The sequence below is a fragment of the Triticum urartu genome, chromosome 5A, assembly GCF_056163025.1.
Source record: "Triticum urartu cultivar PI428250 chromosome 5A, HENAU_Tu73, whole genome shotgun sequence".
NCBI classification, from domain to species: Eukaryota; Viridiplantae; Streptophyta; class Magnoliopsida; order Poales; family Poaceae; genus Triticum; species Triticum urartu.
The window spans coordinates 674,255,708-674,327,796 of NC_141877.1; the positions used below are offsets into that span (position 1 = coordinate 674,255,708).

The following is a 72,089-nucleotide window of genomic DNA, read 5'->3' on the forward strand; positions in this document are numbered from 1 at the left end:
TGCACCTGTAGACTTTTTTTACAACAAAGAAGGATAGTTGTATCACTGTGACGCACACAACCATGAGTAAAAATCTAGACATGCACGCTAATTTTTTTCCTGTGTCTCTCTTGCAGTGGGTGTCAACCTAGCAAAGCAAAATCAGGAGCAGGGCGATCGGCCACCTTTGGCGGCACCGAGCCAGACAAAACGACGGCGAACATTCATCCGTGGCTCCGCCGCTTCAAAGATAAAACTCCCATCAGATTAACCTACAGCGGCACCAGTCTTCAAGCAGACGTACGTGCAACTAATCCAGATAGCTAGACCGGTACATTTATCTACTGTATTCTCTTATGAAGTGAAGATCATGATTGGATTGATTACCCGACCGTGGGCGTGACACATGCAGGCTGCTTGCCGCCTGCGGAAGTTCACGGAGCTCACCGCAACAAATCTCAGGATCCTCTGTGACGCGCTCGAGCTGAGTGTTCCGTGGCACGGGAGCAATGTCCCCGGCATATCGAGCACGGTGCTCCGGTGCCGATCCGGCGTGACGAGGACTAAGCCGTCTGGCACGTCGTCGTCGACCTGGCTGCTCTTCCTAGGAAGGGATGGTGGCGGCAAGATGGCGGTTGCTCGGGAGCTCGCGAGGCTCGTGTTTGGCTCCTACGCTGAGTTCACCGCCCTGCAGGTGCAGGGTAACGCCGACATTCCCGCACACGGCAGCAAGCTTGCCCTCAAGAGGCCGAGATCAACGGACACAGACAACGACGGCGACCTCATGGCGAGGCTGTTCGAAGCGGTCAGGGAGAACCCTCACCGCGTTATATTGATCGACGGCGTCGACCGACTGGATTGCGACTCGGAGATGCAAATCAAGAGCGCCGTCACGGGTGGAGGAATGGTAAGGGGATGCAACGGCGACGTGGTCGGCCTGGAGGATGCCATCATAGTGTTGAGCGCCTCTGACGTCTTGGACTCGAGATATCTGGCTTCATCTTCCTCTCCACGGGTGAAGCGACGCTTTTGCGGACAGAACCGTGAGGAAGGTGGCTCCGTGGAGATGGAAGTGAGATCTCGTCATCGTCAAGGCTTGGATTTGAACGTTTGTGCGGTGGATGAGGAAGACGGTTTGGCTGATGATGATGGGATCCTAAATGCCGTGGATGGTGTTTTCCTTTTCAATTAGCAGGGATTATTTTTCTCGTACCATCATCCTAGGCATTTCGAACGGTTTTGAATTGTTAGATTTTGCCTTCAGAATTGATTGTTTCAAATTAAGGAGAATTCCACCCCCCCCCCCCCCCCTCCCAATTTTGTTTCAGAAAACCATAAGACAACAATGTTTAACAGTCACCACATTTATCTTTTTTTTTTCGAGAGTACGCCAAATGCATACCGTATTTAGAGAAGAAGCAATTTTTACAAGATTTATGGCAGATGCAAACATCGTCACGATTACACCAACTCCAGTAGAGAAAGAAAAGGCTGCTCTCTCACAAATCTAGCTAAACCCACAACTCCTACTCCGGCAAGTTTCCATAGCTTGATGTCCTCAAAGATTTGATGCACTAGATTTTCCGCCGTTCTAATCTGGTCGATCCGATTGAACACCTCCGCGTTCCTTTGCTTCCAAAGCTGCCAAGCTGTCGCAATGATGAAGGAGTCGAGACCTCACTTGTCCAGCCCCTGTAAGGTGACCCGTGTCCTTCCCCACCAATCCATGAAGGAATCTTCATGGCTCGGGATGTGCAAGTTGACTTGTAAGTACTCGAAACATCCGTGCCACACTTGCCTCGTAAAGACACATTGTGCCAAAATGTGATCCGCATTGTCCTCCTCTTGGCAGCATGTGTAGCACGCCGAGGGAGCGTCCTGCAAACCGTGCCGCGCTCGCCGATCAGATGTCCATAGCCTGTTTTGGGAAGCCAGCCAGGCAAAGATTTTGCACTTGAGGGGTGCCCAGCTATGCCAGATCCGCTGGGCTGCGGCAGAGCGCCCTGGCAAAGTTGACTGTAGGTGGATTTCGTGGTGTATGCACCTGATGCGTCGCAAGGCCAAATGAATTGATCCTCCTCCGAGACATCCCTGTCAACCGTTGCAATGGCCTGCTGCAAGTGGATTAACTGCAGGTGTGCCGTGAATAAAAGCTCGTCTCTGATGTCATGTAACCAAGCACCCTCCGTTAGAGCCTGTTGCACTGTTCTCTTCCTTTTGGTTCCATCATCCACCATGCCAGCAATCAAAGGAGCTATGTCACCAATAGTGAACCCGTGTAGCCATCTGTCTGTCCAGAACACGACCCTGCTACCTTCTCCTACCTTTATTCGTACCATGCTATCAAAGACTGCTCTAGCCTCCTGATCTACCATGAGTTGTAGACCTTGCCAAGGACGAGCGAGATCAGTCCTCCTGTAACGCCCCATATGTAACCTGCCATATTTGTATTCCAACTCTTGCCATTTTTGGCACTAAGTTATGATATTTCCTCGTTGTTGGGTTTTGTCTTCGTGTTGCTTTTGTCTTTGTCATGCATATCAGCACATGTCATCATGTGCATCGCATTTGCATACATGTTCGTCTCATGCATCCGAGCATTTTCCCCATTGTCCGTTTTGCTTTCCGGCGCTCCTATGTCCTCCGGTGTCCCCTTTTAGCTCTTTTTGTGTGCAGGTGTTAAACGTTCTCGTATTGGACCGAGACTTGCCAAGCGGCCTTGGTATACTACCGGTAGACCGCCTGTCAAGTTTCGTACCATTTTGACTTCGTTTGATACTCCAACGGTTAACCGAGGAACCGAAAAAGCCTCGTGTGTGTTTCAGCCCAACACCCCTCCAAAGTGGCCCAAAACCAGATGCAGGGACCGATGATACCGCTCCAGGAGATGCGACTGAGCTCAAGTGGGAGTTCGATGAGGACTCAGGACAATACTACGTTTCCTTTCCAGACGATCAGTAGTGGAGCCCAGTTAGGGCGATCGGGGACATTATGCATTTGGGGTTGTCTTTATTTTGGTTCCGTAGTCGGACCTTGATTGTATCTGGATGATTGTAATGCTATATTTATGCTATTGTGTGACGTGGCGATTGTAAGCCAACTATGTACCTCTTTTCTTATTCAGTACATGGGATGTGTAAAGATTACCCCTCTTGCGACATTGCTTACAATGCAGTTATGCCTCTAAGTCGTGCTCCGACACGTGGGAAATATAGCCGCATCGTGGGCGTTACAAGTTGGTAATCAGAGCCTTCCCCGACTTAGGAGCCCCCTGCTTGATCGAATCGCTGGCGTTGTTGAGTCTAGAAAAATGTTTTGAGTCTTATAGGATTATATATATCGGAGAGTAGGATTCTTTTTACTCCTCAGTCCCTTCATCGCTCTGGTGAGGCATCCTGAAGTAGAGTTTTGACTCTTCTCTTCTCAAATTTCACTAAAAAAATTTAGGATCACGCGGGTATCTTGGAATCGTTCCGATGGTTTTGTGACGAGAACATTGTTCTTGGTACCTCCTGACATTTAGGGGTTGTGGCAGTGTCCCGGGGAGTTGAGCTCCGAGGTGTTGTCGTCACAATTTTATCGTTGCAGTTCTGGAATACCCGAGTTTCGCCAACATCGAAAATCTCTTTTATTCAGTTGTTGGTGAGATAACCTCGACGCCACCCAGTACTGGGGCGGGAGTTCGGGAGTATTGCCATAACTCGTATAACGGATGCTTTTCGAAGGTTGAGGTAAATGATTTCTGAAGGTTTCTTGGTTATGTGTTGAAGGATGGATACAGCTGGATGTAGGATTTGCTAGATTTGGGTGAGATATTATGCTTCCCCTGTATCCCCAACACCTGATTGCATAACCGGGAAAATTTTGGGAGTTTCATAGGTGAGAATTCATGTTGCTCTAGTATTTCTTCCGCGGATATTTGGTTTGTGATTGGGTAATCCTTACCAAGTATTTGTTCATGTCTGTACCTTGTTGTTTTATTCATCTACCTCTATCTAAGTGGCTTCTCAATTTATGGAAGTGTGACCATTTAATTTGGAATTCATTCATTCATTCTTGTTCGAATGTTAAGACTATATGTTGCAATTTCGATCCATTTGATTCAGCTTGAATATATGTCTGTCAAGATGCTAATGGATGCAGGATGGCTCCTCCAACGCGTCAGAATCCGGAACCGCTGCCACCACCTCCACCTCCGGAGGCATGGAAAGCTGTGATGGCCGCTACCAACGCCAACACGCAGATGCTTATGCAACTCTTGCAAGAGCGCAACCAAGGAAATCAAGGCCATGGCAACAATCAGAATCAGTTTGCTACACTCAACCAATTCCTCGCAAATCAGTCAAAGACCTTCAGTAACTGTGTTGAGGCAACAGACGCTGATGATTGGCTCGTGGATATCTGCAAGCATTTCGAGTGCAGCAACGTCAGGCCTGAGGACTTTGTCAAGTTTGCTTCGTTCCAACTCAAAGACCAAGCTGCAGAGTGGTTTCAGCAATACAAAGATTCTAGAGGAGGTCGTGTGATTACCTGGGATGAATTCTGTCAAGACTTCAAAGCTCACCACATTCCTCAGAGTGTTGTTGAGAGTAAGCGTGAGGAGTTCTGCAATCTGAAGCAAGGCAGCTTGTCTGTTTACCAGTACAACATCATGTTCCAGAAGCTCACTCGTTTCACTAAGCAAGACGTCCCTGACGAGAAGAGCGTGATTTATCAGTTCAGAGGTGGCCTCAGAGAAGATCTGCAACTAGCTCTCGTGCTTTTTGAGCCGAAGAAGTACGATGATTTCTACAACATGGCACTAAAGCAAGAGACTGCTCAGCTCAAGTGCGATGCTTCCAAGAAGCGAGTCAGGGATGCAACTCCTTCTTCCTCAACTCAAGTGACAACTAAGCAGCAAAAGTATTGGTTGCCTCCTCCTCCGTTCCGACAGCCTTATCAGCAGAAGAGAAAAGGTGGCAATGGATCTTCCCACCCATCCAACCCAGGCTTTCGGAACAAGACTTCGTCTCATGCTCCAAGATCAAGTGCTCTGTATCACCGTCCGCTCTCAGAGGTCACGTGCAACAAGTGTCAGCAGAAGGGTCACTATGCAAACAAATGCTTCAACCAGAGGCGTCTTCCTCCTCCTCCTGTGAGACCTGCCAGTACCGCAGTGGTCAAGCATAATCCCAAGTTTGCAAAGGTCAACATGATGAATGCAGCTCAGGCAGAGGACTCGTCAGATGTGATAATGGGTAACCTTCTTGTTAATGATATTCCTGCGAAAGTTCTTTTTGACACTGGTGCGTCGCATTGTTTCATCTCGAGACCATTTGCATCTAAGCATAAGTTGGCTTTCCAAGTTTTGCCTGGTTCGTTAGCAGTTGTCTCTCCGGGTAAACGCATGAACGCTAACTCCATGGTTCCGGATGTTACCATCACGTTGGGCGACTATAAGTTTCTGTCTTCTCCTAATGTTCTTGGTGACTCGGATATTGATCTTATTCTCGGAATGGACTGGCTTTCTAAGCACAAGGCTCAGCTTGATTGTGCTGCCAGGCAGATTCAATTGACACATTCGTCTAAGGATGTAATCGTCTTTGCCGCTCGTGATGATACCATTCGACTGTTTTCTCTCAATGAGAAGGGTGAGTTGGATGCCATCTCTTAGATTCTAGTCGTTTGTGAATATCAAGACGTCTTTCTAGAAGAGCTTCCAGGAATGCCTCCGCACCGGCCAGTTGAATTCGTCATCGATCTTGAGCCTGGCACGGAACCTGTTTGCAAACATCCTTACAAGCTTGGACCGGAAGAGTTGAAGGAGCTAAAGAAACAAGTCGATATTCAAGAGCGTATGGGTCTCATCCGACCAAGTTCTTCCCCATGGGGTTGTTGTGTTCTTTTTGTCAAGAAGAAGGATGGAACGGACCGACTTTGTGTTGACTACCGTCCATTGAACAACAAGACCATAAAGAACAAGTACCCACTTCCCAACATCAAACAACTCAAAGGTGCTCAAGTTTTCTCCAAGCTTGACCTCCGTATGGGCTATCATCAGATTGGCATTCGTGAAGAAGATATCCCCAAGACAGCATTCAGAACAAGATATGGTTCATATGAATACATGGTCATGTGTTTCGGCATTGTCAACACTCCTCCAACATTCTCTCGCATGATGAACTTCATCTTCAACGCCTACACAAATGACTTCATCTTGGTCTACCTTGATGACATTCTGGTCTTTTCCAAGAACAAGGAGGATCATGTCAAGCACTTGAGATTGGTTCTGGACAAACTCAGAGAACATCAGTTCTATGAGAAGTTTTCAAAGTGTGAGTTTTGGCTCGATGAGGTTCTCTACCTTGGGCATATCATCTCCGCCAAGGGCATAGCTGTTAATCCTGAGAAGGTGTCTGCAATTGTGAATTGGGAACCGCCTCAGAATGTGAAGCAACTCCGCAGCTTCCTTGGGCTCGCAAGCTATTGTCGAAAGTTCGTTGAGAACTTCTCTAAGATCGAGAAGCCTCTTTCCAACCTCCTACAGAAGCATGTGAAGTATGTATGGACGCCTGAATGTGACATCGCTTTCAACACCCTCAAAGAGAAGTTAGTCACAGCTCCAGTTCTGACTCCTCCTGATGAATCCAAGCCGTTTGAGGTTTTTTGTGATGCTTCCCTTCAAGGTCTTGGTGCAGTATTGATGCAAGAGAAGAAAGTTGTGACTTATACCTCTCGCCAGTTGAAGCCCAACAAAAAGAACTACCCCACTCATGACCTCGAGTTGGCGGCAGTTGTCCATGCTCTTTTAACATGGAGACATCTCTTGTTGGGAAGGAAAGTGGACATCTTCACTGATTATAAGAGTCTCAAGTACATCTTCACTCAGCCCAACCTCAACCTCAGGCAGACTCATTGGTTCAAAATGATTCAAGAGTATAATCCGAGTATCGAATATACTCCAGGCAAGGCCAATGTAATTGCTGACGCATTGAGCAGGAAGGCTTACTGCAACAGTTTGATTCTCAAGCCCTACCAACCAGAGCTTTGTGAAGCTTTCCACAAACTTAATCTCCAAGTTGTTCCTCAAGGATTCCTTGCCAACCTCCAAGTCTCTCCTACTTTGGAAGATCAGATTCGTGAGGCTCAACTTCTTGATGCAATGGTGAAGAAGGTGAAGATTGGGATTGCCAAGAGTCAACCCAAGTACAAGTGCTATCGTCTTGATGACAAGGATACTCTATTCTTCAAGGATCGCATTGTTGTTCCTAAGGGTGACCTTCGTAAAGTCATTATGAACGAGGCTCACAATTCACTCCTCTCTATTCACCCTGGAAGTACAAAGATGTACCATGACCTCAAGCAGCCGTATTGGTGGACTCAAATGAAGCGCGAAATTGCTCAGTTCGTGAATGAATGTGATTTCTGCAGAAGAGTGAAAGCAGAACACCAACGACCAGCTGGTCTCCTCCAACCTCTTGCCATTCTAGAATGGAAGTTCGACCATATTGAGATGGACTTCGTGACTGGATTTCCCAAGTCCAAGCGTGGCAATGATGCTATCTTCGTTGTCATCGACAAGCTCACTAAAGTGGCTCATTTTCTCCCTATCAAAGAATCTATCACAGCAGCTCAGTTGGCAGAGCTATATACCTCCAAGATTGTCTCCTTGCACGGCATTACGCAGTTGATATCTTCAGATCGTGGTAGCATCTTCACCTCTAAGTTCTGGGATTCTTTTCAGAAGGCCATGGGCACCAACATTCGCTTCAGCACAGCTTTTCATCCTCAAACTAGTGGCCAAGTCGAGCGAGTCAATCAAATTCTTGAAGATATGCTCAGGGCTTGTGTCATTTCTTTCGGTATGAAGTGGGAAGATTGTCTTCCATATGCCGAGTTCTCCTACAACAACAGCTTCCAAGCGAGTTCGGGCAAGGCCCCATTCGAGATTCTCTATGGCAGAAAGTGCTGTAGTCCTCTTAACTAGCCAGAGACTGGTGAACGCCAACTTCTTGGCAATGACTTGATCACAGAGGCTGAAGAAATATGCAAAGTCATTCGTGAAAATCTCAAAGCCGCGCAATCGCGCCAGAAGAGTTACTATGATAGCAAGCATCGTGACTTGGCTTTCGAGATCGGAGACCATGTCTACCTCCGCGTCTCTCCAATGAAAGGTACTCGTCGTTTCGGTATCAAAGGGAAGTTTGCCCCTAGATACGTGGGTCCTTTCAAGATCATTGGCAAAAGAGGCGATCTAGCCTATCAACTTGAGCTTCCATCCAACTTTGCAAACGTGCACGACGTGTTTCACGTGTCTCAGCTCCGCAAGTGTTTCAAGACTCCTGACCGCACCATCAACTTCGAAGAGATTGATCTCCAAGAAGACCTGTCTTATCATGAGCACCCCGTTGCTATTCTTGAAGAAACTGAGCGCAAGACTCGCAACAAGTCTATCAAATTCCTGAAAGTGAAGTGGTCACATCATTCCGACCGTGAATCCACCTGGGAACGCGAGGACCACCTCCGTTCTGAATACCCAGGGTTTTTCCAATCCTAGATCTCGGGACGAGATCCTTTCGTAGTGGTGGAGTGTTGTAACGCCCCATATGTAACCTGCCATATTTGTGTTCCAACTCTTGCCATTTTCGGCACTAAGTTATGATATTTCCTCGTTGTTGGGTTTTGTCTTCGTGTTGCTTTTGTCTTTGTCATGCATATCATATCATGTCATCATGTGCATCGCATTTGCATACATGTTCGTCTCATGCATCCGAGCATTTTTTCCGTTGTCCGTTTTGCTTTTCGGCGCTCCTATGTCCTCCGTGTCCCCTTTTACCTCTTTTTGTGTGCAGGTGTTAAACGTTCTCGGATTGGACCGAGACTTGCCAAGCGGCCTTGGTATACTACCGGTAGACCGCCTGTCAAGTTCCATGCCATTTGGACTTCGTTTGATACTCCAACGGTTAAACAAGGAACCGAAAAGGCCTCGTGTGTGTTGCAGCCCAACACCCCTCCAAAGTGGCCCAAAACCAGATGCAGGGACCGATGATACTGCTCCAGGAGATGCGACCGAGCTCAAGTGGGAGTTCGATGAGGACTCGGGACAATACTACGTTTCCTTTCTAGATGATCAGTAGTGGAGCCCAGTTGGGGCGATCGGGGACATTATGCATTTGGGGTTGTCTTTATTTTGGTTCCGTAGTCGGACCTTGATTGTATCTAGATGATTGTAATGCTATATTTATGCTATTGTGTGATGTGGCGATTGTAAGCCAACTATGTACCTCTTTTCTTATTCAGTACATGGGATGTGTAAAGATTACCCCTCTTGCGACATTGCTTACAATGCAGTTATGCCTCTAAGTCGTGCTCCGACACGTGGGAGATATAGCCACATCGTGGGCGTTATACCTCCTCAGCCACTCCCATCGCACTCTCATGGCTAGTCCTTGCAACTTTAGGTTCTTGACTCCCAATCCTCCAAAGCCAGTTGGTCTGCAAAGAGTTTGCCATGCCACCAAACATTGCCCGCCGTTCACTGATTCCTTCCCTGCCCAGAAAAAGGCACGCATCCATTTGTCGATCTCTTCATATACCCATTGGGGCGCGCCCATGACTAGCAAGTGATGTACCGGGCGTGCCGATATCACACTCTTGACAAGCACAAGTCTGTCGGGCCTCTGGATCAGCCCCCTTTGCCATGCTGGTATGAATCTCTTTGCCTGATCGAGTATGGGCTGCCAGTCCACTCGGGTGAGCTGATGGACGCTAAGTTGAAGACCAAGATATTTGCATGGCCAATCTTCCATCCGGCAGTTCAAATACATATTAAACACTTATCCTAATATATCATGAGCATTCAAAAAATGCATGTTTGAACATTTTTAATACACATTTGAACATTTCAAAAAAACTCATGAACATTTCTTTTGAAGCTTGCAAACATTTTGTATGTGTTACTGGTTTTTTACTAAATGGTGTGATTTATTTGTATGCTATGAACACTTTTCTAGAATTTCAAGATTTTTGTTTTACATGCCATGATTGTTTTAATGCCAAGAGCCATATTTCAAAATGTGTGAACATTTTATAAATGCCTTGAGTGATCTTTTGAATAGAAGGAATATATTTCACAAACTACGCAAACATTTTTTTTGCATATTAACGAACATTTTTCAAAACACCATATATATATATATATACTTTTTTAAAAACATCATGAACATCTTTTTTTAATGTGTAGTGAACATTAAAGAAATAGGTAAAGTACTTTTAAGAACTTAATTATTTAAAATATTTCAAAATATCAAATATATACTTCTAATAAATAGGTAAAGAAATAGATCGATAGTAGTCATGGCTACCAAAGGGGTCTGGCCTATTAGCGTTTTGGAAACTCTGTGTAGTTTTTGGAAGGTTCTGTCAGTTGTTTTCTATTTGTATGTATTTTCTCTACATGGTTTTATCTGTTTATCGAAGGATTTTCATATGTTTTCCCCTTTTCGTTACATTTTCAAATACATGTCAACTTCTTTAAACACAGGTTAAGCACTCTTTTCCCGATTGCACATTTTCCAAATATCATGAACATCTTTTTTTAATACATCTTGAACATTTCTAAACAAACATTGAACATTTTTATATATGCCATTATTTTTTTTAAATATGGGGAGAATACTCTTTGAAGATAAATTGAACCTTTTTCACAAACATGTCAAATATTTATCTAAATACATGGTGAACATTTTCCTAAATAGGTTGAGCATGTTTAAGATAGCAATTAAATATTTCGCAAATACAAATGAATTTTTTTTAATGCATGATAATCATTGTTTAAACATATGACAAACATTTTTTAAAATTTATGATGAATTTTTATTAAGTAACTTTATCTTTTTTATGATACGCGGTTGTACATTTTTAAATACATAATGAACATTTTTTAATTACATGATGAACATTTTACTATATACATGATGACCATTTTCAATAGATTAGTAAAATTAGAATATATATGTAATCAAAAACGAAAAGAGAGCTATATCTTGTTTCATGCGAGATGGAAGCTCCTCTCGTGTGAAGGGAATAGGCCTTCGTGAAGCAACTGGCCGATATGTTTCCTTTTTTATTTGCTTCGCTGGCTGGTGACGTGTGAATGCTTCCCTGGCTCGCTGTCTGTTCGCTCACAGTCGTTTCTTTTCTCTACTGGAGCAGTTGGTAGCCTGGTACTCCGGTTTTATTTTCGTTCGGTTTTATTTCCTCCCACCTCCCACCACCCCGTACCACTGGTTTTAAACTACGTATCGACAAAAAACCAGATCGATGCACCAACGAGGACCCGATCCGCTCCTCGTTTCCCACGTCCGTCCTGGATCACGAGAACGCCGCCGCCGCTGCCGCCTCACATACGTCGCCCGTGGCGGATCACGAACAATACAGTCGCGGATCGGCAGGCCGCTGCCGCCGCCTCAGGTACCCACACACCACGATCCCGTCGCGGATCAGCAGGCCGCCGCAACCGCCAAGTCAGGTACCCACACACCACGATCCCGTCGCGGGTCAGCAAGACACCGCCGCCACCGCCTCGGGCAGCCACACGCCACAGATCTCCGACAACGATGCCTACGGCGGCAAGCAGTGCAGGGCGTCTTCACTGATCAGTTTTCAACCTTGCTTTCTTAAAGGTACGTACGCTCATGATCTCTTAAAGATCACGCAACGCTAAAAAAGACAATTGTCACCATATGGAGCCATATGCAACAGAGCCATATACGATGGAGCCACCAGATGGAGCGATACGAATAAATGTTCCCCATGTTCCCCGTTCGAACACCAAAAATACATCCCAAGACAATAAATGTTTATCAGATGTATACACTGTAGTCATTTCTTCCCTATGTTCGCAGTTGGAACACCAAAAATACATGGCAAGCCAATTGTTCAGTATACATACCACATCAATTCTAATGCTGTTGAAAAATGATAGGTACGAATGGGAAATGCAAATAGCAAGGCGCCGGAAGAGAAAAGGGTATCAGATGTGCCTGTACCCCCTCTTGCTGACCTACATTCACAAGGGAGCCAAGGTACGTTAGAATAACATAAATGAGTCAGATATCAAGGGTGCCCAACAATCATTGTATCTCGCTAATGTGTTCCAGGCCATAATGTTGACGGAAGTGTTGATGAATACAACCCAGCAATAATTCCCGTAGCTGACAATGTTGACAATTATCAAATGACTCCAGGTATTGGAGTCTGTAAATACCCCTATCTGTTGTATCATATGGTTTTAACATGATCAATCGTGCCTAACAGACTTGGAAGCACACAAGGAAATAGATGGAACTGGCATGCCATGAATAGAGCAGGACGAGCTTGCAAACCTAACCAAACACCCTCTTTCTAATATAACAATTGCTGATCAGCCTGGGCATGCGAGTTTACGTACGTGGGTTACATATTTAAACACACTATCTACCCTATTCGGTTAGCAGGAAACTGCCTCATTCTGTACTGGTTTTGTTTTGTAGACAACCCATCAATCTCCTTCTGTAGCCCTGATGTTGCTTCGTTCCCTGATCCGAGTACTCTCACAGATATTTTTGCCTGCGGCCTTGCAGGAAGTTCATTTGGTATGATCTGACACGTGCATCATGGACAGTGATCAAACGTCTCTATGAATGTACATGTTGACTAATTCTCATCAAGATTTGTTGTTTATACATCGTGCAGACAATAATGTGCCTTCGTTCCTGGATAGGAGTACTCTTGCATCACTTTATGCCGCAGGTCACTTTATGCCTTTCATATGGCCAGATTTGTGCTTAAAGGGATGCATGTTCATGTATTAGCCTAACCGACATATTTTCTTTTGTTCCTGCAGCCAGAGAGTCTGCCCACAATTATGTGTGTCTTAATGCCCTTGGTTGTGGTGGTTCAGAGCTTGTGACATCGTCTACCCCAACATGTGATGTATACCCAACTCATTCCGAGACAACATGTGCTGTTGTGAATGACCAAGTGAGTTATAGCATAACAGACGACAAAAGGGAGCAGAGAAACGCACGAGGCGAGCAACTTATCGAAAGAAAAAGGATGAACAGGTCAAGCTCCAAAATGAAAAGCAGACTGTTTCCCGACCCCCTCTTGGTGATATCACTAATATTCATCAGCCTTCCGGTTCAATGCCAGGTACGGGTGTTTAAAGTTATGAGCTTACGGCGGTGACAAACCAAATTTGGGAATCAAATATTAGAATACGCACTTTTAGCTTTGACTTACAATAATTGATTCAATATGAAGTTAAAAACTGGAGTTTGATATATGAACGGTCAAGAAATGTCATATATCGGAATGCTTAAAAAAACATCTGCGGCGTTAGAAAGACGTAAATGAATTTAAAAAATTAAATTAGATTTACCGGCACTCAAGAAGGTGAATAATATGATAGATGGTTCTCGATTTGTCGGAAAAAGAAACAAATGTGGAGTATGAAACATTAACTATCACAACGTCAGTAGCAAACGTTGATATGAAATAGATGTATAGTACCCAAGATGGGTATATTATCAATTGGGCCAAGTTCTCCATTGGCACTGCATGTATTTTTTTCTCTCGTTGCAATGGCAAAATAGAAGAATTTATGTAAGCGGACTTGCCAATGTTCACCAGATCGACGCACCTCCCACCACCCCGTACCACTGGTTTTAAACTGCGTATCGACAAAAAACCAGATCGACGCACCAACGAGGACCCGATCCGCTCCTCGTTTCCCACGTCCGTCCTGGATCACGAGAACGCCGCCGCCGCTGCCGCCTCACATACGTCACCCGTGGCGGATCACGAACAATACCGTCGCGGATCGGCAGGCCGCCGCCGCCTTAGGTACCCACACACCACGATCCCGTCGCGGATCAGCAGGCCGCCGCCACCCCAAGTCAGGTACCCACACACCACGATCCCGTCGCGGGTCAGCAAGACACCGCCGCCACCGCCTCGGGCAGCCACACGCCACAGATCTCCGACGACGACGCCTACGGCGGCAAGCAGTGCAGGGCGTCTTCACTGATCATTTTTCTACCTTGCTTTCTTAAAGGTACGTATGCTCATGATCTCTTAAAGATCACGCAACGCTACAAAAGACAATTGTCACCAGATGGAGCCATATGCAACAGAGCCATATACGATGGAGCCACCAGATGGAGCCATACGAATAAATGTTCCCCATGTTCCCAGTTCGAACACCAAAAATACATCCCAAGACAATAAATGTTTATCAGATGTATACAGTGTAGTCATTTCTTCCCTATGTTCGCAGTTGGAACACCAAAAATACATGGCAAGCCAATTGTTCAGTATACATACCACATCAATTCTAATGCTGTTGAAAAATGATAGGTACGAATGGGAAATGCAAATAGCAAGGCGCCGGAAGAGAAAAGAGTGTCAGATGTGCTTGTACCCCCTCTTGCTGGCCTACATTCACAAGGGAGCCAAGGTACGTTAGAATAACATAAATGAGTCAGATGTCAAGGGTGCCCAACAATCATTGTATCTCGCTAATGTGTTCCAGGCCATAATGTTGACGGAAGTGTTGATGCATACAACCCAACAATAATTCCTGTAGCTGACAATGTTGACAATTATCAAATGACTCCAGGTATTGGAGTCTGTAAATACCCCTATCTGTTGTATCATATGGTTTTAACATGATCAATCGTGCCTAACAGACTTGGAAGCACACAAGGAAACAGATGGAACTGGCATGCCACGGATAGAGCAGGACGAGCTTGCAAACCTAACCAAACACCCTCTTTCTATATAACAATTGCTGATCAGCCTGGGCATGCGAGTTTACGTACGTGGGTTCCATATTTAAACACACTATCTACCCTATTCGGTTAGCAGGAAACTGCCTCATTCTGTACTGGTTTTGTTTTGTAGACAACCCATCAATCTCCTTCTGTAGCCCTGATGTTGCTTCGTTCCCTGATCCGAGTACTCTCATAGATATTTTTGCCTGCGGCCTTGCAGGAAGTTCATTTGGTATGATCTGACACGTGCATCATGGACAGTGATCAAACGTCTCTATGAATGTACATCTTGACTAATTCTCATCAAGATTTGTTGTTTATACATCATGCAGACAATAATGTGCCTTCGTTCCCGGATAGGAGTACTCTTGCATCACTTTATGCCGCAGGTCACTTTATGCCTTTCGTATGGCTAGATTTGTGCTTAAAGGGATGCATGTTCATGTATTAGCCTAACCGACATATTTTCTTTTGTTCCTACAGCCAGAGAGTCTGCCCACAATGATGTGTGTCTTAATGCCCTTGGTTGTGGTGGTTCAGAGCTTGTGACATCGTCTACCCCAACATGTGATGTATACCCAACTCATTCCGAGACAACATGTGCTGTTGTGAATGACCAAGTGAGTTACAAAAGGGAGTAGAGAAACGCACAACGGCGAGCAACTTATTGAAAGAAAAAGGATGAACAGGTCAAGCTCCAAAATGAAAAGCAGACTGTTTCCCGACCCCCTCTTGGTGATATCGCTAATATTGATCAGCCTTCCGGTTCAATGCCAGGTACGGGTGTTTAAAGTTATGAGCTTACGGCGGTGACAAACCAAATTTGGGAATCAAATATTAGAATACGCACTTTTAGCTTTGACTTACAATAATTAATTCAATATGAAGTTAAAAACTGGAGTTTGATATATGAACGGTCAAGAAATGTCATATATCGGAATGCTTAAAAAAACACCTGCAGTGTTAGAAAGACGTAAATGGATTTAAAAAATTAAATTAGATTTACCGGCACTCAAGAAGGTGAATAATATGATAGATGGTTCTCGATTTGTCGGAAAAAGAAACAAATGTGGAGTATGAAACATTAACTATCACAACGTCAGTAGCAAACGTTGATATGAAATAGATGTATAGTACCCAAGATGGGTATATTATCAATTGGGCCAAGTTCTCCATTGGCACTGCATGTATTTTTTTCTCTCGTTGCAATGGCAAAATAGAAGAATTTATGTAAGCGGACTTGCCAATGTTCACCAGATCAACGCACCTCCCACCACCCCGTACCACTGGTTTTAAACTACGTATCGACAAAAAACCAGATCGACGCACCAACGAGGTCCCGATCCGCTCCTCGTTTCCCACGTCCGTCCTGGATCACGAGAATGCCGCCGCCGCTGCCGCCTCACATACGTCACCCGTGGCGGATCACGAACAATACCGTCGCGGATCGGCAGGCCGCCGCCGCCTTAGGTACCCACACACCACGATCCCGTCGCGGATCAGCAGGCCGCCGCCACCCCAAGTCAGGTACCCACACACCACGATCCCGTCGCGGGTCAGCAAGACACCGCCGCCACCGCCTCGGGCAGCCACACGCCACAGATCTCCGACGACGACGCCTACGGCGGCAAGCAGTGCAGGGCGTCTTCACTGATCATTTTTCAACCTTGCTTTCTTAAAGGTACGTATGCTCATGATCTCTTAAAGATCACGCAACGCTACAAAAGACAATTGTCACCAGATGGAGCCATATGCAACAGAGCCATATACGATGGAGCCACCAGATGGAGCCATACGAATAAATGTTCCCCATGTTCCCAGTTCGAACACCAAAAATACATCCCAAGACAATAAATGTTTATCAGATGTATACAGTGTAGTCATTTCTTCCCTATGTTCGCAGTTGGAACACCAAAAATACATGGCAAGCCAATTGTTCAGTATACATACCACATCAATTCTAATGCTGTTGAAAAATGATAGGTACGAATGGGAAATGCAAATAGCAAGGCGCCGGAAGAGAAAAGAGTGTCAGATGTGCTTGTACCCCCTCTTGCTGGCCTACATTCACAAGGGAGCCAAGGTACGTTAGAATAACATAAATGAGTCAGATGTCAAGGGTGCCCAACAATCATTGTATCTCGCTAATGTGTTCCAGGCCATAATGTTGACGGAAGTGTTGATGCATACAACCCAACAATAATTCCTGTAGCTGACAATGTTGACAATTATCAAATGACTCCAGGTATTGGAGTCTGTAAATACCCCTATCTGTTGTATCATATGGTTTTAACATGATCAATCGTGCCTAACAGACTTGGAAGCACACAAGGAAACAGATGGAACTGGCATGCCACGGATAGAGCAGGACGAGCTTGCAAACCTAACCAAACACCCTCTTTCTATATAACAATTGCTGATCAGCCTGGGCATGCGAGTTTACGTACGTGGGTTCCATATTTAAACACACTATCTACCCTATTCGGTTAGCAGGAAACTGCCTCATTCTGTACTGGTTTTGTTTTGTAGACAACCCATCAATCTCCTTCTGTAGCCCTGATGTTGCTTCGTTCCCTGATCCGAGTACTCTCATAGATATTTTTGCCTGCGGCCTTGCAGGAAGTTCATTTGGTATGATCTGACACGTGCATCATGGACAGTGATCAAACGTCTCTATGAATGTACATGTTGACTAATTCTCATCAAGATTTGTTGTTTATACATTGTGCAGACAATAATGTGCCTTCGTTCCTGGATAGGAGTACTCTTGCATCACTTTATGCCGCAGGTCACTTTATGCCTTTCATATGGCCAGATTTGTGCTTAAAGGGATGCATGTTCATGTATTAGCCTAACCGACATATTTTCTTTTGTTCCTGCAGCCAGAGAGTCTGCCCACAATGATGTGTGTCTTAATGCCCTTGGTTGTGGTGGTTCAGAGCTTGTGACATCGTCTACCCCAACATGTGATGTATACCCAACTCATTCCGAGACAACATGTGCTGTTGTGAATGACCAAGTGAGTTATAGCATAACAGACGACAAAAGGGAGCAGAGAAACGCACGACGGCGAGCAACTTATCGAAAGAAAAAGGATGAACAGGTCAAGCTCCAAAATGAAAAGCAGGCTGTTTCCCGACCCCCTCTTGGTGATATCACTAATATTGATCAGCCTTCCGGTTCAATGCCAGGTACGGGTGTTTAAAGTTATGAGCTTACGGCGGTGACAAACCAAATTTGGGAATCAAATATTAGAATACGCACTTTTAGCTTTGACTTACAATAATTGATTCAATATGAAGTTAAAAACTGGAGTTTGATATATGAATGGTCAAGAAATGTCATATATCGGAATGCTTAAAAAACATCTGCGGTGTTAGAAAGACGTAAATGGATTTAAAAAATTAAATTAAATTTACCGGCACTCAAGAAGGTGAATAATTTGATAGATGGTTCTCGATTTGTCGGAAAAAGAAACAAATGTGGAGTATGAAACATTAACTATCACAACGTCAGTAGCAAACGTTGATATGAAATAGATGTATAGTACCCAAGATGGGTATATTATCAATTGGGCCAAGTTCTCCATTGGCACTGCATGTATTTTTTTCTCTCGTTGCAATGGCAAAATACAAGAATTTATGTAAGCGGACTTGCCAATGTTCAGAATACATATGGTTCTAAACTTCTTCAGATTAGCATAAAGAGCAATCAATCATAGTTTGCTAACCTGAAGAATATACTAACACCTTTAACTGTATTCTGAAAGAGCATTTTACTTCTACATGCGAGAACAAGTATTAGACGAATTTGATGTTACCTCAGCAGTGAGCTACACATTAGTGTATTTCTTGCCAATAACAGAGGTATAACACTGAATGGCACGGTTGTGTATTTCTTGCCAAAAGTTCCTTTAACAAACCTGCAACTAAATGCCACTCGAAATTAGATGATCATTACAAAATACCGCAGGATTTCACATCAACTCACTGTAGTACGAAATACATGCTGGCTAGACAAGAAATATTAGGACATTTACAAACGAAGTATATGGAACAAAAAATGGCTGAAGAAAACAGTAGACGTGTTGGCTTAGTTCGGGATCTTCATGATTGTTGAGCATTGATGAGATGATTATGTTTTAACTTTATTGTTGAACCAGCCAACCCATCAAACCGGAACTATACATCCCGGCCCCCTCTTGGTGATATCACTAATATTGATCAGCCTTCCGGTTCGCTGCGAGGTACGAGTGTTTAAACTTTTAACATAACAATGATAATATAGATTCATTTATTGTACCCATCGAGCTTGAACTATACATCCTTGTCACATGATGATGCTCCAGAAGATGGATCCGCATCAGCCATTGCTGAATTCAATCATGAAAAAGAGTTGGCTAGGAGGCAACGTGCAAGAGACCGCAGTAGTAATATGGCAGACGAACAAAGGGAGCGAAGAAATGCATAGAGACGGGCATCTTATCAGAAGAAAAAGGAAGAGGGTACGATCAACCTCCAAAACAATAATCAAGTGCAGCGTGAGCGACGAAAGGAACAACGAAATAGCAGGACCCCTGATGAGCAGGGAGAGTCAAGTGCGAAGAGAAAGGCAGACTATGCTAGAAGGAAAAACACCCCGTGTGCTGAATCGATTGCAATGCCACGTCCAGATCTAACTAGCGCATTGTCCAACTCTCCCTCTTTCAACACTCACGCCAATTGTCCAACCCTCACACTTCCAACCATCACGCAACAATCCGGCAGTGAACAGATAGATCGTGCTACAACTGTCAAGTCGGCCCCCACATACATTCACAACACCGAAACCGATGGTAGTTATCCCATCAACGATCATCTTTCATTTTGTAATCATTCATCGGTTATTTATACCAAATTCGATAATGTTGTAGGTGCATACCTAAGCAGAACCTTAGGTGATGGTGCTGTAGATGGCGACCTCATCGAAACCAGTGATCCGGTAACAATTGCGGATAATGGAGTTGACGAGCAGAGTCATGAGTCCAGAGCTCGGCGTAGGACAAGAGAGCGAGCTTGCAAGGGAAGTATGGCGGCGATGAAGTGTCAGGAGAAAATTGGCAAGCGAAAAATATGTACGCAACTGCCACGTGGTGAGAGGAATGCTCTGCTAGATCATCGTAATGAAAGGTTTGCAGGTAGGGTTAATACCCCAACCGTCAGGTCCATCTCCATACCGAAAATGAGCTCAACGGGACAACCTACCGTAGTTGAAGCACACAGTGCCTCAACATCATCTAGCACGCCGGAGTACACGATCAGAAGTGAAGGTAACACCCCCATCCTTACTCTCCTTGCGTCCCTTGAGACTGAACCCTCATTTGTGTTGTTTGGCACCTGGGCAGACGACATGGACGCTTACCTCAATGGTCTCATGAATGATGATGTCAATCCTGACGACCTCTTTGACGATGAATATTACCTGTTTGCTGGTGAAGGTATGTACAATCGCTTGAGCGTAATCCACATGTTGGGGGTATCACACTAATTGGAAACATTGTTTGCAGGCTCAAATGCTGATGACTTGGAGCACGATGAATTGGAAGACTCGGGTCACAAAAACTATGGATACCATGATCCATTTGACTATGTGTACTCAAACCTACCAGACAACACACACATCCTGAAGCACGCCGCAAACTGCGACCACTGCAAGGCCAAGAAGTTTGTCAACGAGGCCCCGGGATTCTGCTGTCGCAGTGGGAAGATCGAGTTGAAGCAACCGGAGCCCATCCCGGAGCTCATGAGGCTTTCGTCTAGCACTGATGCGGACGCTAGGCATTTTCGGGAGAACATACGGTTCTTCAACGGACACTTTTCCTTCACAACCCTCGGCGTCAGCCTCGATGAAACATACACAAACATGAAGTCTGGGGTGTACACGTTCCGGGCGCACGGCACCATCTACCACAACGTTCATTCCTTCGGGCCAACATCCCGTCCAGATCATCTACAGTTGTACTTCTACGACGACGACCCAGGCCTAACCCATCGCAAGGCTGCCACCGAGAAATTAGACCAGGATGTCGTCAGAAAGTTGGTGCACATACTCAGGGAAAACCCGTACTCTCAGCAGTTTAGGAGTTTGGGTGCGCACAGAGACAACCTCGACAATTACAAGATAGACCTCAACACTGACTAGAGACTAGACCAACGGAAGTATAATAGACCTCTGTCATCTGAGGTCGCTGCAATTTGGGTGGAGGGCACTGACCTAGCGAAGAGGTTCGATTGTAGGATTACACTTTGCGGGAACGACAACCAGAGGCACAGTATACATGTGACGGCTGGCTCTATGACCCGCTCTCTTACCCACTCTTCTACCCAAGGGGGGAGCTCGGTTGGCACCCGAAACTACCTAAACGTAATGTCCCTTGGCCGGTTGTGCAACAACCAAGAGATGGACGTGATGATGATGATGAGGAGGAGGATGCAGGTAAGCCTTATGCGTATTCTGTCATTTTGATGTATTGTGTAGTTCTCATATGAATTCTAACTTCCGCGCTACTCATCCATGTGCAGAGGGGAATAGCAGGTTATGCGTCTCCGTGAGAGACTACTACTGTTACATGCTGCAGACACGGCCTGGGATATTCAATCCCATACTCTGTGGAGCACGATTGCTACAGCAATGGGGGGTGGACATGTACATCAAGATTGAGAGTTGTAGGTTGAAATGGTACAGGAAGAACCAGACAAAGATCCGTGCCGACCTGTATAAAGGAGTTGTTGATGCAATTACATCCGGGAAGACCCGGGCAAGCGCTGTTGGAGTAAGGATAGTGCTCCCTGGAACGTACCCAGGTGGCGACCGCGACATGAAGCGGAGGCATATGGATGCCATGGCAATTGTCCATACGTACAGGAAGCCTGACATCTTCTTGACCATGACCTGCAACCCTAACTGGGAAGAGATAACGAATGAGTTGTTTCCTGGCCAGACAGCGCAAGATCGACCTGATCTTGTGGCTCGTGTGTTCCATGGCAAGCTAGAGGCTATGAAAGAGATCTTGTTCAAGAAGAATATCATAGGTGTTGTTGTCGCACATGTATACGTAGTCAAGTTCCAGAAGAGGGGCCTCCCCCACGCACACTTTTTGTTGATCATGGATTCTGCCTATAAGCTTGTCGTTCCGGAGCAGTACGACCGACTCATTTCTGCCGAGCTCCCAGACAAACAGAAGTATCCTAAACTCCACACCTTGGTGGTGAAACATATGATGCACGGACCATGCGGTGCTCTCAACCCCAAAAATGTGTGCATGCAACAGAACGAGTGCAAGTGCAGATACCCACGGCCGTTCAATGAAAACACGGCACAGGGCAAGGACTCATACCCAGTTTATCGTCGTCGAGATGATGGTCGGCAGGCTAAGGTCCGTGGTAAAATGTTGGACAACAGATGGGTTGTGCCGTATAACCCTTACCTTCTGCGGATGTTCAATTGCCACATCAACGTTGAGGTTTGCTCCAGCATAAAGGTCGTCAAATACCTTTACAAGTACATATACAAGGGCCATGATAGGGCTTCTTTTAGCATCGACCATCCCGACGCCGATGGTAACATTGATGAGGTCAAAAGATACGTAGACGCGAGGTGGGTTACTCCTCCAGAGGCGATGTGGAGGATATTTGGCTTCCCCTTGTGTGCAAATGACCCGCCTGTCCTACAGTTGCCTCTTCATCTCCCGAATATGCACAGGGTGGCCTTCAATGAGCAAGCTCACTTGACCAACGTAGTCACCTCTGAGAATGCTTCCAAATCCATGTTAACAGAGTATTTCAAAGCTAACCAAAACCACCCCTGGGCTAGGAACATATTGTACAAGGATTTTCCTGGAAGGTTCACATGGCAGAAGGGTAAGAAGTATTGGAAAGAGCGGGTGGAGCGTTATCAGATAGGTCGAATTGTGTCTGCCAATCCTGCCGAGGCAGAGCAATGGGCGATGCCATGTTCGCTCAGGAGGCTCTTCGCAACAATTTTGGTGCACTGTGAGCCAGGCGACGTGCGTGGTTTATGGGATAGGCACCTCGAGCCTATGTCTGATGACTATCGGCGATCACACACGTGCCCTATTGAGGTGGAACAGATGGTGTTGCTTGACATTAGGGGTATGTTGCAGTCCATGGGCAAAGACATAGCTGATTTCGCTCTTCCATGCATTGATGATGCGTTCGACCCAACCAAGGGCGAGGCCAGAGAAGTGATCGAGGAATCCAACATCGATTTTGACATCAACGACACTAAATTGGCATCATCGCTAAACTTCGAGCAGAGGGTTGCATACGACAAGATACTAGCTGCTGTTGATGGTGTTGATGGGGGTGTGTTCTTTGTTGATGGCCCGGGAGGTACAGGGAAGACCTTCCTGTACAGGGCGCTGCTCGCCAAGGTTCGAAGCGAGGGAAACATCGCTATCGCTACCGCGACGTCAAGCGTCGCGGCTTCTATCATGCCTGGAGGCAGGACTGCCCACTGTAGTTCAAGATCCCATTGAGTTGCGATGATGGCGCCTCCTGCACCTTCACGAAGCAGAGTGGTACCGCCAAGCTACTGAGGATGGCCTCATTGATACTATGGGACGAGGCCACCATGACTAAGCGACAGGCGGTCGAGGCACTGGACAGCAGCATGCGCGACATCATGGGAAGACGGGACCGACCCTTTGGAGGAAAAACTGTTGTGTTTGGTGGGGACTTCAGGCAGGTGCTTCCGGTCGTCAGGAGGGGGTCCCGGGGTCAGATAATTGATGCAACCCTCCGAAGTTCACATCTCTGGAAGGGTATGCGCCAGCTAAGGCTCGTCACCAACATGAGGGCTCATAATGACACCTGGTTTACGGATTACTTGCTAAGGGTAGGCAATGGCACTGAGGAAGTTGACGATCAAGGAAACATACGACTCCCTGAAGATATTTGTGTGCCATCTACAGGCGAGGGTGACGACCTAGAGAAGCTGATTGACCATGTGTTTCCGAGACTAGATGACAACATGTCCGATCCGAATTACATGACTTCACGCGCAATCCTCTCCACCACAAACGACAACGTCGACAAGATAAACATACGCATGGTAGAGCGTTTTCGGGGAGAACAAGTAATATACCATAGCTTTGACAGTGCAGAAGACGACCCATATGGCTACTACGCTCCCGAGTTCCTGAATGGGTTGACTCCCAACGGTCTGCCTCCGCATGCACTCAAACTGAAGCTCAACTGCCCTGTCATACTTCTGAGGAACATTGACCCGACTAATGGTCTGTGTAACGGGACGGGGCTTGTGGTCCGAGGTTTCGAGAGGAACGCCATCGATGCAGAAATCATGATCGGACAACATGCAGGTAGGAGGGTATTCCTTCCTCGAATACCCCTATGCCCGTCTGACAATGACATGTTTCCATTCAAGTTCAAGAGGAAGCAATTTACTGTAAGGCTTAGCTTTGCTATGACGATTAACAAGGCTCAAGGACAGACGATTCCGATTGTTGGCGTGTACCTACCTAATCCGGTGTTCTCTCATGGTCAACTCTATGTCGCGTTGTCTCGAACCACCGCGAAGAGGAACATAAAGATCCTCATTGAGAAGGAGAAGGAGAAGGATAATGGCAAGAAGCAAAGTGGTACATCAAAGAAGCGAAAAAGACCTTCCTTGTCCTTACAAACCTCGATGAAGAACATCGTCTATAAGGAAGTCCTTACAGGCTGAAGTCCGCACTTACGAAACCGGTGGGTTTTGAATATGACAATAGCATTTACTCTTATTCTACAGATAATTTGTTGCTCTGGAGCGCTTTTGTACAAATGTTTATCTTTGTTTCTTATTTGACTGCAATCTTTAATTAAACGTGCACGACCACTATCAGATTAAGAATGCCCAGCTTCAGTGGCGTTGCTACGGGCCAGTGCACTTCATCTTCAATTTTATCACGTTTTGCTCAGACTCTGAGGATTTAGAATATGCATCTATACAGTTTTGGCATCCAGTACACCTATGATTTGAACGTCTCGAGATGTAGGTATAGCCAATATGACCTGTTAGATAATAACATGATACGACCGCCCCCTGTTTTAAGTCTATATGTTTCAGTTTGGTTAGTATACACTAGACAGATTTAATTATTGTGGCATTTTTGTCTATCAATAATGTGTGTGCATGTTTTCCTTAAGGAAACAACATATAGTTGTCTTCATCACCGGGAACACACTTTAGGTGCAGATCATGATATTTCAGTTGGGCAGTTTTGACATGGTACTTTTTTTCAGTCAATATTTGTTTATTCTCTTGTTTATCTTAAGCAGCAGTACTTCTCTCTTCAAATGACACTACGACACCATATAGAAGTTGCATACAGTTCAGCCGTTACTAATGTGACTACCATTGAAAATGCCGTGTCAGACTCGAATCACATCCTAATAGTTGTTATAAAAAAACGTACTATTGCTTGCCCACACATTGAAGTACTACATTTTTTATTACCATGTATTTCTAAAAACTTTGCTACCATGCCGGTTTATTGCTAAACTCGTAAAGGTTTTCAAAATTAAAACTGTGGTTCCTAAACCCTGTTATGCTTTTGTTTGCAGCACAATATGGAGATGCACAGTTACCACTTACCAGTAAAAGTAGTTCCTGTTTTAATTTTGAGTGAACTGTTTGTTTTGGCCACGAGATACTTTTAAGTTTAAGGCATTAATTAGTTTTTCTTGAATAACTTGTGGGTGCATGCAGAAAACACATACTTCAGCATTTAATTGAAAAGGCTACTATTCTTAAATAGTAGTCTCTGTTGTTTCTCTTAAATAGAGAGCTCATAGAATGAATAAACAGAAGTGTAGATGTGATGAATAGAGTAGATAGAAGTACTGATCTTACAATTCTGTCACGTGAAGTGCATCATCGATTACGTGGCAGAAAACTCCTGTCCAATTAAAGTGAATGGATTTTCTCAAGGTCATCACGTCTGAATGCAAACAAAAATAAGAAGGAATGTCAGGATGTAGTTTGTTAATTGTAAACATAAATAATATGGTAGCAGCCGCTTCTTGTTTTGAAAATTGCAGTGCTCGGTTGACTGTATCAGATTAAGAATGCCCTTTCGACTAATCCAAAATTCGTGGCTGTAATTTCAAATTGCAGTGCTCGGTGACTATAGCCAAGAAGTAAAATTTCATATCGCCTAGCTAGCCTGATGCATAATGAGTCATTTGAAATGCAGATGATGAAGGCAAACAAGTATTCGTCTGTCAGTAAGTAATAATTCTGTTAAGAACAGAACTAAAGGCAAGAAGAGTGCATGTCAGAAAAAATTCAGATAACTGCAGGATAACGAAGCATGCATCTCTACTACGCCATATGTGCATAAAGTTCGGCAACCATTAAATCCCTAGCCGGAAACTAATGTGTGTACCTAAACTTACATGTGGTAGTTTACTTCGGCATCGACAGAAACTGGCCTTGATTTCAGGTAACTGAAACTTAGGATGCGCATTGAAACTTAGTATTCCCAATAGACTGCTCAGCTTCGATAGATGAAGGTTCTCCATCATTAGCCTTGTTCTCATCATCATATTTGGCTGATTCTTGCCTTTGATCTTGAACTATAGAAACCTGTAGTGTGGATATACTCAGTACATACTGACTGACAAGGTATCAGGAAAATAAAGGAGTAGAATACCAGAGTTTCAGAGGTAAATATTGACAGTAGTAGATTATATTATATGCTTATGAACAACTAACACTTGTAGGAATAACTAATACTAATTTAGTACTATGGAAAACACCACGGCTCAAAAAAAACAATTACCTAACTCGCAAACAAATAAAACAATCTACTATATATGAAGATCGATCCGACCATAAGGTCTCTGATTATGTTGGATATCCCTGTACTACCTCGATGATATATACTCCCTGTTTATAAGTATTAAAAAATACAGTAGTCAAATGTTTTATACTCCCATTCTGTCCCTCCCCTAAAAACTGAATCACAGGGATGTCATTGTTCTGCTCCAACAGAACAATTATTCCAATAGAACAATTATTCCAACAGACAAAACTAATCTAACAGAACTTGTAATCAGGATGTCACATTACATATGAATCAACTTACCATCATTTGTTCAGATGATGAAAAATATTTGTGAGTATAGGCCATGTTACAAGCAGAAGAAAGTAAACATGAAGAGCCTCACCAGCACGATTGCGCGCAAGTGCCGGCGGTAGAGACGATTGCAGGGGGAAGCTGGAGCTAGCAATGCCACACCGACGCCTCGTGGGCGACTTGTGGGACATGGAGCAGCAGAAGGCCGGCGTTGAATTTCTGTGCGGCAGCGGCGGCGGCTCACAGGATCCAAAACCGTCTTCCACGCCCATGGCTGTTGTCTCCGCGTCCGCCACGGCAGGCGTCTCCTCATGGCCAGCGCTGCTGCATCATTGGCCGGCTCTGCTTGCTGCTCGTGGACGTTGTGTGCTCCCCTGATGCCGCCGGAATGGAACCACCACTGCGGCGACGCCAGGATTGCAGGAGCCACCTCCCGGACCAAACCACCGTCGCGTACCAATGGTTGGAGAAGCACGTCGCGGATGAGAGCGTATCAGATGAGGGCTTCCTTGGTTCAGGGAAGACGGCGGCAGCAGGGATGAGGTCGAGGCGGAGCTCGAACTGGAAGGCAGTGGGCGTCGTAAATCCGAGCTCGGGGTGGGGAAGGTGGTGGCGGAGGGTGGGATGGGGCAGGGCCGGCGGCGTGCAAGCGCCAGAGCGTGGGCGGTACTTGGGTGCCGACGACCTCTAGTCGTCCAGCGGCGGCGAGCGGTGGACCACGACGCCCAGGCTGCATAGCAAGCAATCGAGAGGGGGGAGGTGGCGAGCGGCGGACCTCCAGCGGCGGACCACTACACCGGCGGGGCACCCTAATTCTTTTGAACGGATCGGGGAAGACAGGAGAGGCGCGAGTGGGAGGAGATGGGAGCGATTCCGTCGATCCACGACTCCCCAGCAAGCGCGGCTCGAGGATGGCGTAGCTCTCGGCGAGGCGGAGTTCCTGGTCTCCTCGGGGAGGAGGTGGTCCAGCTGTGGGCCACGGTGGGCGAGGTGGGTCGGCGGTTGTTGAGCTGCGCAAGTGGGCGGCGGTGGTTGCCTCCTTCGCAGAAGCGCGGGAGGGCGGCGGCAGCGGCGCCGGCGGCGTAGTTGGGAGACTCACGTGGTGGGCGGCGCGGTGGGGAGAGGAGGGGGAGAGACTGAGAGTGAGAGGGACATCGGCCAACGGCATCACAGCGGAGAGGGGGATAGAGTGAGTGGCTGGGAGGGGGAGAGAGTGGGTGGGGAGAGGTTTTTTTTTTAGCATCGGGTAGGGAGAGGTGGCCCTTTAACTCAGGCCGGACCGTGCCGTTGCGGGCCGGCCCATTTGGCCAGGTCTGGTTGTGAGGAGGAGAGGAGTCAGGGGAGGTCCGCATAAGGATTTCTAAAAAAAGGTCCGGATAAGATTGTAGGGTGAAGAAAATGCAATTGAAAATATATGTGTTAGTCTCACTTTTGTTTTTATTATATATTATAGATGTTTATATAATACAGTATAAAATATCATTATATTTTATATGTTTCACCTTTGTCCATCAGAGATAAACAGTGATGGACTCGAATGATGTTTCAAATATATCAACTGGCATATGCACTGATGTAACGATGACGGCCCGGACCGAAACACCACGAGAAGAGGTGCTACACATGTTAACGCAAAAGGTGCATTATTTTATATTATTGTTTTTCAGAATATATGAGACATAGATATGGATTTTGGAGATGCGCAAAAAGAACCTATTGACAATGGTTCCAAAGCGACGTCGCTGAAGGGGACCACCGGGTTTTTTACAATATAATGATATGAAAGCGGTGATATCTCATAAAAAACAAAAAAGATGTCAAATTAAATTCAATTATTATGCAATTATGACCGTGTTATATTGTCTCTACCTTGAAATTTTGCATGCATTATCTTTATATAACTTCATCAAACCATTTTATATAATTTCATTAAACTATTTCAAAAGCCCGTGGCAACGCACGGGCATTCTACTAGTGTTTTTTAGTTGGGAACACTGCGAGTCGACCAACAGATCTTTTTCAATGACCTGCCATATCACGGGCCATTGGATTCTACGTGGGGTAGTCGTATTCAGCTGACAGCTTTGCAACAAGAATGATGTTCACTGAGAAACTTTTGCAACAAAGGTATTGCTGCAGAAAATTTTCTACAACAGAGCTAATGTTGCAAAAACGCCCTCTTACTAAAGAAAGTTTTGCAATATCACTAATGTTCCAGAAATATTGCTTGCAATACGGAGGATATTGCAAGAAAAAGACCACCTTCGTCCGTCACGAGCTCCTATTGAACAATGCGAGGGGGTCGAAGCAGCGCCCGTCGCCACCGGTGAGCGTCGGACCTTCGACCAGGTCACCTCGCCGCCATCGCCCTGTCCAACGGGGTGGGTGCACCTCGCGTGGCCAACAGACGTGGTTGAGGCAAACGGCAAGCACCATGACGGCGAATGCACCCGACCCCCGGTCGCAACGGCGCATCACGGCGGCGACCGCACCGGACCCCAGGCCGCAGTGGCGCACCGCGGTGGGCGATGGAGACCCGTGTTCACGGCAAGCCAGGACCACCCCGTTGTGATGCTGCTGCAAAACCACATGTGGTTGGGGTTGTTTCTCAGGATGAAAGGATAAAGAAGACATCGAGGTGGTTGAGGTTCCGCGTGAGATCCAGATCCTGCAATAGACAAAGTGTTGTCGAGGGAGAGATTGCAACAGTTGCTCAGTTGCGAAACCTAAATTATGTACATAAGTTGCTCCTGAAACCATTTGATCAAAATAGATCCAATGGCCACGACAATGACAGACGCGCGTGTGTCATCAGCCAACTGATGGCAAGAGTTTCCCTTGTTATTTTATTTTTTGTTTCTCGTTTTCAGTTTCGTTTTTTCTTTGCTATTTTTCAACATTTTTCATTGGATTTTTTCTTTTCTTTACATTCTCTTTCTTTTCTTTGTTTTGCTTCTATTTTGTTTTGGAGTTTCACTCAGTTTTTCCATGCTTTTATTTTCTTTGTTACTTTCTCGATTTCTCTATTTTTTTCTCTTTTATATTTTCCCTTTGTTTTTCTTCGGTTTTCTTTCGTTCTCGTTTTCATCAATTTTCTTAGTTTTCCTTTGTTTGTTTCTCGGTTTTCACTCTTTCCATTTTTCTGCACTTGTTTCTTCTATTTTATTTTTTGGTTTTATTTTACTTTGGTTTGCTTTGTTTCGTTTTGGTTTTTATTGTTTTTTAGTTTTCCTTGTTTCTTTTATTTTCATTCTACATTTATCGTATACGTCAAGAACATTTTTCTAATACAGGTTTAACATTTTCCACACACAAGTATAATTTTTTTAATACATGGTCAATATTTTTTCTAAACACATTTTAAACATTTTTTCAAATGCTTAATTAAAATTTTTTAAATTAAAAAATTGAATACATGGTCAACCTTTTTTATACACATTTTTAAACATTTTGAAATGCTTGATTAACATTTTTTCGGATAAAAAACAATTAAATATATGGTCAATATTTTATTATACACATTTAACATTTTTCAAATCCTTAATTATCATATTTTTTAACTGCAAGATTAACATTTTTCAGTATATGGTCAACATTTTTCTATATACATTTAACAATTTTCAAATGTTTCATTAACATTTTCCAAATATGATTTAATATTTTTTGAATAAATACAAGTTTAAATTTTTAAATGGATGATCAACATTTTTTCTATACATATTTAACATTTTTCAAATGATTTATTAACATTTTTCAAATACTTGATTAACATTTATTTATAAATACATGATCAACTTTTTTCACACACCATGAATAAATTTTGTATACATGAGAAAACAAATCTCTATACACATTTACCATTTTTCAAATGCTTGGTTAACATTCTTTTTCAAATGTTTTATGTACTGTGTTTTCGGTAATACTTTTATTTAGAATATTTGGATGTATAAACGAAAATAAAAACACAAAATTAAAGAACGTGAAAGAAAAACAAAGTAACGAGTATGTAGCCTCCTGGGCAACTAGGGTGGCCCATCTGGCGCCCCCTGACGCGAGGCTTCCATATGTCTCATTATAAGCGAGACATAGGCACGCCCAAAAAATTGCTAAGGGAAACTAGGGCTGGGCGAGCATCGGAACGTGTATTGTGGCCTAGGGTCATTATCTTTTGTTTGCTGCCTTTCTATTTTATTGTTCGTGGAATCCTCTTTCCGTCACTTATTCGTTTATTCTCTTGCCTCTTCCACTTAGATTTTATATGTTGGAAAATCCATACATAATGTTTTGGTTTTGTTAGTACATTTGGAACTAAAAAACCCAAAGTTCCCCTATAAAGTTCGAACCAGATGTAATACAGTTTGTTAAACCATTGTGATTTTTAAAACTGAAGCTTAAAAAATCAGACATCACAATTTTGTAAGTTTCAAACATCACAAAAAAGTGTTTGTGTAGTAGAAACTGTTTGTCTAGTTCATAAAAAGAAGGGCATCATATTGTTGTAAACAAATTTACTTCCTCCTCTAGAAAACCAAATTTACTTCCGGAAACAGAAAAAAAAAGTGATGGTTAAGCTCTAAATGATAGTCTAGCTAGAACAAAATCCCTATTTATCATTCATTATGAACACTGAAGAACAAATAGCATCCATAAACAGAATATCCGAGGGATCGACCCATATATAGATGGTATGTGAAAATTCTCTTCACCTTCAGCTACACCCCTACCACCAATCCCCCATGTGCATGTTATTCCATGCTTCTGGGTTGTGGCGGATCAAGCAATTCACCACAAGGGATGCCAAATTTTTCAAAAACAAAAAAACAAAAAAAAATGTGTTTAACAGCAGAGGTATGCTAACATCTTTAAAAAAATGTGTTTAACAGCAGAGGTATGCTAACATCATTCAAATACTCACAAAAAAACAAGAAAACTCACGATTTTTCAAAAAAAATATGTAACATTTCCACATGGTGTTTAAATGTGAGTTGTCTTGTTTAACAGCAGAGGTATGCTAACATCTTTCAAAAAAATATCATGTACAAGCATCACACAAACACGTACAAAAATTATGTGCCCCATGTGCCACGGGCAAGGCAACGACCAAGTCAAGTAGTTTTGTGCTTGGGTTTGAGATCAACGCAGTGTGTTGCTACCCATGTGAAGGATCCACGATGCGGTGGTGTGATGAAAGAATTTTTTTTCCTAATAAAGGGCACTTTTATTAACTCCAAATGTAGCATGAAGCAGATACAAAGAAAGATGAGCAACATCCAGGCTCCGTACAGCTAAGATGCACACGAGCAAACATGGACATTCTGGCAAAATAAAAGTAAGAAAACGAGCATACATGCAACGATAAAGTCATATAGGATAGACACTATGCCTTCATCGACGGAGTTGGTGGACCGATCTGATGATGATGATGCCATCCATGTTGGATGAAATCTCTCTAGCCACCCGCTTTAACCTACTGCGCGTGGTCTTAAACATGGATTGGTTTGATCATAAATAATGAACCAACAATTCCAATTCCAATGCACAAGAACAGAAAATGATCACTTGTGGGAGGAAAAGAAAACAGAAAAATGATGAAACATGATAGAATGAAGGTAGTAGGAAGCAAGTGGAGGAGGAGCCATCACGTGAGGTGAGGTGAGGTGAGGGGGAACATAGCATTGTTCCCGGCCCGCCCGGCCTGACAAAAGTTGCAGCCCACCAACGAACCAACTCACGTGCTGACGCACCTCCCGCCTCACTCACTCGTCCTTTACCTTTCCGTTAAAAAAGCAAGCTCACTCGCTTGACCTACCACGTAGTACTCCTACTACCCAGTACTCACTCACTGATGACCACCACTGTACGATACACATGCAATACTGACTCTTCTCTTCACTCTGCGCCACTGACACCACAGTGGTCGACAGTGTGCGTGCAGAACGAAGCTCACGCAATCAGCTCACATTAAGCAGAAGATCAACATTTTCAACTTATTCCCGGGGTTTTTGAACAGATTTCCTTATTTATTTCCGACAAAAGAAAGATGATGAGACCCATATATAAACTACAGAAAGAAAGCAACGCGAAATAGTACACGGAAGAAAGCAAGGAAAAAGGAATTTGCATGCAAAATTAAGCAGATCGTCGTCGTGCCGCTAATGTGGATCATCCACATCCATATCCATCCATGGTCGGTCGATCGGTGACTCCAAGCTTGCTTGCTTACTAGTAGCTAGCTAGGCTGCTGGATCCGGCCGGCGATCGAGTCGGTCAGCACACGCCGTAGTCGCGGAACATGTGCTCCGCCGCGCCGCCGGAGCCGGAGGACGCCGACACGACGCCCCCGCCCACGCCGCCGCGGAGGTGGACCAGCTCGTTCTGCCGGCGCAGCTCCATCACCTTGCGGTGGGAGTTGGAGTGCTGCGTCAGCACGAACGTGGGGCTCGCCGCCGGGCGGTACTCCGGCACCAGCCGCCCCGACTTGTACCGCACCCCGCACGCGTTACACAGCGTCTTGGGCCCCAGCGGCCCCGTCCGCCACTGCGGCGTCTTCTCCGACGCGCAGTGCGTGCACCGACGCACCTCGCCGTTCTGGTCCCCTCCGCCCCCTAGCTCGGCTGCCCCAACCACGAGCCCGCTCTTCTTGACGCCACCGCCGCCGCCTGACCGCGCCGGCTTCGAGTCGGAGGACGACGAGGACGAGGACGGGGACGGCTGGCGCGGCGCCAGGGCGTGCCATGCGGCCGCGGCCGCGGAGGCCGCCCGCGACCTCTTGCTCCGCGCGCCGCGGCCAGGCGCGGCCGCCGACGCGGAATTCTCCTGCTTCACCACGACGCCCCCGTTCCTCGCGGCGGCCGCCATCGCCGCCTGCACGGCCGGCGGGTAGTTGGGGATGTCCGGGTAGGAGTCGTCCACGAAGTTGGACAGCCACTCCAGCTCCGCGGCTTCCTCAGTCTGCAGCACGTACACATCAAGCATTTAAGTAAGCTTTTATTACTAGCTGGCTAGCTAGATCTCAATCACCAATTTCTTCCGTTGCTTAATTCTCAGTTTCTCACACATTTCTTCAAGAATTAAGATCAACCACGCGATCGAATGTTGAAGTGAATAATTACCGGGACAGGCAGGTAAAACTCGTCGGCGAAGGAGAGGTTGAAGGACGACGGGTGGTGGTGCTGGTGGTCCGACGAGGAGGCCGCAGCAGCCGCAGGCGGAGCCGGCGCGTTGTCGCCGCCCTGGCCGGCGCCGCCATTATTCGCGCCGGAGAAGAAGTCGTGCGCGCCGAGGTGTGAGGAGAGGTCGAGCATCTCGTCGACGCGCATGGGGTCGGCGGTGCCGTCCCCGCCCGCGGCGCCCCCGTAGAAATGGTACTGGTGCGGGGGCTGGGAGTGGGTGTAGGCGGAGTGGTGGTGGTGGTGGTGGTGGTGGTGGTTCATGGGCGAGGCGGCAGCGGATGGCGGCGCGTGGTGGTAGTGCGAGCCCATGCCGAGCTCCATGCCCAAGGCTGCCTCCCACTCCGGCGCCATGCCTGCCAGCTTAATTATACTACCGGAACGTACTGGAACGTGCAGCGAGTGGAGTGGAGTGGCTAGCTAGCTAGTAGTAGCTCGCAGTAATGGCGGGGTGGCAGTACACTGAGCGAGAGTGAGAGTGTGAGAGTGGCTGTAGCTGCCGGCAGAGGCTAAGCTTGGCTTGGGGGCAAGCTAGGCTTGGCTCTGGGGAGCTCCAGTCGCGTCTCGCACCAGTAACAGGAAAGCCGCCGAAGCAAAACCATTAATATAGAGGAGGAAAGCAAGCCAAGCTAGCTAGCGCTAGGCGAGGTGAGGGTGAGAGGTGATGCATGATGAGCACATGAAAGGGGAACTGAGCTAGCCGGGGAGGTCCATGCCATGGTGGTAAATTATTACTACCACTGGCAGAGGAGTGAGGAAGCAGCTTGTGTCGTGGTGTAGACGTGTAGTGTGAGTGTGCAGGGCTAGCGCCAGCTGCATGGTAGAGTGAGCTAGGTGCAACCCAACACGAGGAACAGGGCCCATGCACTGCACTGCCCGTACTCAGAGGCTCACTCACTCATATGCATACCATATGCCATGCATATGCATGCACGCCCCACCGGCCACTCACGCCCATCACACAATCATTGAGTTGAGCCTCTCCCTGGATCAGTTAAATTAGCTACTTTCACCGTGCGTGCATGGTTTATTAGTGGTAATTCTCTGTACGTACGTAGCATGTGTTGATACATTTACTTAGGCACGGCACGGGCATATCGATCGATCACCCCCACCTTATCACCATCGTGTACACGGTGGGGCACCTGGCCGGTTTGTTGCAGCCGCGGGACACTCCAGTGACAAGCTGTAGTTTGTCAGACGCCAGCGTCTTCTTACCAAGGACGTGCGTGGGCCCACGCCCATTCACCACCATAACATAACGGTCCTGTCAATTTACGTACTCGCTCGGATGGAATAATGGAACCAAACCTCCTGCTCCTGGCCACATGATCTGCCAGCGTGCATCATGGCGTGATAAGGGAGTAACAAAGGTCGAGCGCGCATAGAGATGCTGACTCTTGTACTGAACCGGCATCGTGTCATGTCCACCATCAAGCTTCCACACCCGGTCGGGCGAATGAATTCATTCGCACACGTCCTAGCTGGGGAGGGTTGCAGCAAATCTCTTTGTAAAACTTGGCTCCAAGTCGAGTCACCGTTGAATTTTATTCGCTCCTTTCAATTGGAGTAGGCTAATTTGACAATAGCAGGCTTGACGACGGTGGCAGCGCGTACCCCCCCCCCCCCCCCCTCGCCGCCACCAGGGTGCGTTGCGGGGCAAATCTTCAGCAGCAAGGTCCGGGTTGAGGGCGGCCTGCTTGTGAAAGAGATGGAGGTTTGTTGCCGGATGAGGAAGGAGATACCTGCTCAAGTGGTGCTCTTCGTTAGGCGGTGCTTGACGGTGTCGTTGGTCATCGAGCGTTGCGATCTTCAACGGTGGCTCGGCCTGGCAATGTCATCGGAGAAGAGGGAGTCGGTGCATGGTCCTTAATATTAACGTCTGACCTGGAGTTGCCATGCACCGGCATGGGTGTTTTTTATTCAGTTTTTTTAGGGAGTATTCGAGTTTGGTTTGGGCGGCAAGGCGGCGGCGTTGTTCCAATGTGGGAATAATGTTTTCCCCGCTCTTTCCCTGCCCCGTTGGTGCGCTTATCGTCGGTGGAGGACATGTGGAGCCATCTCTCCGCTAGGTCTTCCAACATTGGGTCGGTTTGGGTTTCGGGTGGATATATCTATATTCGACCCGCTTTCATGGACTTTGAAGTTTTTACGGGCTCTTATCCGTGTTTTCTTCTCCGGGGTGGCCTCTCCTGGTTTGCAACGACGGCTTTCCTAGCCGCTGCTTCTACAAGCTCCTACGCTTACAAACATTTGCTCCGTCGAGATGAAGGCCCAGAGGGGGCATCGAGCTACGCTCATGGCACTTCGCCGATGAATGCAGAAGGAATAATACTTCGGCGCCCTCAAGAATTTTGAACGTAATTTTTTTTTCATATAGGTGTGTTTCTAAAGACATGCTACGATGCTTAATGTACTAGTACATGGATTAGCTAGGCCTTTTCGGAACAAAAGTAAAAGCACCTCGATCGATATCTCGAGGGTGAGTTAACAAAGTGGCAAGGGGAGCGATGGACGGAGCGAATCGGGCGGGGAGCAAGGCGTGCATGCATGCACGCACGCAGCACGAGCATCGAATCACGTGAGGCCGACGAGGATCCCGAGGCGGACGGGGGAATCGTCGCCGGCACGTGCCGCCTCGTGCCTGGCCCCCATGCACGTGACGCCACTGGCCTGCATGCGACTTTTTCTTACCACTCCACCACCACCATGGCCTGTTCGTTCCTTCATACAGTACTGTATGCGCCTAGCTTACTAGCTGTGCACCATCCTCCATGGTCGATGGCAGCCAAACTCAACTGGTCGTTAGTTTGGTCGATGGATGGATGGATCCGACGTGATCGTTGCACGATTCGCTCCCGATAAACAACTGCCGGTACGTACGTACAGTGGTAACAAGACTAGTTAATGAGAAGAAGATGAGAATAATCAAAAGACTCCAGAAATGCCAGCGGAGGTATAACATGCAACCTCTGCTCCGGTAGCCATATATAAACCTGCTGCTGCTGCAGCTGGTGCTTTCGCTCTGACACACGCACACCTCCCTTGCCGGCCGGGAGCGGTGGGTCGTCCCTGCTGCCAGTTGGAACCTCTCTCTCGATGAAGCGAAGCTATCCATCCAAACATCCATCCATCGAGCAGCTTCCTCTTTCCATGCAAGTAGGGCATCTCCCACGCCAGCCCTCAAAACGAACACCCGTATTTGTCCGTGGACTAGTCCGGACTTGTTCGCAGCATCCACAATTATATCTGGCCAAACCTTGGGCCGGGCCTAGCCAAGCCCGAGGCAAAAAACCAGGCCCGGGTCCGGCCATCGGGCCTGGTTTTTAGGCCTGGGCCTAGCCATCGGGCCTGGTTTTTAGGCCCAAGCCCGGCCCGAACACGTAAAAGCCCGGTGGGCCTTGGGCCGGGCGGCCTAGCCCGGCCCGGCCATCGGGCTCAAAATCTAGGCCCAAGCCCGGCCTGGGAGTAGCGTCGGGCCGGGCCGGGCTTCCCATGGCCAGGACTATCCACAATACAAGAAAATTATAACATAATTCATGTAAACACGATGGAACTCTTTCAAACGGGCATAAGTTTGGACATATAATTTACATAAACCACGGCATATGTTGTCGGTTCAATTAAAACCTAAAAAACCTAGATTAATTTCAAGCGGACGGTGACCTCGCACGCCAGGTCAGGCTGGCCGGCGGCACTTCCGTTGTCGCCCGTGCTGTCGTCTGAGCCAGAGTGCTACTTCCAGCGGCGCAAAGGGCTCACAGGCGCGACAGCCCTGGCCAACCGCCACCTGACGCTCGTGGAGGAGCCACTTTTGTTTCCTCCTGCACCGCGCGGAAGGCTGCCACGAGTAACGTCGGCCCTGGCCTGGGAGCCCTGCCCTTTCCCCTGCCTATGATGGCAGAGGTGTTGCCGAGTGACAGCTCCTCCCCAATCTTGGGAGCATCCCGTCGAGGATGCGCAGTCGTCACAGGGGGGTTTGTGTGGTGGTCAACGATCGCTCACGGGTCCAGGCCTCCGCTAGTCCAGGTTCCGCGAGGACCTAGGCTGGCGCCTTGTCGGATTTCATGAACACCGAGCAGAGATGTTTTTTTCAGTAGAGAGGGTGTTGGGGTGGGATAGGATGGTCAGACGCGTAGCGGAGGTCCGTACTTCGCAAACCTCCGCCAACTTTGCGTCTTGTTTGCGGGAATTCAGACACGTCCGCGAATGTATGCGGCACCGTCTTGGATGGTTAAAGTGATCCAAACGCGTCGGTCCAGACCGTTGCGGGCGTTTTGCAGCATGGCGTCGGAGATGCCCTTAGCTGTCTCATTTGTTTTGTTGTGTTGGTGTGGTGCCATTTGTGCCCTATGGTGCATTAATTACCGATGTTCCCATTTCTCTGTGGTTAGAAACAACTATTTCTAGTTCCATCACCATTGAACATATTAGAATCTGTTTGAGGCTGCAAGTACATGAAAATATGAGGAAATTCTCTTACATATACTCCCTCCGTTCCTAAATACTTGTCTTTCTAGTCATTTCAACAAGTGACTACATACGAAGCAAAATGAGTGAATCTACACTCTAAAATATGTCTACATACATCCGTATGTAGTAGTCATTTGAAATGTCTAGAAAGACAAATATTTAGAAACGGAGGGAGTATATGTCAAGACTATGGACAGTTGACATGGAAATACTAATATTATTTTTGAATGGATCCTGGCAGTAGCAGCAGCAGCAGTTACTGGATTGGCTTTTAAAAGCAACGGCGAGATGGGTAGATGGAGAGCAGCAGCAACCCGAAGCAAAGCAAGCGCTGTGCTGTGCTGTGCTACGGCTGGCCGTGGCCAGGCACGCAGTTACAGCCATCGATGGAGCTAGCAGCTAGTATAAGTAGTATATGTACTGTGCGTAGCTACCTAGGTAAACTACAAGGTGATAAGTGAAGGGAATGAAGGGTTGACGTCAAGGCCCGCCGGCCGGCCGGCAACGTGGAGTGTCGGTGAACGCTCGTGCCTTCCCTTCACTGGCTTCATGTTCATGCATGGGGACTCCCTCCCTCCCTCCCTCCTTTCCCTCCTTGGCGTTTACTTTCATCTTCCTCCTCCCCCATCTGCGGCGGCTGCTGCTGCTGCTACGAGAGTTTCTTTCTCGGATTTCACCGTTAGCTAGAGCCGAGTGCCCGGCCGTTTGTTTATTATTGGTTCGTGCGGACACATCCACTACCCATCCATCATCCATGCCACTGCACTGCACTGCACCGCACCGTCTTCCTTGCTTCCATCATGGGTGGGCGCGGTACGTGCATGTACAGCAGCACATGCATATACCCCCTCCGGTTACTAAATATAAGCCTTTCTAAAGATTCCACGATAGACTATATACAGATATACATATAGACGTAATTTAGAGTGTAAATTTATTCATTTCGCTCCGTATGTAATACATATTAAAATCTCTAAAATGACTTATGTTTAGAAACGGAGGGAGTAGTACTTACCATTATGCCTGGCCGTTTTTGTTTTTTACCCCCACACTCCACCACTCCAGTATTAATATATGTATGATACACAATCGATGTGTACGTACCTACGCCCGGGCACATCTTCCGTCGTTGCTACGTAGTACCTCTAGTAAGTAAGTACAGTAGTACGTACCATGGAGTCACTACCGATGCTGTAACGACATGCAATAGTGCTACCCGGCCGGCCGGTTGCAACTGGCTAAGGTTAGGTAGCGGTCGCCTAGCTAGCTAGCTAGCTAGTCACGTTGATATGACGGATCATGGATGAGCTCATTTTCATCTCCGTCCCTCTCGCTCACCCGCCAACAGAATTGGAAGGGACACGGTTAGTGCATGGCGCTGCATGCATGCATGACTGCCCCTCTAGCTTGCTACCGACTGACATATCGTCGGTCCTAGTCGACATCCACCCCCGGTCCATTACTACTACTCCGTACGTACCATGCATGCACCACCTTCAGGAAGATACCTGTATGTACTATGTCACGTCCTAAAATGCGGGCGGGCATGTCGGTCGGTACTCCGTAGACGGATGACGCTTCCAAGATGCGGACGAGCAATGCACCCAGCCCAACACATCCTCGTATATGCCCACGACGTACGTACACGTACATACGCCGGACGGGAACAAGTGCTTCAACTTTGAGCTACGTACTAGTGCTACTACCTGACTGCAACCAACGAAACAAAACCAAATAATTCGAGCCGGTTACTCGGAGGGCGTTTGTATTCAGGGACTTGTTGGTTTAGGGACTTAAAAATGTCCTTATAAGTCTCATCTAAACTAAACAGAAGAGACTTATAGGGACTTAAAGTGGACATTTGAGACTTACAAAATAAGACTCTTAAGGAGGGACTTATAGCTGTAATATGATTTGGGACTAAAAAAAGTTCTAGGACTTATGAATCAAACATGCCTTAGTTTTACTCTGATGCATATAGTAGTAGCCAGTAGTGGATGCTGTGGAGCTGATCTCGGAGGCCGCCGGAAGCTTCCTGCTGCCTGCTAGTATGGGCGGGCTGATTAGTTAACTAGGAGTACCTTTTTTTTTACTTACACCATTGTAATTAGTTAAGTAAACTGGTACAGTAGTAGAGACGGCGTGGTAGTAGGAGTACGTACTAGGTAATTAGACGGACGAGAGAGGACGGATGGGTGGATGATGAGCGGAGTGGTTAACTTTGGGGCCGGGGTTCTGTTGTGGGTTCTGACAACGGCTAGCTGTAAAACACATGACTAATTGGACGGGGTGAGGAGGAGGAGGCGTCTCTTTCGGGCCTCTGACACCCCCCTGCACGGCAGCACGTGGTGGTAGCTTTCCGCGGGCCCTGCCGTACCACTGCCACGTGTCGGTTGGCGGCCGGACAGCCCCTGCCGACGTCAGGGACCACCGCCGGCCCCCCACCATGCACGCATTTCCTTCCGCTATTGGTTAGCAAGTTATGTTACCCATTCATGCTCACATGTTTCTACCACTAACCTCCTCCTCTTGTTCTTTCACCTATAGCTTGTTTCAAATGGTACGTACGCACAGTACTATCTATGCTCCATGATTGATCAAAACAAAATGTTCTCCGAGCACATCGATCATGGCGTATACGCTTGGGTTAGCACGTAGTACACTAATTGTGTGAGAATATGTATATATATATAGCCTATGTATATATGCGTACCCTGAAAGGTCATTGGCTTTGATGACTCCTCTCCCATGATGAACAGTAATAGACTGGCTCTGGGCTCCCGCGATGGAGCGGCAAGCGGCGGTGCGTCGTCGGCTCATTCAGGAGGAAGAAGACGGCCGACCCCTAGACACTTCGATGTAATAATTTCTTTGTTTTTCAACTGTTGGTTTCCTTAATACGGAGTAGATTTGAATTAGTTATTCGCAAAAAAAAAAGGAAGAACGGGACGCGACAGGATCTTGCCTTATCTTTGAAGATAGATACACTCCTCATAATATATGTGAATACGAATACCGATATTTATAGCGTACGCCAACAAAAAAGTAATTTATAAAAACATTATTTGGTGCATGGGCAGCAGTAGCTTTCATGGTAGCTGGATGGATCAAGTATCGTTAGTTCCAATACATGCATGCATACATGCATGTTTCCTCAAGGCCGGGCTCACTTGTCGCCTGCCTTGCTTCCATCTCGCACGCCACCTAACACCATGACACTGCTACTACTATGCGGTGCTACGTGTAGGTCCATCTACTTATACCAGGCAATAAAGCTCTAATTAAGTGCAAAGCTTGCTAATTAATTGAGCCAACAAGATCACTACAGCTATCTATCTATGTGAACACCTCTCAATCACTCTCAACAAACATGCACATACTATGCTATCTTCCAATAAAAGCTAGTGATGTTCTGAAAAATGTATGACTATTTAGCTTCGTCGACTTACAATTACAATTATCTCACAGTAAACGTAGAAATGATTATTTCTTAGCTGACCATGAAATTTGAAATAGACAATCGCTAGCTGCTTGATAGGGATAAGTCATGTTGCTGGCAACTTGTATAATTGACCTCCATCCAATTTACGCACGCCCGTGCCCACCTAGCTGGTAAAAGAAACGTGCATGATTCATGACTTGTGGTGCCACTAGCTTGGTGTTTGGACCATGGCGTTCCAATGAGTAATTACGGCAAATAAATTCTGGCCCTTTGTTGGCTTTGTACCCACCTTCTTTGGGATTACATCCATCCATGGACCGCTTGCCATTATCAATTTGCTGGCCCGGCAGGGTCCGACCAGTACCTATTTGATCGTCAGCTTTGCGTAACACCAAAAGGCTGCCAAAAATATCCATACGCATGCTAGTTACCCATACATACACAAGGCAGATTATCACCCGACGACCAATTGCTAAAGGTTTATGTGGATGGAGATTTTCTTTTCTTTGAAAAAGCCCGAGTACAATGTAAATTTGGACACACAATGGTCTCAAACACTCTCGAGTCATGGATTCAGAATTGACAAAGTCACCATATGTGCCTTGCCATCAACAAGAACATGGCCTACGCTGAAGGTATGATCTGTGTTAACAAGGCACACATGGCACGGAAGTTGTGTTCGTTCCCAGGTGGGCTGGGGTACAATCACCCTACCAGGCATCGAACCAATGGTTGGTTCTCTTGCTGGACAGAGGTTTCATATGAGCATGCATGATTTCAATTCATACATAATATATACTCTCTCTGTTCCTAAATATATTATCTTTTAGAGATTTTAATATGGACTACATACGGAGCAAAATGAGTGAACCTACACTCTAAAATGTGTCTATATACATCTGTATGTAGTCCGTATTGAAATAACCAAATGTCTCATATTTAGAAATGGAGGGAGTATAATTATTATAACATTCACGAATTTGAAGGAAGATCGTATATTTGAGGGGAAAAGTTCACAATTTTAGACAATTCACATATTTTAATGAAAAGTTTCACGAGTTTGAGACAAAAAGTTTACGGATTTGAAAATTTTCATGAATTTAAGGTTAAAAAATCCTGAATTTAGGAAAAAAGTTCATGAATTTGAAAAAGGAGAAATATTCATGAAATTTAACTTGTGAAAAGGAAAACAAATCAAAAAGAAGAACAACCAAAAACCGGCTTGAAGCCAGACAAAAACAAAGTAGGAAGAAAAAACAGCCAAAAGAAAAAACGCAAGAAGACAAAAATATTCGCTCCTGTGCTGAATGGGCCGGCCCGTTTCGGTTGTGGAGTGGTAAGGTGTGCGCCGGAAAGCAACTAATTGAGGAGCACCCCTTCCTGAGCCTTCCCAAGGCTCACTTGGGGCGGCTGAGAGCACGCCAATGTCGCGCTCAGGGCCCTTTTTCTGGATTTTTTTCTGCACGTGTTTTCGGCCTTTTAGAAGTTATTTTTTGTTTTTTCAGCTTTTTGGTTCTCCACCAGTTTCTTTAGCTTTTCAAATAAAAAAATTCATTTTTTTTTTCGTGATAAAATGATTTTTTTCTCCTTCCGCGAGTGCCTTTCGGAAATGGAAAAATATGCTTTATCTTTTTTTGCTTCCACGAGAGGCACGGTCATGCCTCTCGGAAACAAAAAAAATGTTTTCCCTTTTTTTCTTCCGTGAGAGGCACGAATTTGCTTCCGCGAGAGGCACGGTCATGCCTCTCAAAAACGGGAAATAAAACATGTTTTCTTCTTCTTTTTTTCCTTTTGTGAGAGGCACAGTTTTGCTTCCACGAGAGGCACGGATTTGCTTTCGCAAGAGGCACAGCCGTGCCTTTCGGAAACGGCTTCTGGAAAGGGAAAAAAAGACGTACCCCGGTGTGCTCCCCCTCCCCCTGGCTTTCTTTCGTCCGGCTTTTTGAAAAAAAGTTCATAAAGACCTATCAATATGAGATCTAATTTTAAAGATCTCGACACGAGGAATCCAATAATGAAAACGGTTCGAGATTTGGACGCACAGTTTAAGAGATAAAATATTTTGAATAAATGGATCTATTAAAAAAAGAGAAAACTCCCAGCGTGCCACTTGTCGCTACCTGAGAAGGTAAGAGTGACCTTTGCAAAGAGTGCTATTTAATTAGTGTTTTCGTGTGCGCCGCATACTGAATACAATCTACTGCGCACCAATTCGGGGTTTGTCTCGCTTGTAGCGAGAAGAAAGAACCCCTCGCCTATGGCACCTCTCAAAATGGTCCGTCCCGTCGCAGCAGGAAGGGCTGGCTCCTGGCGCACATTTTTTTATTTCCTTTAGTTATATTTCTCAAATAGAAACACATTTTATTTAATTCTGATAAAGTATTAATCACTCCTTTGAAAATCGTTTGTTTAGTGTAAAACAACTATTCACAGAACTTTTAAAATGTTGATAGCGTTTGAAAATTTGTTCGTGACATTCAACAAATTTTCACACACTTCGAGAAAATGTTCGTGACATCTAAAGAAAATTTTATCCAATATAATTTTTTTTGTCAGTCAGAAAATTTGTACCAATAAAACAATGCAAAAGGCATTTCAAAAAAAGTGATGTGTTCGTACCATTAAATAAAGTAATTGACATTTTAAAGAAATACTCACGCATTTCAGAAAAATGTTCATTGCATTTAAAATATTTTATACAATGATTTAAAACCTTCTCCTAGTTTTACACAAAATTTCAATGTGTATTTGCATAATATGTACAAAAAAATGTTGAACATGCACACTAAAAGTGTACAATGTGTTGGAAAATGGGAAAAAGAAGATAACTAATGAAGAAATACGGAAGAACTGAAGAAAAGTGGTGAAGAAACAAAAAATATCATTTACAAACAACACACATAAACAAAACAAGGGGAAAAAACAACCAGCTCAGACTATTAATATTTTGGGTCCAACTCGTTAACCCAAGCTGCATCTTGAAAAAGCCCGAGAGCAACTAGTTAACGAGCGCTCCTTTGGGAGCCTCGGAATGATCAGCGCCACTTGGCTCGCTCTCAGCCATTCGCCACGTGTCGTGCTCTGGACGCTCCCTCCGGATTTTGTTTTTATTTTTATTTTTCCGCATGCGTTTTCGAATTTTTAAACAGTTTTCCATCCTTAGCTTTTCGATCAAAAAATTTTAACAAAATTTTTTTGCGCGAAAAACGTGCTTTTTTCCTTTCGCGAGAGTCACGGTTTTGCTTCCGTGAGAGGCACGGTTTTGTTTTCGCAAGAGTCACGGCCGTGCCTTTCGGAAACGAAAAAAACGCGTTTTCTGTTTTTTCCTTTCGCAAGAGTCATGGTTTTGCTTCCGCGAGAGTCACGGCTGTGCTTTCGTGAGAGTCACGGGCGTGCCTCTTGAAAACGAAACAAAAACATGGTTTCTATTTTTTTCCTTTCACTAGAGTCACGGTTTTGCTTCCGCGAGAGGCACGGTTGTGCTTTAGCGAGAGTCGCGTCCGTGCCCCTCGGAAACGAAAAAAAATGCGTTTTCTGTTTTTTTTTCTTTCGCAAGAGTCACGGTTTTGCTTCTGCGAGAGGCATGGTTGTGCTTTTGCGAGAGTCACGGCCGTGCCTCTCGAAAACGAAAAAAAACGCGTTTTCTGTTTTTTTTCCTTTCGCGAGAGTCACGGTTTTGCTTCCGTGAGAGGCACGGTTGTGCTTTCGCGAGAGTCACGGCCGTGCCTCCTCGGAAACAAAAAAACGTGTTTTCTCTTTTTGTTTTCCTTTCGCAAGTCACGGTTTTGCTTCCGCGAGAGGCACGGCAGTGATTTGTGAGAGGCACGGGCATGCCTGCTTCGAAAAGGGAAAAAACCAGTGCCCCCGATTCAGGTTTTTTCGTTTGGTTTTTTTGTGACAAAAAAGTTCGTAAAAACCTATCAACATGGGATTTAGTTTTGAAGATCTCGATCCGAGGAATCCAAAGGTGAAAGCGGTTCGAGATTTGGATGGACGGTTTGAGAGATAAAACGTTTTGAATAACCAAATCTACGAAAAAAAGATAAAACATCTGGGTTGCGACAAGTGATGCGATGCGCGCTACATGTGCATTACTTATCGTAACAAGGAGAGTTGGAATGATCTTTACAACGAATACTCCTCAATTAATGATTTCGAAAAAGTCTTAAGTGCTCCTTGTTGGCACCTTATGCGTCAAGTTGGCTCGCAGCACTCACGTGCAAGCTCTCTTGGGCCAGGCCAATTAGCACAAAAGTCGGTCGCTTATTTCGATCGCTTCCATCGATAAAAAAGGAGCAACTAGTTGATGAATACTCCTCCGGAAGCCTCACAATAGTTAGCGTCATTTGTGTGCTCTCAGTCACCCACCACATATCGTACTCTGGGCGCTTTTTTTGAATTTTTTTTGTTTTATTTTTTCACACACGTTTTCAGCTTTTTAAACGGTTCATTTTTGGGTTTTTTCGACGTTTTGGTTTTTCACCGGTCTTTCTTAACTTTTGGATCAAAAACAATTTTGAAAAAAAATTGCATGAAAAAATGAATCTTCTTTCTTTCTTTCGCGGGAGTCATGGTTTTGCTTTCGCGAGAGTCACGGCCATGCCTCTCGGAAACGAAAAAAACGTGTTTTCTATTTTTTTTTCCGCAGAACACGGTTTTGCTTCCACGAGAGGCACGGCCGTACCTCTTGGAAAGGAAAAAAAAATGTGTTTTTTTCTTTCCGTGAGAGTCACGGCTTTGCTTCCGCGAGAGTCACGACCGTGCCTCTCGTAAACGGAAAAAACATATTTTCTGTTTTTTTCTTTCGCAAGAGGCATGGCCGTGGCTCCTCAAAAACGAAAAAAGCGTGTTTTCTCTTCTTTTTTTCCTTCTACGAAAGGCACGGTTTTGCTTCCGCGAGAGACACGGTTGTGATTTCGCGAGAGGCACAGGCGTGCATATTTTGGAATGGGAAAAAACCTGTGCTCCCGGTTTGATTTTTTCATTCGTTTTTTTCATGAAGAAAAGTTCGTCAAAACCTATTAATATGGGATCTAGTTTTGAAGATCTCGACGCGAGGAATCCAACACTGAAAACGGTTCTAGATTTAGACGCACGAGTCTTGAATAAACAAATGTACGAAAAAAGGGAAAACTCACAGGTTGCGACAAGTGGCGCACATGCAGCACGCCACTGTTCACAACCTGATAAGGTGGGAGTGATCTTTGCAATGAATACTCCTCAACTAGTGATTTCGGTAAAAAAGAGCTTCCTCGCTCATTCGATGACACCAATTGACCATTGAACCTTTGACCGCTCATAGTTGACCATGTGCATTGTTGACTTTTGAAATTGTGGAAAGAATATTCATGGATATGAAAAAAGTTTGCAGATTTTGAAAAGAACACAATTTTGGAAAAACTTCATGAATTTGAAAAAGTTGATCAACTTTGAAAAAAACTTCACGAAATTTGAAAACAGTTCATTGATTTTGTAAAAAAAGTTGTAAATTTGAAAAAAGGTCATCGAATTTTTCAAAAAGTCCATCAATTTGAAAAAAAACTTCACAGAATAGAAAACACAATTCATCAATTTTGAACTAAAATCATCGAATTTGAAAAAAAGTTCATCAAGTTTGAGAAAAAAATCACAATCCTGAAAAGAGTTAATCGATTTTGAAAAATAAATCATGATTTTCTTAGTTTGGAAAAAGTCCACGAATTTGAAAAATGAAAGAAAAAAAGGGGCAGAGAAAATAAAAGAAATGAAGAAAGAAGAAAAGACGAAAAAAGATGTATGTAATCACACCTGGTGATGTGTCCGGCTGGTTATCGCGGCTTACACTGAAGTCGGGGGGAGGGGGGAGACTAATATAGGATCTCACATGTGAGATGAATGAGATCAATTTTTTTCAGGAGTCGTAGACACATCCCACATGTATGTTGTCAGATAATTTCAGATTTTTTAAGTATAAATATGAAGTTTTACTGTTCATTCCATTGATCTCATCTAATGTGAGATCCTATACTAGTCCCCCTCCCCCTTAAACTTGGTGTCGCGAGTTCAATTCATACCTTGCGTGCTTTTCTGGACCTACTATGTGGTACTACGTGTAGGTCCATCTACTAATAACCAGCAATAAAGATCTAATTATGTGCAAAGCTACCTAATTAATTGAGCCAACTAGATGTCAAAAGTGGAGGAGCTTATTGATCCTTACACTGGGAATTGGGATGATGTGCTTTTGAGAGACTATTTCTCACCAGTAGATGTGCAAAGGATATTGCAAATTCCGCTTAACACATATATGATGGAGGACTTTGTTGCTTGGGACTATACAAGGTCTGGTACCTCTCAGTAAGATCGGGTTATTACAGAGAGTTGGAACACCAATTTGGTCCTCGTCTTATAAGAGCTGATGGGCAAGGTAATGTCCATATAAATAAGTATGGAAAGATGCATGGAAACTTAAGGTGCCTGGCAAAGTAAAACACTTCGCATGGAAAGTGTTTCATGGAGTTCTCCCATGTTATGGCGTTCTTGCTGGACAACATATCCCCATATCGCCACAATGTTCTCGATGCTCAATCGATGCAGAAGATGTGCAGCACACACTATTTGGCTGCCGTATGGTAAAGGAAGTTTGGGAATGCTTAGGCCTCTTGGAAACTGTGAAGAAAACAATGGCCGAAGATAAATCTGGTGCCATCATCTTGGAGATACTTCTCAAACTTACAGAGACAGTCGATGGTCTTTCGGTGGCGGAACTGGCAATAGTTGTAGCGTGGTTTCTACGGTGGCAGCGATGCTAGCTTGTGAAACGAGTGGACATCCAAGGCCCAGATAAAACGACAATGTCAATTAAAGTCATTGCAACAAACTATATCCGATCTTTTATGCCCAAGTTGCCAGCAAGGACTAGTAATCATATGTGGAAAAAACCACCTCATGGTGTGGTAAAGGTGAACGTTGACACATCTTTTCATGCAGACACACTGTCCGAAGCTAGTGGTGCAGTTCTACATGATGACCGTGGCGATTTCATTGCTGCTGCATCTTGGTTCATCCCGCATGTCCGCGATGTTGATGCTGTTGAACTATTAGCAATCAGAAATGGTATGTTCCTTCTGGCAAGTATGGGATGCAATTCGGCAGAGGTGGAATCAGATAGCTCCTTTGCAGTTGAATCAATTAATTTGATGGATGGATATTTGGGACCTGATGCCGCCGTTGTTGCTGAAAGTAAGCAACTATCTCTCGATTTCTCAAAGTTATCTTTCAAACTTTGTTTCAGAGAAGCGAATCAGGTGGTGGACGAGTTAGCAAGACACTCCTTTACTACTAGATCTCCTGGTTCTTGGGATGCTATTATCCCTGATTTTATTTCTCATTTACTTGTAAATGATATGACTATTATATGAGAAATAAAGTCTATTTCTTGTAAAAAAAAAACTAGATCACTACAACAATCTATCTATATGAACACCTCTCACCCACTCTCAACAAACATGCACATACTATACCATCCTCCAAAAACAAATAATGGTTTGAGAAATACCCCCTCCATTCTAAAGTAAGTGTCACAACTTTAAAGTTGTACTAAAGTTGAGACACTTATTTTAAAACGGAAGGGGTAGTATATAACTATTTGGCTTTGCAGGATCAACATCTCGTCGATTTAGTAATAAACTTCTTTCTCACTAAATTTGGAAATGCCTATGCTTCCCTTCACTTAGAGAAAAAGAAACAGACACTCGCTAGCTGCTTGATAGAGATAAGTCATACTGCTGGCAACTTCTATAATTGACCTCCATCCATTCAATTTACGCACGCTCGTGAGCACCCACTAGTAGCTTGTGGTGCCACTGGCAAGGTGTTTGGTCCACGGTGTTCCAATGAGTAATTACGGCACATTAATTCCGGCCCGTGTTGGCTTTGCACCCACCTTCTTTGGGAATCCATCCATAGTCCATCCATCAATTTGCTGGCCCGACAGGGTCCGACCAGCACCAATTTGATTTGATGATCGTCAGCTTTGCGTAGCGCCAAAAGGCTGCCCAAAATATCCATACGCCAAGGCATGCATGCAAGTTACCCACACAGCATACACATGCAAGTTATCAGCTGTAAGAGCATTACTAGTAGAACCCTCAAACCTTCAAACCCTTACTAACGTTTTAAGGATTCAAAAATGATTTTTTTATGCATTTTTACGGGTTGAAAAACAGGGGCAAAGGTTAGAACCCTCAAACCCAATCCTTATAACGGAATATTCCCCATGAACGACGTTGTCGTTGCGCGCGGGAGGTCGATGGGGCGGCCGCCGGCGACGGGGGCGACTAGCAGCGGCGGTCGCGGACATGGACGCGGGAGTTGGGAGGATTTTTTCCTCCCGCACGAGTATAATCGCCAAATGAGGATTGGGGTAGGTTTTGCTCCCCAACCCTTACTTTTAAGGATTGGGAGAGGGTTTGAGGATTGGACCTTTAAAAAAATTTAAGGGTTTGAGGGTTAAGGGGTTCTAGTCTACGACTTTTTTTCGACGAAAACTGTAAAAAATCAGTTATTTTTAAGGATGTGAGGGTTTGAGGGCTCTACTAGTAATGCTCTAAAGCTCAAATGACCGAATGAGAGGTAGGCGACCAATTACTGAAGGTTTATGTGGATGGAGCTCTTCTTTTCTTTGAGAGGCCTGAATAGAACGTATGCTTGGACGCATCACACGTTGAAGACGGGAGCCATGGGTTCAGAATTGACAAAGTAACCACATCTGCCTTGCCATTAACAAGAACATCGCCTAACGTTGAAGGTATTGTCCGCATTAACAAGAACTTATCATGGAACTTGTGTTCGTTCCCAGGTGGGCTGGGGTACAATCACCCCACCAGGCATCGAACCAATTGTTGGTTCTCTTGTTCGATACAGGGTTTTTTATGAGCCTGAATGATTTTGATTCATACATAGTATATACATTTTTCAATGAGGCCACTCATCAAACATATCAGATCACCCTAAATTCCCACGTGTTAGGCACATTCCTACACCTCAGATTTATAATGTTCTGTTCATGTCGTGCATTGGTACTCACTATCAAGCCCATAGTGGTGCTGAGATTAAGTGAATTATATATCTACATTATATTTTAAATTATGTGGGAATTGTTAGGATGGATTTTTTTTTTGGAAATGGAGGAGGACCTCCGGCCTCTGCATCTGGACGATGCATGCAGCCACTTTATTAATTATTCACACAAGACCTTACAAAGTCATACAACAGTAAGACTGAAGCCACCATCTAGGCAAAAAAAGTGTCGCTACTCCTATCCAAGAGATGAAGGATGCTGATAGTCTGGGCTTAGTACCAAACAGACCTCGCAGCCAAACCTAACATCTAAGACCTGAGGTCCCATCCAGGACGCCTGCCGGGTATGGGTCACCTACTAGTCTGGCGCACTCCTCAACCAGGACGCCTGCCGGGTCTGAGGCCGCCGCAGCCACCTGCCACCAATCCATCTTCAGAGTTGTACTGCTGCATGTACGTTGCCCGGTCTAGCTGCCGTCGACGCCACCACGATGCCAGACCGCGTCACCCTTCTGCGCGAGTTCATCTCCACGCATCGGACGCAGAGTCACCACAGCGCCATGCCGCCGAGACCCGCCACCATCAATGAGTGAGATGCCACACCGCTCCACCAAAGAATCCGTCCTCTGGTCCTGCATCCAGCTGCTGCTCAAAAAACGATGCCCCCATGAGAGAAAACGACGCCCCAAAAGCACCACCATCGTCCGATCCGGATACTCCGGATCAAGGTTTTCACCCAGAGCAGCACAAGTCGACAGAAGCTGCAGAGGCGATGTCTTCAAGAAGATAACGACGCAGAAACGCCGCCATCGCCCTCCATGACCCGAGTTATAGCACGGTTTTCACCGGCAGCTCCGTTTCCCCACTGTACGCCGGGACTGGATGCGAGAATCCACAACCATCTAGCCGACCACCTCCGGCGAAGAAGATGGCCACCACCTCCACGCCAAGGGCCGGAGCCCCCAACGTCCTCGTGCCGCGTGCCTAGTCCAGAGGCCGCTTGCCGTGCCGGAACAAAGGATGCGCACGACGGCTCGAGGAACCACCATCCAGATCCGAATGGGATCCAGATCGGACACCCTAGCCGCCGACGTGATCTCTTCATTGCCGCCACCAGCACGACAACCCTGGTTGCCATCGGCCTGCGCCATCGCCCTTGGATCGGCCGTAGTGGGTCGCTGAGGGAGTCCTGGATTAGGGGGTGTTCGGGTAGCCGGACTATACCTTCAGCCGGACTCCAGGACTATGAAGATACAAGATTGAAGACTTCGTCCCGTGTCCGGATGGGACTTTCCTTGGTGTGGAAGGCAAGCTTGGCGATGCGGATATTCAAGATCTCCTACCATTGTAACCGACTCTGTGTAACCCTAACCCTATCTGGTGTCTATATAAACCGGAGGGTTGTAGTCCGTAGGACATCAACTCCATATACAACAATCATACCATAGGCTAGCTTCTAGGGTTTAGCCTCCTTGATCTCGTGGTAGATCTACTCTTGTACTACCCATATCATCAATATTAATCAAGCAGGAGTAGGGTATTACCTCCATCGAGAGGGCCCGAACCTGGGTAAAAACATCGTGTCCCTTGTCTCCTGTTACCATCCGGCCTTGATGCACAGTTCGGGACCCCCTACCCGAGATCCACCAGTTTTGACACCGACATTGGTGCTTTCATTGAGAGTTCCTCTGTGTCGTCGCCTTTAGGCCCGATGGCTCCTTTGATCATCAACAACGATGCGGTCCAGGGTGAGACTTTTCTCCCCGGACAGATCTTCGTCTTCGGCGGCTTCGCACTGTGAGCCAATTCGCTTGGCCACCTGGAGCAGATCGAAAGCTACGCCCCTAGCCATCAAGTCAGGTTTGGAAGCCTAAATTACATGGCAGACATCCGCGGAGATTTGAGCTTCGACGGATTCGAGCCACAACCAAGCGCGCCGTACTGTCTCGCGGGGCATGATCTAGCTCTGTCACCGAACAGTATCCCGGAGGCCGCAAATGCACCAGCTCTGACCCTTAATTCGGAGCCAGTTGTGTCAATCGCGGATGAGCGGTTGCACGTCACCTCGGGGGCTGCGATCTCAAAGGCGATCGAGCCTAACGCCGGCCCCGCACTCCGCGTGACTCATGACTCCGAGGACCCGGACTCCTTTCCGGACTCCGACCCCCCTGCGCCCCTGCCGATCGAATCCGATTGGGCGCCAATAATGGAGTTCACTGCCGCGGATATCTTTCAGCACTCGCCTTTTGGCGATATCTTGAATTCTCTCAAGTCTCTCTCTTTATCAGGAGAGCCCTGGCCGAACTGCGGTCAGCGAGGATGGGATACGGACGATGAAGAAATTCAAAGCCCACCCACCACCCACTTGGTAGCCACTGTCGACAATTTAAACGACGTGCTCAACTTCGACTCCGGAGACATCGACAGCATGGATGACGATGCAGGAGATGCCGATGAACCAACGCCCATAGGGCATTGGACAACCACCTCATCTCACGATGTGTACATGGTGGATACCCCTAAAGGAAGCGACAACGAGGAAAAAGGGGATGTAACAGGAGATCGACCCCCCGAAAAGCAATCAAAGCGTCGGCGTAAACGCCGACCCAAGCCCCGCCTCGATAAAAACCCAGCCATAGAGCAGGACGAGCCGGTAGACGACGAGCAGGCCTTAGAGCAACCGTCCGAACAGGGCAACACGGATAGAGAAACCGAACATCCCTCCTCCGGCGAAAACGGCATTCCGGACGACCTCACGCCGGATAAACCCATGGAGCAGAAGAATCTCCACAAGAGGCTCGTTGCAACTGCATGCAGCCTGAAAAAGCAGAAGCGGAAGCTAAAAACAGCGGAAGATGCACTCCGGATTAGATGGAGCAAAGTAATCAATACCGCAGATAAATACGGTGACGGTCGCCGCACTAAAAGCTATCCGAAAAGAAAGCTACTGCCTGAATTCGACGAAGAGGCCCTAGAGCCCTCGCATTCAAAAAATAAGAAAGCCACACGGTCGGATAGACAACCCCACAAAGCGGCAAGCGGCGCCACACTTAAATCGGCATGCGACCCACCTAAGTATTCGCATCATGGCCCAGTTAGGTCCATTTATGGGCCAAGAAAGCAAGCTCTCGTAAGCAATGCAGTAAAGCCATCATCATAATTCGGCACACCCAAATACAGGGGCGCCGCACACCCCCTATGTTTCACCGATGAGGTCCTGGACTATGAATTTCCAGAGGGATTCAAACCCGTAAACATATATAGAGGCATATGATGGAACAACAGACCCTGGAGTCTGGATCGAGGATTATATCCTCCACCTACACATGGCTAGAGGAGATGATCTCCACGCCATAAAATATTTACCCCTTAAGCTTAAAGGGCCAGCCCGGCATTGGCTTAAAAGCCTTCCTGAAAACACAATTGGAAGTTGGGAAGAGCTCGAGGATGCTTTCCGAGCAAATTTTCAAGGGACCTAAGTCTGCCCTCCGGATGCAGACGATCTTAGTCACATAACTCAACAGCCCGGAGAATCAGCTCGGCAGTTCTGGAATAGATTCCTCACTAAAAAGAATCAGATAGTCGACTGTACGGACGCCGAAGCCTTAGCAGCTTTCAGGCATAACCGAGACGAATGGCTCGCCAGACACCTCGGCCAAGAAAAGCCAAGAACAATGGCCGCACTAACAAGCCTCATGACCCGCTTTTGTGCAGGAGAGGACAGCTGGTTGGCAAGGTGCAGCTCCAGCGACCCAAGTACATCCGAAACTAGGGATGGAAACAGAAAACCGCGACGCCACAAGGACCGTCGCCGGACTAAGGAAAAAAGTCCGAAGAGCATGGCAGTCAATGCTGGATTCAAAGGCTCACGACAAAATCAGACAAAACCACCCCTCCAGGATAACAGGGATGATCCATCCAACTTAAATAAAATCCTGGACAGGATATGTCAGATACACAGTACTCCCGGGAAGCCTGCTAACCATACCCACAGAGATTGTTGGGTTTTCAAACAATCCGGCAGACCCAATGCCGAACACAAGGGGCTCGACACACCAAGCGAAGACGAGGACGAACCCCAAAAGCAGAGCACCAGGAAACAAAAGAACTTCCCACAAGAAGTAAAAACAGTGAACTTACTTCACATAATAAAACGTGCGGCGCCCATAAAGGTACGCACCACACGACCTATCCCCAAAGGGTCCCGCCACTGGTTGTCAAAACCAATCATCTTCGATCAGCTAGATTATTCTAGAAATATCAAGAATGCAGGCTGGACTGCCTTGATACTCGATCCAATAATTGGCGGACTCCGGTTTTCCAATGTCCTTATGGACGGCGGCATTAGACTAAACCTGATATATCAGGATACAATCCATCACATGGGGATAAACCCAGCAAGAATCCGCCGCAGCAAAACCTCCTTTCAAGGGGTAACGCATGGTCCGGACACCCACTGTATGGGTTTTCTCCGGCTCGAAGTTATATTCGGCTCTGCCGATAACTTCCGCCGTGAAAAGCTGACCTTCCATATCGTCCCGTTCTCAAGTCGCTATCAAGCACTACTGGGATGCGAAGCTTTCGCCCGCTTTAACGCAATACCGCATTATGCATCTCTCACGCTTAAGATGCCCGGTCCACGAGGCATCATCTCTTTGAAGGGGAAGCACTAAAGTGTGCCTCCCCAAGCAGAGGACTGTGAGGCCGCTTTGACAGCCCCATAGTAAAATGGCCTCACCAGCCAAAAAACTTCGAAATAGGTCATTAAAGACCATGAACGCGGATAGACGAGTTCGGGACAAAATCATCATTGATGCAGGCTTAGTGGCCATATACCCCCACTAGGGGCTCCATGCATATACAATAAGAGACAATAAAGCTCAATTTTATATATTTTACTTTATACTTTGTTTATTTTAAACTTTTTGTTCGGCACGACCCGTTTTCAACTCAGTTCCTCTCTTTTACAGATGAACGTCGTGCGGCACCCGTCCAGGATACGGCACAACGGAGACACAGGCGCAGACGTGCAGTAGGGAACCGTCATAAAGGATTCTTTTTAGATTAAGATCCTGCGTAAACCTTTTTTACTGTCTCTTGTTGCTACACATCCCCTGGTTTTTTCTGATATAACCAAAGGAGGAGGCTGGCGTCTTGGCATGTGGCCACGTCAGAATTTTTTGCACGTACCTGGACACTAGGGGCTTTTTAATAAAGAGTGTTGTTTCGCCCGCACTCATAAAGACCGAACACCTTAGGGAGTGTTCGGCATCGCGAGTTTTGGCATTATATGCATCAGCTCCGAATCATGTCTTTGGTCAAATGTTGGGTTGCCCGGCTCCTGAGTTCGGCTACCTTACGTTCCGCTCTATCGGCTAAGGTAGCACCAGGAGAACTACTGCGATTGTGCCCCGGTTCGGCCGGGCGACAACCTCAGTAGAGAAAGCCGAAAACTGACTGTCATGATGTAGCGTGAGACTGGTCAGCCACTCAAGGACCTATCGGAATCTACCGGATTCCTCCGCTTTAACGAAGGGCCGCTTCCCGGTCAGGCACATACGCGCCCCGAACTCGGGCGAGCGCAGTCGCCACCAAGGGGCTACCTAAATAGTCTCACTGTCAAGCTCCTATGGCTAAGTGAAAGTGTTAAAGCATTATAGTCCGGTTGCCTGGCCCGCTGCGCTATCACCTCCTTTGTAGGACCAAGACGTTGGGTTAAGTGTGAAAATGCGTCTTCTGCGAGCACCCCCGCACTATGTGCGTGGGGGCTGAAGCCAACGACTGCCATCTTTCAGATTTTGTATATATCTTAAAACGGCCGCACAGGAGGTGTTCCCAATACTTGAAGGCACAAGTATAAAAAGGCCACTACAGTTTATCAAAATATTACTTTATAATTACATATGCTATCATAACATAGCATCTTTCGAGCACTGCGTCTCTATTACACGAGCGCCTTCAAGGACTTCCTGAAAATAGTGCTCAGAGGGTACTCGGCTTTTATCCGAATCTCAGGACCCAACAACGGTGGTCTCCATCTCTGCCCAGTATGTCTTGACACGGGCAAGAGCCATCCTTGCGCCCTCTATGCATGCTGACCTCTTCATTGCATTAATACGCGGCACCACGTCAAGGAATTGCTGCACCAAGCTGAAATAACTCTTAGGCTCCGATCTCCCCGGCCACAGATGACCCATGACGTACTTCATGGCGAGTCCGGACAACCTATTCAGTTCGGCCCATTGAGCCAAACGATCGTCCACTGCCAGTGGACGCTCTGGATTGTGAAACTGCGACCAGAAAAGCTTTTCCACTTCGCGATCTTTCTGATCTCGAAAGTGTTCGGTCGCATCAGCAGCACTCGCTGCCAAATCCAGATAGGTATCCTCCACACACCACATCCGGTCCAACGGAGCAAACTTCGGATCGCAAAATTTCCTTCGCAGCATAAAGGGCTTTCCAGCCGCAATCTGTTCGGCCTAATGCAGCTCCTCCTTCGCAGCTCTCATCGCAGAGCGCGCGTCCTTGGCATTGGCAACGGCCTTCTCTAAGTCCATCTGTTTCGCCCGGTCTTCTTTCTCAAGAAGTCTGCAACGGTCTGCAGCACTCTTTAACTTTTCGGCCATCTTGGCCATCTCTTCCTTGCTTCGGCAATGAGCAGCCTGTTCGGCTCTCAGCTCTTCAAGGGCTTTCTTGGCAGCCGCATCAGTTTCTCTGGCTTGTTCTTTAGCTCGGGCAAGTTCTGCCCTAAGACTCTTCACGGCGGCCGCACCATCTGCGTCAAGCACACACATCGTAAGACACTAGCATAAAACTCTTCTTACCTGATGCCGCCCGAGGAATTACATACCTTGAGCCTCATCAAGCCGCTTGTTGACAAGCGCGATGTCGGCATCTGCCACGTCCAGTTGCCGCTTTAGTTCGGCAAAATCATCAGTTCGGCTCGATTCTGGACACCCTGCCGCCTACATTCAAAGGCGACATTCTAGACCTGGGATTATGATCCTCCGCGTGCCGTCATTTCTTGACGACGCGCAGAGTCTCAGGGGCTACTATCTACACAGGGCGCATCTTATTCATGCACAACTGACAAAAGTGTACATTATCTAATGTACCTCAAAACCCGTCAGTAAACTTTTGATGGCCTCATGCAATCCGCTCTCTGTGGATGAGATCCTTTCAATCACCGTGCCCATCAATGCACGGTGCTCCTCCGAGATAGAAGCTCGCCCCAGCAAAATCTTTAGCTCCTCCGGCCGAGCACCAGACGGTGCCGGACTTGTCCCACGACCTCTTTCGAAGGCCGGCGCGGAGAACCTCGGGGGGCCACATAGCTATCTTCCGCCCCTGCCGGATTCAGAGAAACCCTCCGCGACGACACCTCAGGGTCGCCCGCCTCGCTAGGCGGCACGGCAGGGGGAGGCGTCCCGCTCTCCATCATCTCCGGAGGGAGATCCCCTGAAGGCGAGCTCTGCTGAGAAGGGCTGAGGTCCGAGCTACAAGGTAAAAATCCAGTTAATCTTCTCAGATATAAATCAAGGATTTCCCTCACCCCTCAAAAGGAAAACCTTTCTCTACTTACGGCTCGCTGGAGGGCTGATCCCCTTGAGGGCATAGTCTGGCCGAGGAACTCCCCAGCGTCGGACCCTCTGACAAGGATTTTTTCCCCCGCTTCGAGGCCATGGTTTCCGGGTCGACAGAGGCGGCTCTCTTCTTCCCCTTAGGAGAGGAATTGTCGGTTCCTCCCTTCAGAGCAGCCTCCTTCGAGGAGGCCATAGTTTCCTTGTCCTCCCCCTTGCTTCCCTCCAAAGGCATTATCTCCAGCATCCTGACCAGCACAGGATCCGGCCTGGTTTCGGGAAGGGGAGCCGGACACCTGATCAGCTTTGCCTTCGCTATCCACTCCTTTTTGAAAGGACGGCTCTTTTAGGGGCAAGTTTATGACAATTATACGGATAGAAGGTCCGGGCACAAGGTTGCTTACTTGAGTATCCAGGCGATTGCAGCTTAGGCCTGCGTCCTCGGTTAAATCCGGACACATCTCTTGTGATCCGAAGAACAGTTTATACATCTCCGCGGGCGTTGCGCCCATGAAATTGTGGAGAGCTCGCAGTCCCTCTGGATTAAACTCCCACAGGCGAAGGGAGCGACGTTTGCCGGGCAATATTTGGCAAATCAGCATGACCTGCGTCACCTTGACCAGGCTGAGGTCTCCTTCCAATAGATCCTTAATGCGGCCCTGTAACAAGGGCATGTCTTTGGGAAAACCCCAATCTAACCCTCTGTTGACCCATGACGCTAGCCGTGGTGGGGGGCCCGAGCGAAAGGCAGGAGGCGCCACCCACTTGGTACTCCGGGGAGCGGTGATATAAAACCACTCTCATTGCCACAAGCCTAGCTCCTCTTGAAAAGAGCCCTCGGGCCATGGAGCATCAGCATTTTTGCTTATAACAGCGCCTCGGCACTCTGCGTGCCGTCCCTTGATCATCTTCGGCTCCACTTTGAAGGTCTTGAGCCATAATCCGAAGTGAGGGGTAACACGGAGGAACGCTTCACACACGACAATAAACAAGGAGATATGGAGGATGGACTCCGGAGCTAAGTCATGGAATTCCAGCCCGTAATAAAACAGCAGTCCCCTCACAAAGGGATCCATTGCGAAGCCCAACCCCCGAAGGAAGTGAGACATGAACACCACGCTCTCACCGGGCTGGGGAATGGGAATGACCTGCCCTTGAGCAGGCAACCTATGCGAAATTTCACCGCTCAGGAACTTAGCCTCCCTCAACTTTAGTATGTCCTCCTCCGTGACGGAGGAGGGCGTCCATCGGCCTTGAAGGTCAGAACCAGACATCGTCGAAGGTCCGAAGCGCCTGGAATCTGGAGCCTAGGGTGTTGGAACTCGAGGCGACGGGCGAACTCGCTTGAGATTGAAAAAAGGAGTAAGGCCTTGGTCTATCTATAAGAGGTTGAATACCAAGAGCCCTCCCCGTAACCGTTCAGGACTCGTCTTTAATCGAGGAAACGTGCTAACGGGCACGGTTGGGTTACCCACGTCCGTATTGATGAGAATCCCGTAAAAGGGGTACACGATCTCTGCTTTGACAAGACGTGCCAAGGAAACCGCCTCGCAAAACGTGCTGAGGTGGAAAAGTAAAAAACGATTCAAGTAAAGGACTTGGCCGTAGTGTGATGACGCACTGCAGAATACGTCAACAGATTTGATTTGTGTTAATATTATTCTCTCTATGGCAATATGTGGAAACTTATTTTGCAGAGCCGGACACTACTCTTGGTGTTTACAATCTTCTATGAAGGACTTGGAGGAGGAACCCGCCTTGCAATGCCGAGGACAATCTGTGCGCCGGACTCGTCGTCATTGAAGCCTGGTTCAGGGGCTACTGAGGGAGTCCTGGATTAGGGGGTGTTCGGGTAGCCGGACTATACCTTCAGCCGGACTCCAGGACTATGAAGATACAAGATTGAAGACTTCGTCCCGTGTCCAGATGGGACTTTCCTTGGCGTGGAAGGCAAGCTTGGCAATGCGGATATTCAAGATCTCCTACCATTGTAACTGACTCTGTGTAACCCTAACCCTATCCGGTGTCTATATAAACCGGAGGGTTGTAGTCCGTAGGACATCAACTCCATATACAACAATCATACCATAGGCTAGCTTCTAGGGTTTAGCCTCCTTGATCTCGTGGTAGATCTACTCTTGTACTACCCATATCATCAATATTAATCAAGCAGGAGTAGGGTATTACCTCCATCGAGAGGGCCCGAACCTGGGTAAAAACATCGTGTCCCTTGTCTCATGTTACCATCCGGCCTTGACGCACAGTTCGGGACCCCCTACCCGAGATCCGCCGGTTTTGACACCGACAGTCGCCGCCATCCAGATCTGATCGCCGGCCGAGGAAGATTGTCGCCGCCACCGCTGCGGCCTGCAGGCTTACCTTCGATGCCCTCGGCGGCGGCGGCGGAAGGAGAGGGAGGCTCGGCGGGGAGGAGAGGGGGGCCGGCGGGGAGGCCCCAGTGCGGTGCGGCGCCGCCGCACGGGGGGGAGGAGGTCACGGGGGGAGATGATATAGAAAGCTTATTAATGAATAATCTTTAGGATGGAAATGGAATAAGAATGTTGCATGGATCAAACATGCTAGTTTTTTTCTTTCTTTTTTACAAGGAACATGCCAATGTTTTATATCACGCATATGGTGTTTCGTTGGCCCATTAATATGAGTAAGCACACTATGGGCCAATAGGTTCTGGAAGCCTCGTTCCGTGAGCTGTCACACTATTCACATGGAAACAAAGGCGGCCTTCCAAGGACAAAAATGCAGCTTGAGCCTGTCAGGGAATGCAAATGATATGTATCTCTACTTTTAATATCTGAGTACCTAGGTCGTTCGTTCATTTTGTTCGTTTCCACCTTTCCATCGATCTCTCTCCCCCCACCACCACGCGATCTCCCTTCCATCGATTTTTTCCCTCCCTCCAAAAACCAAGACCGGTTTTAATTTATGCATCACCAGAACCACACGTCCCATGCCCAGAAAACCAAACCAACCGTTCCATCCTTCCATCGATCCCACCCTTCCATATAACACACCAATCCATCCATCCTTCCCTTCCATATATGACACCAATCAAATCATATCAAATATTTTCATTAAAAAAAGCTTCCATAAACATCAGTTTAATCTGTACTCCTAAAGGGAGGAGTCTACGGTTGTGATGGTACGTTTGGTACCTCATCGTCCGTTCGCATCCTTTTCGTTCGTTCGTCCCACCCTCGTGGTGCTAATCTGGGAAAGGAATCAAATCCAGAATCGTAACAATGATTATTAGCCTGATCGTATGAAATATCATGAGATAAGGAAATGAATCACGGATTGGCAATCATGCAAAAAAAAGATTGGCAACACCACAAAATGTCCTCGTCATATCTGGTTGTTGTTAAGGCGGCGACGGTGGTTCCCCGCCCTCAAACTCCGTCCAGTCGATCTGCCCCTTGACTTCTCCGCCCGCCCCGAGATCGACGAGGTCGATGACGACGACGAAGCCTATGTCCTAGCAGCCCCATCCCGCCACACAGCTCCTCCCGGATCCCTTTCCTCTCACGCACGGCCTCCTCTAGGCACCCTCGGCGACCACCTCCTGTCATGCTCGCCTCCTCTGGTTGATGCCCCCCTGCAACACCGCCATGCTAGCGGCCTCCGGCCACTGTGCCATCGTCGCCCAGCCGGCGCTCCAGCCGCCGTCTGCCCTGATACCATGTCGAGCCATAATCCCCTTTGCCCCACGCGCTCTCCTCTTGTGCTGCCCCACGCCATCCGCTCGATGTCCATGGCCGCAGCTTTCCCACGCCCGTGGTTGGCCACGAGCCCACGACCACCGCCGCCCATGGCCATCACTAAAACGTGTAGGCGATTGTCGCCGAGGGCTGCAGCATGATGGTGCCACATCATGATCTGATCTACAAGTGTTGGATCTTGAAGGACGATCAAACCCTAGGCAGCCACGGTGCGTGCTTTCCCTATCCTGCTCAGAAGTCAGAATGCTCTTGCTTGGGTGCACATTTTTCCCTATTATGTTGTGGTCGGTTTGATTGGTAATGTACTTGTTGTTCTTGTGTTTTTGTGAAAATAAGAATTAGGATTTCAATATCAGGCAACAATCATGCATGATGTTATTCCTCTAGAACATGTGTGGATTCTTATCACTTTCTCTGTAATTTTGTATACTGCCACTTTATTTCATGTTAGTCATGTGTTCCAATAACTAAGGCAAATTGAAGACAGATGTAAGCTCATAACTTGTCCCTTTGCTTTTTCTTAGCTACATGTTTTCATCCAAGTCAGATTTTTATGTGCACTTGAGAACTAACCATGCTTGTACAGAGCCAAAATTAACCAAGTTTTCTAGTCTTTGGTAGAAATTGCTTGGTGTGATTTCCTCCAGGCCACCTTCAGGAATGGGTATTTCTCAAGGAGAGAGCATGCATAGGAGACAATTACATGTTTGCTGAATTTTTGTAGATCCATATCTATGGCTATGAAATGACAAAATTTGCAACAAGTAAATGTTATTTCAAAAATAAAAATCTCGATAAGCATGACTTGTTGTTACATATAATAGCATTATACTAAAGGAAATATGCCCTAGAGACAATAATAAAGTTGTTGTTTATATTTCCTTATATCATGATAAATGTTTATTATTCATGCTAGAATTGTATTAACCGGAAACTTAGTACATGTGTGAATACATAGACAAACAGAGTGTCACTAGTTTGCCTCTACTTGAGTAGCTCGTTAATCAAAGATGGTTAAGTTTCCTGACCATAGACATGTGTTGTCATTTGATGAACGGTGTCACATCATTAGAGAATGATGTGATGGACAAGAGCCATCTGTTAGCTTAGCATATGATCGTTTAGTTTTATTGTTATTGCTTTCTTCATGACTTATACATGTTCCTCTGACTATGAGATTATGCAACTCCCGAATACCGGAAGAACACCTTGTGTGCTATCAAACATCACAACGTAACTGGGTGATTATAAAGATGCTCTACATGTGTCTCCGAAGGTGTTTGTTGAGTTGGCATAGATCGAGATTAGGATTTGTCACTCCATGTATTAGAGAGGTATCTCTGGGCCCTCTCGGTAATGCACATCACTATAAGCCTTGCAAGCAATGTGACTAATGAGTTAGTTGCGGGATGATGCATTACAGAACGAGTAAAGAGACTTGCCAGTAACGAGATTGAACTAGGTATGAGGATACTGACGATCGAATCTCAGGCAAGTAACATACCGATGACAAAGGGAACAACGTATGTTGTTATGCGGTTTGACTGATAAAGATCTTCATAGAATATGTAGGAGCCAATATGAGCATCCATGTTCCGCTATTGGTTATTGACCGGAGATATGTCTCGGTCATGTCTACATAGTTCTCGAACCCGCAGGGTCCGCACACTTAACGTTCGATGACGATTTGTATTATGAGTTATGTGATTTGATGACTGAAGTTTGTTCGGAGTCCTGGATGAGATCACGGACATGATGAGGAGTATCGAAATGGTCGATAGGTAAAGATTCATATATTGGAAGGCTATATTCGGACATCGGAAAGGTTCCAAGTGATTCGAGTGTTTTTCGGAGTACCGGAGAGTTACGAGAATTCCCCGGGAGAAGTAATGGGCCTTATTGAGCCATACAGGAAAAGAGGAGGCAGGCCAAGGGGAAGTGGCGCCCCCATGAGTCCGTATTGGACTAGGGGAAGGGGCGGCGCCCCCCTTGCCTTTTTATTACTCCCTCTCTCTTTCCCTCTTTCCTTCTCTCCTACTCCGAAAAGGGAAGGGATTCCTACTAGGACTTGGAAGTCCTAGTGGGACTCCATACTCTTGGCGCGCCCCTAGCGGGCCGGCCTCTCTCCCTCCCTCCTTTATATACGTGGGCAGGGGGCACCCCAAAGACACACCAAGTCTTTTGTTAGCCGTGCGCGGTGCCCCCCTCCACAATTACACACCTCGGTCATATCGTCATAGTGCTTAGGCGAAGCCCTGCACCAATAACTTCATAATCACCGTCGCCAAGCCGTCGTGTTGACGTAACTCTCCCTCGTCCTCAACTGGATCAAGAGCTCGAGGGACGTCATCGAGCTGAACGTGTGCTGAACACGGAGGTGCCGTACGTTCGGTGCTAGGATCTGTTGAATTGCGAAGATGTTCGACTACATCAACCGCGTTACTAAACGCTTCCGCTTTCGGTGTACGAGGGTATGTGGACACACTCTCCCCGCTCATTGTTATGCATCTCCTAGATAGATCTTGCGTGATCATAGGTAAATATTTTGAAATACTGCGTTCCCCAACAGTGGCATCGGAGCCAGGTCTATGTGTAGATGTTATATGCACGAGTAGAACACAATGAGTTGTGGGCGATGATAGTCATACTGCTTACCACCAACGTCTTATTTTGATTCGGCGGTATTATTGGATGAAGCGGCCTGGACCGACATTACATGACCGGGTTCATGAGACTGGTTCTATCGACGTGCTCCACATACAGGTGGCTGGCAGGTGTCTGTTTCTCCAACTTTAGTTGAATCGAGTTTGACTATGGCCGGTCCTTGTCGAAGGTTAAAAAAGCACACTTGACAAAAAATCGTTGTGGTTTTGATGCGTAGATAAGAATGGTTCTTGCTAGAAGCCCGTAGCAGCCACGTAAAACTTGCAACAACAAAGTAGAGGACATCTAACTTGTTTTGCAGGGCATGTTGTGATGTGATATGGTCAAGACATGATGTGATATAATTTGTTGTATGAGATGATCATGTTTTGTTAAAGTTATCGACAATTGGCAAGAGCCTTATGGTTGTCTCTTCATTGCATAAGATGCAAGCGCCATATAATTGATTTACTTTATCGCTATGCGATAGCAATAGTTGCAAAAGCAATAGTTGGCGAGACGACCATGTGACGACATGTTGATAGAGATTAAGATGATGGAGATCATTGTGTCATGCCGGTGACGATGGAGATCATGACGGTACTTTAGAGATGGATATCAAAGGCACAAAATGATGATGGCCATATCATGTCACATATTTTGATTGCATGTGATGTTTATCTTTTATGCATCTTATTTTGCTTAGTACGAAGATAGCATTATGAGATGATCCCTTACTAAAATTTCAGGATATAAGTGTTCTCCCTGAGTATGCGCCGTTGCGATAGTTCTTCGTGCTGAGACACCACGTGATGATCGGGTGTGATAAGCTCTATGTTCACATATAATGGGTGCAAGCCAGTTTTGCATGTGCAGAATACTCGAGTTAAACTTGATGAGCCTAGCATATGCAGATATGGCCTCGGAACACTGAGACCGAAAGGTCGAACGTGAATTATATAGTAGATATGATCAACATAGTGATGTTCACCATTGAAAACTACTCCATCTCACGTGATGACCGGACATGGTTTAGTTGATATGGATCACGTGATCATTTAGATGACTAGAGGGATGTCTATCTAAGTGGGAGTTCTTAACTAATATGATCAATTGAACTTTAATTTATCATGAACTTAGTCCTGATAGTATTTGCATATCTATGTTGTAGATCAATAGCTCGTGTATAGCTTCCCCATTTTATTTATGATATGTTCCTAGAGAAAAATAAGTTGAAAGATGATAGCAGCAATGATTTGGATTGGATCTGTGATATGAGGATTATCCTCATTGTTGCACAGAAGAATTATGTCCTTGATGCACTGCTAGGTGATGGACCTACTGCAGGAGCAGATGTGTTATGAACGTTTGGCAAGCTCGGTATGATGACTACTTGATAGTTTAGTGCGCCATGCTTTACGGGTTAGAACCGGGACTTCAAAAACGTTTTGAACGCCACAGAGCATATAAGATGTTCCAAGAGCTGAAATTGGTATTTCAGACTCATGCCCGAGTCGAGAGGTATGAGACCTCTGGCAAGTACTTTGCCTACGAGATGGAGGAGAAATATAGCTCAACCAGTGAGCATGTGCTCAGAATGTCTGAGTACTACAATCGCTTGAATCAAGTGGGAGTTAATCTTCCAGATAAGATAGTCATTGGTAGAGTTCTCTAGACACTATCACCAAGTTACTGAAACTTCGTGATGAACTATAATTTGCAAGGGATGACGAAAATGATTCCTGAGCTCTTCCCGATGCTAAAATCGGCGAAGGTAGAAATCAAGAAAGAGCATCAAGTGTTGATGGTTAACAAAACCACTAGTTTCAAGAAAAGGGGAAAAGGAAAATAATGGGAACGTCAAGAAATAATGTCAAGCAAGTTGCCACTCCCGTGAAGAAACCCAAAGCTAGACCTAAGCCTGAAACTGAGTGCTTCTACTGCAAAGGGAATGGTCACTAGAAGTGGAACTACCCCAAATACTTGCCAGATAAGAAGGATGGCAAAGTGAAAGGTATATTTGATATACATGTTATTGCTGTGTACTTTACTAGTGTTCATAGTAACCCCAGGGTATTTGATACCGGTTCAGTTGCTAAGATTAGTAACTCGAAACAGGACATGCAAAATGAATAGAGACTAGTTAAGGGTGAGGTGACGATGTGTGTTGGAAATGATTCCAAGGTTGATAAGATCACCATCGCACACTCCCTCTATCTTCGGGATTAGTGTTGGACCTAAATAAATGTTATTTGGTGTTTGCGTTGAGCATGAATATGATTGGATCATGTTTATTGTGATACGGTTATCCATTTAAGTCAGAGAATAATTGTTGTTCTGTTTACATGAATAAAACCTTCTATGGTCATACACCCAATGTAAATGGTTTATTGAATCTCGATCGTAGGGATACACATATTCATAATATTGATGCCAAAAGATGCAAAGTTGATAATGATAGTGCAACATATTTGTGGCACTGCCGTTTTGATCATATTGGTGTAAAGCGCATGAAGAAACTCCATGCAGATGGGCTTTTGGAATCACTTGATTATGAATCATTTGATATATTTGCGAACCATGCCTCATGGGCAAGATGGCTAAAATTCCGTTCTCCGAAACAAATGGAGTGAGCCACTGACTTATTGGAAATAATACATACTGATGCATGCGGTCCGATGAGTGTTGAGGCTCGTGGCGGGTATCGTTATTTTCTAATCTTCACAGTTGATTTGAGCAGATATAGGTATATCTACTTAATGAAACACAAGTCTGAAACATTTGAAAAGTTTAAATAATTTCACAGTGAAGTTGAGAATCATCGTAATAAGAAAATAAAGTTTCTACGATCTAACCACGGAGGCAAATATTTGAGTTACAAGTTTGGCCTGCATTTAAAACTATGGAATAGTTTCACAACTCACGCGAACTGGAACACCATAGCGTAATGGCGTGTTCGAACGTCGTAACCGTACTTTATTAGATATGGTGCAATTTATGATGTCTCTTACTGATTTACCACTATCGTTTTGGGGTTATGCATTAGAGACAGCTGCATTCACGTTAAATAGGGCGCCATCTAAATCCGTTGAGATGACACCATATGAACTATGGTTTGGCAAGAAACCTAAGCTGTCATTTCTTAAAGTTTGGGGCTGAGATGCTTATGTGAAAAGCTTCAACCTGATAAGCTCGAACCCAAATCGGAGAAATGTGTCTTCATAGGATACCCAAAGGAGACTGTTGGGTACTGAAAGTGCTAGTGATCGACTAGAGGGGGGGTGAATAGGCGATTTTTAAGAAAGTCTTCAAAACATGGAAGTTTCGAAGACAAACGATAGAAGTAAACCTATTACCACGCAGCGGAAGGTAGACTACACTAGGCAAACCTTAGTCAGGTAATCAACGAAGTGAAAGCACAATGACTAATAGCAGCTAGGCAGTAAGGATCAGGTAGGAAGATATTGTGAAGCCAATCAGAACAAGCAGTCACTCAGTGAAGACAAAAGATAATGCAATCATGCAATGACTTCACAAGGACCAACAGTAAGTAAAGGGAAGGGAAGGATGAAACCAGTGACTTGTTGAAGACAATGATTTGTTGGACCAGTTCCAGTTGCTGTGACAACTGTACGTCTAGTTAGGGCGGCTAGGTATTTAAACCTGAGGACACACAGTCTCGGACACCCAGTCCTGAACACGCAGGTCAGAACCCTTAGTCCTCACCGTATTCCCCTTGAGCTAAGGTCACGCAGACCTCGCCCAATCACTCTGGTAAGTCTTCAAGGTAGACTCCCAAACCTTCACAGACTTCATTCACCGGCGATCCACAATGACTCTTGGATGCTCAGAACGCGACTCCTAACCGGCTGGAGGATTCACAATCCTCAAGTGTAATAAGTCTTCAGATCACACAGATAGGACGACTTAAGTGATGCCTAACACTCTTTGGCTCTGGGTGGTTAGGACTTTATCCTCGCAAGGAATTCTCTCTCAAAGGCTTCGAGGTGGGTTGCTCTCAAACGACAACAGCCGTACTTTAACTCTGAGCAGCCAACCGTTTATGGTTGTAGGGGGTGGGCTATTTATAGCCACTAGGCAACCTGACCTGATTTGTCCGAAATGACCCTGGGTCACTAAGAAACTGACACGTGTTCCAACGGTCAGATTTCAAACACACGCGGCAACTTTACTTGGGCTACAAGCAAAGCTGACTTGTCCAACTTTGGACAAGATTCGCTCTCATAGTCTTCACTCGAAGACATAGGATTTTGGTTAAGCATCACTTCAGTCATTCTGACTGGTTCTCTTGGACCCCACTTAACAGTACGGTGGTTCCTATGACTCAACAGAGAAGAAAAAGAACTACGAAGGATCTAAGTCTTCGCGCTCCATAGTCTTCATGCGATGTATTCTCTTGTCATAGTCTTCAATGTGAATGTCTTCACATACCACCTTTGACTTCAATGTCTTCATACATTTTTAGGGGTCATCTCTGGTAGGATAACCGAATCAATGAGGGACTTCTACCTGTGTTATCCCGCAATTCTCACAAACACATTAGTCCCTCAACTAGGTTTGTCGTCAATACTCCAAAACCAACTAGGGGTGGCACTAGATGCACTTACAATCTCCCCCTTTTTGGTGATTGATGACAAACTAGTTGATGTTTTCAACAGGGAATATAATATGTGAAATTGTAAAGGATAAGGAATTGTCTTCATAAGTTGCAAGGGCTCCCCCTGAAGATGTGCATATAAGTAATTCGCTTTTGGAATGCAAATGCACATGGCAGGTTGTACTTGTGGAGATCCTCTTCAACTTATGATGACAATTCATCATGCATGAAAAGTATGTGAAGATAATGACATGCATAATGGAAAATAGACGTCTACAAAATGATCTAAGTGCGGAATTTATCGTCGCACATGCGGAATTTATCATCGCATCACAAAGTAGAAAATAAGTAGCAGACGACCATCGAGTTTAAGTGTTACAACTCAAAGAACCAAATGTATCAAAACGAGAGTTGTAAACACTAGGCAAAACATAAAGTAACCGCCCATATGGACCCGCTTGAAGACTATCAAACTCATATGCTTCTCCCCCTTTTGTTAGTAAGGACCAAAAAGATTTGAAGACATAGAGCATCTACTCGTTCCCATGAGGAGTAGGTGAAGTAGCAAGGTCGTCGGTGTTGTTAGGCGGTGCAGACGAGCTTGGGGCAGTGTCGACGTGTGCTGAAGGAGGGGGTGGTGAAGTAGCATCGTCTTCGTCCTCGATCACTCTGGCATTCACAGTTGCCGCAGAGGAAGAGAACTCAGAGTCTTCAAGTGAGGGAGTTCGTTGCAGCACAGCCCTTCGGGGAGGTGTGGAGTCAAACTTGAAACGTTTAGAGAAGCCATCCTCTTGAAGATCATCCTTAGAGCACATAAGCGTCAGCCCTTTCCATGTACGCCGACAAGTTTCATGGGCAACAAAGGCATTCTTGGTGGCAAGGTTGCGAATGCGGTTGACATCCACCAAGAGGCTGTGCATTTGGCGCTTCAGCCAGTCATGATGCCTATCCTGTTTATGATGAAGAGCAACCAGAAGCTCTCGGTCATTGAGAACACGAGATCGCTTCTTGGGCCGTTGGGCAATAGTGCTTTCAGTGGCTTCAGTGAGGGCACGATGAGGTGCGCGTGTAGTGCCAGCCAGAGGATAAACACGAGTGACTGCTTCAACTCCTTCAATGTTCTGAGAGAAACTTTGATGCTCTGCATTCTGAAGACTAAGAGGCTCCTTGGCAGGCTCTGGATAGAGGGCTTCAACGGACATATCCACGTCAGGCATAAAGATCCGATGATTGCGAGCAGAGGGCTGATATGAGATAGCTGAGTGGAGTTTGATCAGCCGCATTATCCATGGAGCGTAGAACTTCAAGCCAAAAAGATCAGATCCTGAAGCAGCAAGTTGGCGGATGAAGAAGTCTTGTGCGTTGAAGCATTTGCCATGAAGAATATAGAAGACCAAAGTCTTCATTGCACCTTCCAGCTTTGCATATGGGGAATGTCCTTTGATGGGACAGAGAGTTTGCCTTATAATGTGATAGATAGTCCGTGGCAGATACTCAAGGTCTTCAACAAGGAACTCCTTAGGATATGTAGCGTCTTGTGGCAAAGGTTTCATCATACTGAGCATCTGACTCATGTTCGGTTCAGGCTTCTGAAAGATGCTCTCCATAACTTCACTGTGAAGTTGACATCCAGGTTCATAGAGATCTCCAGGAGTGGGCAGACCAGTGAGCTCAATGATATCAAAGGCTCTGGCTTCGTGATGAACATTTCCTGTCATCCACTCAAGGACCCAAGTCTTCGGATCTCTGTTGTAACCATGTATGTGAAGTGTGGCATAAAATTGGAGCAGCAACTCTTCGTTCCAGTGCTCTTGGTCGGTGACGAAAGGCAATAATCCAACCTCTTTAAAGCAATCCAGAGCTTCTTCCAAGCAGGGCAGACCAGCTATTGCTTCGGTGTCAAGACGCATATGTGGGAAGATGCGACCTTGATTGTACAGAATGCAGGAGTAATAGCTTCGCTGCGGATAGCTCCAGAACCGATCAGAAGATATTTGTTCCCTTGAGTAGGGGTTCTTGGAGCTATTGAAGAAGGTGTTGTCTGCTTTGAAGCCGTTGACATTGAAGGATCCAGGTGCTGATGCAGGACCTGGAAACCTGGGCAACCTTGGCATTGGCTTCTGTACCTGAGGCCTATGCTCAATATGATAGTCAAAATGAGGACCAGCAGCAGGCGCAGGAACAGAAGCAGTAGCATCATTGGCTTCGCTGGCTTCTGGTTCTTGGGTTGGTGTAGGCTCCATATTTGCCTTAGCCATGACAGCGTCAGTGGCTTCATTCGTGTTGGTGGTGGCAGCCTCAAGATTTTCTACCTCCACTTGATGAGCTGGAGGGTCGGGCACAGACACGTTCTCCTCGAGAACAGCTTCTTCAGTAGTTGGGGGAGTGGGGACACGTTCTTCTTCTTGGGTGTCATCGGCTGATGCAGCCGGAGTTTCTTCAGCAGCTTTAGCT

The 72,089-nt window shown here is 46.2% G+C and overlaps 2 protein-coding genes and 2 pseudogenes across 2 annotated transcripts in view; 2 read left to right on the top strand and 2 right to left on the bottom strand.

The window, feature by feature from the left end:
- The window catches only part of LOC147973979 (uncharacterized), a 4,430-nt gene extending 3,259 nt beyond the window's left edge, over positions 1–1,171 (top strand). The window contains exons 2-3 of the mRNA XM_087525147.1: positions 117–279; positions 392–1,171. Coding sequence (XP_087381273.1) covers positions 117–279; positions 392–1,171 — 943 coding nt within the window. The remainder of the gene's footprint in view (positions 1–116; positions 280–391) is intronic.
- An 18,670-nt stretch (positions 1,172–19,841) lies between these two features.
- Positions 19,842–24,518, top strand: LOC147973980 (uncharacterized; annotated as a pseudogene).
- Positions 24,519–27,222: 2,704 nt separating this feature from the next.
- Positions 27,223–28,081, bottom strand: LOC147973981 (uncharacterized; annotated as a pseudogene).
- A 4,793-nt stretch (positions 28,082–32,874) lies between these two features.
- On the bottom strand, positions 32,875–34,791 carry LOC147973982 (uncharacterized). Its single transcript, XM_087522313.1, has 2 exons — positions 34,026–34,791; positions 32,875–33,864 (listed from the first exon to the last, which is right to left on the bottom strand). The coding sequence occupies exons 1-2, from the start codon at positions 34,434–34,436 to the stop codon at positions 33,181–33,183; spliced, it is 1,095 nt and encodes a 364-aa protein (XP_087378439.1). The 5' UTR covers positions 34,437–34,791; the 3' UTR covers positions 32,875–33,180.
- Between the last annotated feature and the right edge of the window lie 37,298 nt (positions 34,792–72,089).

What these genes read in the sequence shown, in the direction of transcription:
- LOC147973982 (XM_087522313.1), bottom strand. Translation starts at nt 34,436, where the DNA reads ATGGCGCCGGAGTGGGAGGCAGCCTTGGGCATGGAGCTCGGCATGGGC. An exon ending in AGTTTTACCTGCCTGTCCCG is followed by an intron (nt 33,865 to 34,025) that starts GTAATTATTCAC and finishes TACGTGCTGCAG; the next exon opens with ACTGAGGAAGCCGCGGAGCT.